Source organism: Silene latifolia, chromosome Y (assembly GCF_048544455.1).
Source record: "Silene latifolia isolate original U9 population chromosome Y, ASM4854445v1, whole genome shotgun sequence".
Classification (NCBI taxonomy): Eukaryota; Viridiplantae; Streptophyta; class Magnoliopsida; order Caryophyllales; family Caryophyllaceae; genus Silene; species Silene latifolia.
The window spans coordinates 404,294,678-404,366,766 of record NC_133538.1 but is presented as its reverse complement, the minus strand read 5'-3'; the positions used below and the strand labels follow the sequence as shown (position 1 = coordinate 404,366,766).

Here is a 72,089-nt window from a genome sequence, read left to right as displayed (position 1 = left end):
TGATTTCTAATTTTGGTTATGCAGTTGACTGACCCCATTATTGTTTTCAAAACTGTGGTGATTCATTCGGGGATGGTGAGCAGTTGGTTTAGCAGGTATTGGATGTGGATGTAGCTCGTGGGATATGAACAGGGCAGAGTCATCACATGTTCTTTACCTAGCTTCCGTTGTGGTCTTAAACATTAGCTTTTATGTTGGTTTCTTTTCGGAGTTGGAAATAGTTTTGGTTTGGTTTTCAGTTTGAGTTTGGTTAAACAGTTTGTACTTTTAATTAACGTTCTGTTATGGTCCATTTGGTATAATTTACCTCGGGCAACCGAGATTGTGGTACTCGACATGTTAAGGTGGTCTTTGGTAAGACACCTTGGTGTATGGGGCTGTTACAAAGTGACTCCGAAAATAAACGAACATAAAAGCTAATGTTTAAGACCACATCGGAAGCTAGCTAAAGAACATGTGATGACTCTGCCCCGTCCATATCCCGCGAGCTACATCCACATCCAATACCTGCTAAACTAACTGTTCACCATCCCCGAATGGATCACCACAGTTTTGAAAACAGTAACGGGGTCAGTCAACTACATAACCAAAATAAGAAATCACATATACACAATCCAAACCAAACTGTAGTAACCATCCTCCAAACTCCATTAGTAACCGACTACACACCAAAGTGCCAAACTTTCCTACAACCTTAGACCATAACCATACATATAAAATACTTACTACTAAAAGCATAACCTTTACCTTTAATAATATTAACCACAAGTCCACCTTTATTCTACACCATGACTCAATGAATAATATTAACCACAAGTTCATCCTTATTCTACACCAAGACTCAAAACTTCCAAATACACTGCAACATGCATAACCATCAAACTTTCTCGGTCGCATCCTACCCCTCTTAAGATAAATGTTACGTCCTCGTAACCCAACTAGGACTAAATCCTTATCTATTTCTTCCCATTATCACCATCTCATGTCACCGATCGCTGACTATAGCCTCAACACCGACAACCATTCCCATATTATCCAAGGCTCTCTTTCTTTAACAGTTCCATACCTCTAATCACTCCGCACACCACCTAACATATACCACAAAATCCTCAGCATGACCACTACTTCAACTCTTCCACATTACTGCACAACCACATACTTCCCTATTCACTCACATATCCCCACAACATCACCAACGATCCATAAATTGTTACACACTCACTAGGTCCTCAAATTTCCCTTTTTCTGCCACCAAACACGTCCATAACTTAAATTAACATGATACTACTTCCCAACACTCCATACTTACTGCCCCAATAAAGATTATGAACCACATACAGCTTCCAGCTAAGTATACACATGCTCCCCCCAATTATTTGCCACAACATTGCCTTGCTCAAGTGGATTCAAAAATTTTCTCTGTCTCAGGATGCTGGAGCGCGCGTTGCTGCTTTTATTTTTACTCGACTTAACTTTGCTATTGCTAAGGGGATGTGAGCCCAGATAGTGTTTCGGCTACCCACCAATTTCTTATAAATATTATTTTGATCTCTCAATAAAAGTTGCAGTTTTTTTAAAAATAAATAAATAAATAAATAAATAATTAATAATAATAATTATTATTATTATTATTATTGTTATTGTTATTGTTATTGTTATTGTTATTGTTATTGTTATTGTTATTGTTATTGTTATTGTTATTGTTATTGTTATTGTTATTGTTATTGTTATTGTTATTGTTATTGTTATTGTTATTGTTATTGTTATTGTTATTGTTATTGTTATTGTTATTGTTATTGTTATTGTTATTGTTATTGTTATTGTTATTGTTATTGTTATTGTTATTGTTATTGTTATTGTTCTTGTTATTGTTATTGTTCTTGTTCTTGTTCTTATTATTATTTTAAAATGCAAACTTTTATTGATCAATCAAAAGTTTACAAGAAATTAGTGGGCAGCCGAGATATAATCTGGGCGCCCACTTCCTTAGCAACAGCATAGCTAGGTCTAGTAAAAATGTAAGCAGCTACGCGAGCCCCGTCATCATGGGAACAAGAAAATTTCTGAATCCGCTTGAGCAAGGCAACAACATTAGTCCCCAACTCCCCCAACAAAGAAAAGGAGAAAGGTAAGAACCATAGCCAACTGCCTCACACAAGCTCTTATACTTGACACATTTGCGCTGAGTCGCATCAACCATCACGCGTCCGGCCATAAATTTAGACATCCCAAACTGAGTCAAAGGAGATGATCTAGTCAAATGCACACACACATCGTGTCCCCTGTCCCAAGAATAAAGCAAAAGATTTGCCGAACGCAGGGGCTTATCATGACAATCGATCAAACCAATATCCACCTCCATACCAGCAGAGATCCCAGAGCGGAATCAGATGTCAGAAAGAGTGTTGCGAGCATGATCTCCGTAGATATCCCTATCAAAGACCCGCGAACAAGCAGAACATGGTCCAGACACAGAAAACAAAGGAATACCCAGCCGATAGCTAAGCATACAACGATAAGTCCTCCCATTCATAGTCTGCCCTAACCCAGAAATAGGGATCGCACGAAGCCAATCAGAAGTGTGGGAACCCTACTAAGACTTCCACAAAGCTACCTAACGAGGAGTCAAAGAGAACTCAGATTCTACTATATGTCCCGAGGGGGGCCTCTCTGATGCCTAAGATAGTTTGGTAATCTCATATATTATCCGAGACCTTTGGCATGAGGCTCAGTCTTGGTCTCTCTCTTAGTTGATTAAGGTAGTCTTATTTCTAGAGAGAGAAAGTAATTGTTGTTTTGTAGTTGTTGATGGAATGATTCTTGTTGTCGTTGTCTTTCCTTAAAAGGAACTTAGTCCCTAAGTAAGTATCTTCCCTTGAAAGGAATCCAAGGAAGATATTTTATGTGCGAAGATGTGTACCGTACTTTTTAACTTGGCTACAATTCGGACCCGTTTGACCCCCCGATTGGCATGCGGGTCGGGTTGACTCGATGTGTCCCATCAATTTGCCTTAGACACGATGGTGTCTGAGCTAGGCGCCGGAGTGTATTTACCCTTTGATGGTGGGTCAACACGGCCTTGCTGCGTAGGCAATTTTGTGGGAGTCTCGTCATTGCGAATGATGTTGCGCCAGGTGGCGGCTTTGAGGTGGTCCACCAACTCCTTGTGCAATCCCTTTATAAATGCCTTTGGTAAGCGAGTTCGCGGGTATCTTTTGGGATTTTTCTGACGTGTTTCGCCTGTTAGGGTTACATGGAATCTGGAGCGTGGAGTTCTCCTGATTTCGTCGTCGAGTAGGAGTACTAAGCCCGGGAGTAGGCGGCATTCTGGATCGAAGGAGTCGATCACCTCTCCAGTGTAAGCTCTGGTGGCGGAACCGGAGGAAGGTAAGGCAACTTTGGAGCCCGTGAATCCTGAGTGGGAGCAGGTTTTGGATGCTCTTCCTTGTGTTCGGAGTTGGCAGAAGGATGCCCGTAACTGAGTAGGAAGGCATTCTGGGATCTTCTCTTTGGAGATCGGAGGTCGGCCGTGGTGTAGGCTGAGGCTATGTGGATCATTTCCAAGACTGCTAAAGATGATGACTTTGATGTTGCAGAGGTAAAATTCGCTGAGATCCAGCTTTCCCTGTCCAAAGCGGTCAAAGTGCCTGTGTTGCTGGAGTCGTAGTGTTGGAGTTTTCATATTTTTTTTTTGTAATAGACTTTTTCCTGTACATAGGAGTCGAGTAGCTTCTTTTGTACTCTTTGTACCTTCATCCCTTTTGCTCGTGAGACATGAATAGAGTTTTTTTCCCTTTTCTGAATGCCGCATGTTTATAAAAAGATTTGTCTTACTTCTTGTTGGGGAACATTCTCTAGGGGCTCCCTGAAGTTTAGATTGTACCCTTTTGTTTTTATTGATGTCAATCGACGCTGATAGTGATATGGTGGTCATTTGGTCTGTAGGCGATTCGTGCCCCTATCTGTTGGGAATTTCTTCACTATCTACTGTGGTCATGCTGAGCCGATCCCCGTTTCCTCGTGAGTTGTCCCCCGCAGACGTTGTGGAGCTTAAGGCGGATTTGTCCGACCTTAGTTCGTCCAGTAGGATCTTTTAGAGAGAGGTGCATCGATTACAGTACATGCTTCGTCGGCTAAGGGTCAGTTTACCTTTGGGACATCCAACAGTAACCTCAATCAGGACTTCTCTTAACCGCTATAGCATGGTTGTGAAGCTGGTTCGGAAGTATAGGGTGAAGTTAACGGGTCGTCTGAAGCGTCGGGTCGGCCATGACTTGTTGGGCTGGTCCTCCCCCTCTGATTCGGTGGGAGCGCCAGGCTCTCTAGAATCGGCTTCCTCTCGGACGTAAGGCTATCTCACAACAGAGACCTTTGGCATGAGGAGAAGTGTTCTGCAATCTCTTCGGTAAGTGAGCTCGAACCAAGTTTTCTAGACGACCTCCTTGTGTATTCGCTCGGTAGATGCATGCATTCAGCCCTTTTTTTTTCTTTTTTGATCGGCTGATATGTTGATTGTAGATTCGGCTTCTTTTCCCTTGGGCCTTTTTTCATTCAGTCAGTCATTGAAACTGTAGCCGTTTTTTTCTTTGTACACGTGTCGCCCTCCGATTCCTCAGGGATTCTGTAGGGGTTGACCGCATTTATTCCATCTTTGGCTTTTCCTATAAATAGGAATGTCGTCGTCTAGCGTTTTTGCATTACTCGTTGCGCACTTCAGCGGAAATAGGTGTAACAGCGCGATTCTTTCCATTCTTTTTCTCTCATTGTAGGCCTTCTCCGTTGATCTCCGCTCCTGGGGAGATTGGGGGATTATACTTTATCAAGAAAATTCATCTCATAGAAGACACAAATGGCCATCACGACCCTCGTAATGCTTCCTTATGGATTTCCTCTCTCCATTACTCGTCTAGTTCTGGATGGGAATTTTGCATAACATCCGACCCGTGTCGTAATTGTGTTGTTGGATGATCTACCACCTTGTTGCATGTCGCTTGTTAGGAGGTGCAGATTGGAAGTCAAATGGTGTCTCTAATCTCGCGGATCAGAGGTGGACTGAGTGGGAGATTGCCTTGATTGTGCGAGATCGCAGTGTCCGTCGTTGGTGGTAATCCGGCTTCGTGATGGGTCATAATTATATACATATTTATGCCTCCCCTTAATTACTTTTGATATAGTATTCATTCTAGTTTATATCATTTACATGCCTTTTATGTTAGAATGTTGATACTTCCGCCTTTTGATGTTTAATGCAGGAATGATGCATTTGAGGAGCAAAGGAATGAAATGGACATCGCGGAGTGAGCATGAAGGGATACACGAAGCATGGCACGAGAATCCATAAGAATGAAGGAAGAGAAGTTAAGAAGAAAACACGAAGAAAAGAGCTTCTTATTACAAGTGCCGAAGAGCCATATCTCGAGTTCTACAACAGATTTTCAAGTGATTCCAATTGGAGGTGAAATCTTATCTTCTTAGTCCAACGCCGCAAAAATCGTTTGTTTCTGACAAGTAACGAAGAAATGGCGGCCGTTTGAAGTTCAGTGCGCGAAGCAGAAATTGGTGCCTCGATCGAGTCAACCTTGGCTCGATCGAGGAACTTCATGCTCGATCGAGTCACCTCTCGACTCGATCGAGGAACCAACCTAATCAATAAACTTTGCAATGTCGAGAGTTGGGGTATGTGGGAATTGGTGCCTCAATCGAGTGCACCTTGGCTCGATCGAGGAACCACTAGTTTCCGCAATATTCCGCAAAATTCCTTAAGTCCGTTATGACTACTATAAATACCAAAACTCGTACTCTAGGTTATATTATGCCTTATTTTACATAGGTTTAGTATAGCTACCTTAGAAAACTCTCTCAAATACTTAGTTTAGTTTAATTATTGCTCGGATCTATTGCCTTTAATTACGGTATTGTTCTAATCTTTCTTCAATTATTATTTCAATTACTTGTTTATCTTTATTATTGTTCATCATGTTTTCCATTACTATTATTGTTATTCTTTCTATTATGCGTAGCTAATTTCCTCATCTAGGATGAAGGGGATCTAGGTTAATTAAAAGGGGAAAATTGATTAATTGCTAGGGAAATCATATAAGTTGTCGTTTGATTATTGTTCTTATTCTAGTTAATTAACTTAGGCCTGAGTTGTTAATTAGTGTACCGAATTAATCCTTTCACCGACCGGGTTAGAATTAATATAGGCTGCGATAATCAAATAGATTGTATCTAATTATAGCGACCGCATGTTAGAATCGATCTAAAGGGTATAATAGAGTCGACCGATCTTATGACCTTAGACAGCTTGACAGATCTAGCAATTGATTAATAGACCCCATATAATTGACCTAGTGAACCGAAAATCCTATACCTTTAATATTATTGTTATTTGCCCTTTAAATTACTTGCAATTAGTTGGTTAGCATACAAACAAAACAAACCCCCACAATTGGTTACTTTAAGACAAATTTAAATATAAACAAACTAGATAATCACCGCCTCCCTGTGGATTCGACCCTGACTTACCGCTAGCTATTTTGTTAGTAGTAGTTTAGGTTTACTTTGATTAAGGTGATACGACTTTAGCCTTATCACTTCGCATTGGTAACCGAGGTGGGTTGTTCTTGACAACAGCGCATCGACGAGGAGCGGGCTCTCTTTTGATTTCCGCTTCCCTTTCGTCGTCGTTCGGTTAAACATGTCCTCGGGCACCCCCTTTTACATAGCAACTTCATTTCGCCCTGGTCAAGCCCTCGGATCAGGTGTGCCCTACTCAGCCGGCGCCGCCCCTCTGGGCTTGCCTCTTTCACGGTCCGTGCAGGTCTATGGGTGCGTGTTTGGCTCAAAGGCCTTCTTGCTTGGGGATTTCCGATCCTTGACGCCTGATCGAGTTAGCCGGGCTCTTTGGGTCGATCAAGTGTCCTGGGAGGGATTTCTTCTTCCCTTACAGGCTACTTCCCTAGACTCTTACAGTTGTTGAGCTAGTGGTGGTTTGCTCCGTAGGCTTCGGGTGAAGCGTTCAATATACTTTGTTACTTTGTCGAAGATCTACTACTTGAAGATCTGTCGGTCGTCGTAGCTTTACCTTTTTCATTTGCTTGTCTTGCCTTGTACAGTCGGCGTATGTAACTTTTGCAATGCTTGGAAGGGTATTGAATAGAATAACGATTTGTGTCGTTCTATATCTTTTCCATCCCTGGATCTTTGATTTTGTGGGACCTTATCAATCCTTTGAACAGGTTTTGTTGGGTCTCCTCCTCTTTATTACTCTGAGTAGTTAGGGGACCGTATTTGTAACACCTCCGTCTAACAAAGTGTCTTAGAAAATAGAGGTGCTACCATCTCAGTTGCCCGAGGTAGTAAGCATCACAGTTACCATAATGAAACGGAAATATATAAAGTATAACAAATTAAAGTTACAACTTTAAAACTTCAAATGAAAAGTGTATACAACCAACAGTCATAAAGTAAAGTCTACTAGCGATCGGCGGAAGCTATGACAAAAGCTAGACTCAGCGTCATCCCATCCATCCCGCAAGAGAGCTCCCATCCATCCCGCAAGAGAGCTCAAGCAACCAAAACTTGCTAGATATCTTCTCACCATCCCTCAATGGATTACCGCAGGTTTTGTTGTTGGAGTAGTGTCCTCCACAATAAGTGCGTCTACATATTAAATCTCGTTAAAGGAATATCAGGGATTTATTTATTTATTTGTCAGCTGGTCATCGTTAATCGGTAATGATTGGATGACTAGAGTTTGACATTACTGTCGTGTGACGGCGGTGATCAGCTGATCCCTTTAGGTCACACCTATAGGATGACGCCCAAAAAGAATGAATTAATTGTTTGTATGAGATACGAGATAATTAATTCCTTGTATTATACGATATGTGTATATGTTTAGAGGTGGAATTAATTAGCTTTTAAATTTTACAAGAGGTTGTAAAATTAGCTAAATGGGATAATATTGACAAATTGTATGTTGATAAAATAGTCTTATGACTACTTAATAGTTAAGTAGTCATTGGTAATTAATTTGTATTATTTAAGTGTTCAATAATTAAATTAATATTTAATTATGTAAGATAATTAAATATAAGACTTATAACCATTTGTGGGGCAAATGTCGAAAACCGAAATGGAACCGATTAAATCCACTATCACCGGTTTTTTGAGGGGATAACAAGTGTCCATTAAGTAGATTTTTCCACTCCTTTTCGTCTCCCATTTTTGCCTATAAATACCCATATCATTCCACTATTTCTTAGGTTGAAAAATTTGAAGGAAAATTTGGCCTTTGTTGCTTCTCTTGGCCAGTTTCTACACATCACAAAAGACCAATTTTTCCTTCTTATTTTTCTTCATCTTTTTATATATAAACACATATAAATTAACTAATAATATTATCAAAGTAATAATATTATTTAGTACATCAAATTTACATAATACAAGGTTACTACTACTATTATCTACTTAGTAATTTTAGTAGTCTTTTGGGTTGATTCTTGGGTGCTAATCTAAGGAGGTACTCTACTTTGGGTACTAGTGTTTGGAGGATCATCCTTGACATATTTAGCACAAGAACTACAAAGGTAGGAGACCTTTGTGGTGCCCAAAAATTTGCCTTATTCCAATGTAAGGAAATTCAGTCTTAAGATGGTTTTATACCATCTTCTTGTTATTTGTTTATGCATGCATGTAGATTTAGGCCACAACAAAAATTAGTATGTAATTTTTGATATCATAAGTTGAGTCATATTTGGTCTAAATAACTAACAAGTGGTATCAGAGCATTGTTATATACATGCATGTAGTCATAAGACGATTTTAGTAATTTATGAGATAAATTAATAAAATTTGATATTATGTAGTTAAAATTAGTTTATCACATAATGTGGTGTTGCATGTAAATAACCTAGTCTTAAAATGATATGGGACGAAAATTTGATTTTTGTAATATTTTTCCACTTTTTATGACTTAAATTGATTAAAAATGCATTAAAACTAATTAAGAGTTAATTATATTATATTGCATGTTAATTTTATGCATAATTATTTAGAAATAACCATATGGATGTTCTATTTATGAGAAAAATAGAAACTTTAAATTATTGTGATCAATTTAGGTAGTTTATTAATTTTTATTTGATAAAAATTGGTAAATAATGGTTATTTTGGAAATAAATATTGATTTAATTTATGGGCTCAAAATTTTTGAATTTTTAGCTCCGGAAATTGTTCCAAAATATACAAAATTTTATTTTGAAGCTGTTTCAAATTTTATGGTTTGATTTAGAATTAAATTGCAAAAATTGCCCTTTTACCGAGTAAATTGTGAAATTGTTTTAAATAAATTTTTAAAACCAACAATTTTCACATGCATGTTATTTTGGTGAAAGACCAGAATGTACAAAATATTAAAATTTATTTTTCCATAAATATTTTAATTAAATGGAATTTTACCATAATAATTGTGAATTTTACCATAAAAAAAATATTATGTCTTTTTGTCATAAGTTATGTTTTAGTCCCATATAAATTCAAGATAATTAGTGAGAATAATTATTTTGATATTAGACCAGATTAATATGATTAGTGAATCTTAAAATTGTTTTAAGAATTGATTATGAATTTTTATTGGTAAAAATTCCGTCAAAGCTAGTTCAAATGATCGTTGTTGGTAAGTTAGACGATTTGGCATGACATATTTACATAATGCATTTTTTATTATTCATTTGGATGAATAGTTTTTAATATTTTAATTATGTAATTTTTCCTAATATGGTCATAGGTAGAAGTTGGTATTTCCCGTAATGTAAGGGAATATCGACTTGTTTTGTAATTAATTGCGATTTCGTATCGCTCATTTTGTAATTAATTAATAGTTTTTATTTTAATTTTATTACAAAGTGTATAATAGGAAGTTGTTATGTAATTTAATTATTAGTAGTTAGATGAAGAATCTAAAGACGGTGTTTTCGGAAAGGCATTCCGAAATCCTAAAGAAGGAGGCCATTTTTATGAAGATTAAAGGGACCAAGGAGTTGGTTTCCGAAGTGTAATAGTTTAATTTATTTAGATTAACTAGGTGGCCATATTAGGACTTGATTATTTTAATTTTTATATGCATTCATGCCAAATCGTCACTACATGTTTTATTTTGTTATTATCAATCTAATTGTCTAGCATTCACCTATTTTGTTCACTTAAAAGTGATAGACAATTAAATTGATAAGATCTCTCACTTTTTTTTGAAAATTGAGATTAGCCTTACCAAATAATAGCACCTATGAATCCCTTCTTGATTAGAGGTAGGTTCAGATCACCGAGGTACACTCTTTTTACGTTGGGTAAGTAGGATAATAAAAGTTATTACGCGTGAAAATTGGTTGGACTCAACGGAATAAATATGGGTTGAATCGGTCCATCGTGCCTATATTTATTTCTGGGGCTAAAAGATAGATTTTAAGAAAATCCCTCTCGACCAAGAGTTCTAGTAGTAGAATCAGTCAAAGTTGTAGACTCACCAAATTTACATAAATATGGGTTGAATCGGTCCACCGTGCCCGTTTTTATATAAAATTGGATCTTGAAATTATTTATATAATTCAGTGGGAGATCATTATATAAATAGGAACTTGTTAAATAGTTTCACAAGTTAAAAACTTTTTTTTAGACGATAAATGTTAATCTTTCCTTTCATTTCCTTTGTAGTAATCACGATGGCTTCTACTAGTGAAACCATCACTATAGCTAGAGATTCATGGCTACGTTCTTTTATGGACAAATATGTTTTAAAAGCCGACGGTAGTAATTTTAAATATTGGGAGGAACAACTTCGATTAGCTGCCGTAGGTGATTGCAAATTACGCTACCTTGTCGATCCCTCTCCCCCTTCGCCTAGTTCTAGGGCCACTGCCGATGTAAGGGAGGCTTATTCTAATTATCAAAAGGAATCCACTGCAATTAAAAATGTTTTGATTTTTTCAATGGATCCTGCTTTACAAAGGCAATGTTTCAAGTTTCGCGATGCACATGAAGTATTCTCGAGGCTTTCTACTAGGTTTTCTCAAGCTCCGAGGATAATTCTGTATGACACCGCAGTTCGTTTCTTTGAGGCTAACCTCAAAGATGGTCAACCTGTAAGTTCACACGTACTTAAAATGATTGAGTACGTGGAAACTTTAGAGGGGTTGGGATGCAAGATCCCCGACGAATTTGTGGTGGACCGAGTGCTCCACTCTCTCTCTCACGTCAAAGGATTTACCCAATTCAGGGTAACTTATAATATGACGAACATGAGAAAAAGTTTACATGAGCTCCATTCTCTACTTGTGCAAGCAGAGAAGGATATGGGATTGAGTGGGAGTACGAGGAAGGATGTACTTGCGATTAAAGTGAAGGGGAAGAAGCAGTTTAAGAGAAACGCAGGTAAGAAGCCCGTTCAGGTGGAGGGCAAAGGTAAAGCAATTGCGAGTTGCTCTACCAAGCCTAAACCTATAAAGGGTAATCCTCTTATAGATACTTGTAATTAATGTAATAACAAGGGACATTGGAGGCGTAATTGCACGAAATACTTGGATGACATAAAAGCTGGCATTTTAATGCCAACATGTAATTTCTCAACCGAATCTTTTATGATAGACATAAATTATGCTTCAAATACAACTTGGGTATTAGATACTGGTTGTGGTTCTCACTTATGCAATCATTTGCAGAGCCTAAAAAGCATAAGAAAGCTAAAGAAGGGTGTTGTTGATCTCCGAATGGGTAACGGGTCTAAAGTAGCCGCCGTCTCAGTAGGAACTTATGTACTTAACTTAGCTTCGAGGTTGCAGTTATTTCTTGATAATTGTTATTTTGTACCGACGTTGTCTAGGAATATAATATTAGTATCTGTGTTAGACAAGGAAGGTTTTTCTTTTGTAATTAAAGACAAACGTTGTACTTTTTCCCTTAATGGGATTGTATATAGCGAAGTTATTTCAATCAACGGTATTTATATTCTAGATACTTGCAACGTTGTTTATCATTTTGATAATAAAAGACTCAAAAAAGGTGATCCCGATCAATCTTATTTATGGCATTGTCAATTAGGACACATTAACAAGAAACGCATTAAAAGACTAGTGTCGACTGGTATAATTAAACCTTTTGATTTCGAATCATTTGGTACATGCGAATCTTATCTTCTTGGAAAGATGACTTGTTCACCTTTTCTAGAAAAAGGATCTCGAGCTAGTGAGTTGTTGGGTTTAATACACACCGATGTATGTGGTCCAATGACAGTCACTGCTAGAGGTAATTATGATTATTTCATTACTTTTACCGATGACATGAGTAGATATGGGTATATCCACTTAATGAGGTATAAAAGTGAAGCTTTTGATGAGTTCAAAGAGTTTCAGAATGAACTAGAAAACCAATTAAATAAGAAGATTAAAGCATTACGATCAGATCGTGGTGGGGAGTATTTAAGCAATGACTTTAGAGATCACCTTAAAGACCGTGGTATTGTATTCCAGTTAACTCCTCCTGGAACACCACAGTTGAATGGTGTGGCTGAAAGGAGGAATCAAACTTTATTAGATATGGTCCGATCAATGATGAGTCAAACTGAGTTACCTAGGTCATTTTGGGGTTTTGCCATTTCATCTGCTATACGCTCACTTAATCAAAGTCCCACTAAAGCAACTGACAAAACTCCATATGAGATATGGAAAGGGAAAGTCCCGAATCTGCGATACATGAAAGTATGGGGTTGTGATGCTTATGTCAAGAGCAAGTCTAACGATAAGCTTGCACCTCGTTCTATAAAATGTATTTTTGTAGGCTACCCTAAGGAAACTTGTGGATATTACTTCTACAATAGGAGCGAGAACAAAGTGTTTGTGGCTCGTGAAGCTGTCTTTCTAGAAAAATAGTTTATTTCTAGAAGACAGAGTGGGAGAAAATTTGAACTTGATGAAGTTCAAGAGCCACAAACTGATGTGACAATACAGGAAGAAGTTCCTTCTACGTCTGAATCAGTTATTGTTCCTTCTGAACCTAGGAGGTCGAGAGGGTTAGTTTTGCACTGATAGATACCTTGGTGTTATCGAGGAAGATAGTGACTATGAGGTTTTACTTTTGGAAAGTAATGAACCTAAGACCTACAAAGCAGCTATTACTAGTTCTGACTCAAAGCTATGGCTCGAGGCCATGCAATCCAAAATGGATTCCATGTATGAAAACCAGGTATGGGACCTGGTTGACTTACCTAAAGATGTTCGACCTCTTCAGTGTAAGTGGATATTCAAGATTAAAATCGGCATGGATGGACATAAAGATGTCTACAAAGCTAGATTGGTGGCAAAAGGTTTCACCCAGGTTCATGGTTTACACTATGATGAAACTTTTGCACCAGTTGCTATGCATAGATCTGTTCGGATAATGTTAGCGATTGCTGCATTTCATGATTATGAGATATGGCAAATGGATGTCAAAACCGCTTTCCTGAACGAGTTTCTGGAAGAGGAAGTGTTCATGACACAACCTGAAGGTTTTGTGGATCCTAAAAATCCTAACAAAGTATGCAAAATTAAGAGATCCATTTATGGTCTTAAGCAAGTGTCAAGGAGTTGGAATCATCGTTTTGATCATGTTATTAAACAAAATGGCTTTTCTCGAAGTGTTGAGGAACCATGTTTATATATGAAGTTTAGTGGGAGTAAAGTTGTTTTATTACTTCTTTATATGGACGACATATTACTCATTGGGAATGATGTAGATATACTTGCTTCTATCAAAAAGTGGTTAGGAAATAACTTCTAAATGAAAGATTTGGGAGAAGCTCAGCGCGCCATTGGGTATTCGGATCTATAGGGATAGATCTAAAAGGATATTAGCTTTGAGTCAAAAAGCTTATATCGATAAGATTCTTGACCGATTTAATATGAAAAACTCCAAGAGAGGTTTTCTACCTATAGGCAGTGGGACTACTTTGAGTAAGTCACAGTGTCCTATTGAGACTGAGGATATTGAACGCATGAAATCGATTCCCTATGCTTCCGCTGTTGGATCAATCATGTATGTTATGATGTGTTCTCGTCCTGACGCCTCATATGCTTTGAGTATGACGAGTCGTTTTCAGAAAACTCCAGGTGAGAGTCACTGGATAGCCGTCAAGAATATTCTGAAGTACTTGAGAAGGACTAAGGATTCATTCTTAGTGTTTGTAGGAGAATCTGAATTACGTAAAAGAGGTTATACGGATGTCAGTTTCCAAACCGACAGGGATGATTTGAAATCCCATGCTGGTTCTGTCTTTTTGTTGAACGGAGGGGCGGTTTGCTGGAGAAGTTTTTAGGAGTTTGTGACTGCTGATTCTACAACGGAAGCTGAGTACATTGCAGCCTCTAAAGCTGCAAAGGAAGCTGTTTGGATTAGGCAATTCTTAGAGGGACTGAAAGTAGTTCCGACCGCCGAGGATCCTATCACTTTATATTGTGATAACAGTGGGGCAATTTTTCAAGCAAAAGAGCCCAAGTCTTGTAACAAGTCTAGACACGTACTTAGGAAATTTCATGTAATTAGAGATTTAATTGAAAGGAAGGAAATTACAGTCTGTAAGGTTGGGACAGCTGACAATATCGTTGATCCTTTAACTAAGCCATTGTCTCAAGCTAAACATGATAGTCATGTAGTTTCGATGGGATTGAGACGAATGCCAGAACTGTTGTAAATATATGATATGTAATAATTAAGTTATTGTATTTATTATTTCATAGATGATAATTACATTTATCGTTGTATTCAGTTTTATATCTGAATTTTATATACTTTGTTTTTATCCAAATAGGTTGTAGTGACAATGTCGAACCCTATTAAAGTGAACTGGATTAACATTGTATTTTGTCCCTAGTTACTTGATGAGGTGACGTCTCGGAGTGACTAGATTGTAAGGCGATATATGACAAGTTCGACTGTCATATGGTCATAGTGATGGCTAATCGATTACATAGGCAGATTGTGAGACAATTTGTCGGACAATGACCGTTTGTAGAGTCCTTTTATTGCTAGGTCATGGCGAGAATTTCTAATTATTCCTTCGATTCAATTCTTTAGACTGGCGACTATTTGTCTGAGTTGGTGCGGTTTTACGGTGGCTTAGGTTTTTGTTCTAGGTCGCGCTGTAAAAGGAGACCGATGAGCATTTACTGGGTCATTGTGATCTATATCGAACGAAGAAAATAGGTCAACGGAATTGTCCATTTAAGTCATATCTTATGTCAAGTTCAATCGAGGAGAGGTGACTGGAAATGCCTGGCCACGCTCGGATGAGATCTATAGTAGATTATCCGGTCAGACAGTCATTCTCCTGATCGAGGAAACCACTTTATAATATGATCACGTGCAAGAACGACCTGAAAGACATCTTACATTGAGTGGGAGATATTATTGGACAAGAGATTGGTAACGTACACTTGTGTCGAACAAGTGGGAGATTGTTGGAGTAGTGTCCTCCACAATAAATGCGTCTACATATTAAATCCCGTTAAAGGAATATCATAGATTTATTTATTTATTTGTCAGCTGGTCATCGTTAATCAGTAATGATTGGCTGACTAGAGTTTGACATTACTGTCGTGTGTGGCGGTGATCGTGATGATCCCTTTAGGTCACACATATAGGATGACGCCCAAAAAGAATGAATTAATTATTTGTATGAGATACGAGATAATTAATTCCTTGTATTATTTGACTTTTTATTAGTCGTGTAAATGTATTATTTGATGACGGGTTACGAACCCAGGTCAAGGAGATTTATTATTTAATTATGTGATATTTAAATAATAAATAAATAAATTAGAATTTATTAATTAATTGTTAATTAATTAATTTTATACGATATGTGTATATGTTTAGAGGTGGAATTAATTAGCTATTTAAATTTTACAAGTGGTTGTAAAATTAGCTAAATGGGATAATATTAACACATTGTATGTTGATAAAATAGTCTTATGACTACTTAATAGTTAAGTAGTCATTGGTAATTAATTTGTATTATTTAAGTATTAAATAATTAAATTAATATTTAATTATGTAAGATAATTAAATATAAGACTTATAAGCATTTGTGGGGCAAATGTCGAAAACCGAAATGGACCTAATTAAATCCACTATCACCGGTTTTTTGAGGGGATAACAAGTGTCCATTAAGTGGATTTTTCCACTCCTTTTTGTCTCCCATTTTTGCCTATAAATACCCATATCATTCCACTATCTCTTAGGTTGAAAAATTTGAAGGAAAATTTGGCCTTTGTTGCTTCTCTTGGCCGGTTTCTACACATCACAAAAGACCAATTTTTCCTTCTTACTTTCTTCATCTTTTTATATATACACACATATAAATTAACTAATAATTTTATCAAAGTAATAATATTATTTAGTACATCAAATTTACATAATACAAGGTTACTACTACTATTATCTAGTTAGTAATTTTATTAGTCTTTTGGGTTGATTCTTGGGTGCTAATCTAAGAAGGTACTCTACTTTGGGTACTAGTGTTTCGAGGATCATCCTTGACATATTTAGCATAAGAACTACAAAGGTAGGAAACCTTTGTGGTGCCCAAAAATTTGCCTTATTCCAATGTAAGGAAATTCTCTCTTAAGATGGTTTATACCATCTTCTTGTTATTTGTTTATGCATGCATGTAGATTTAGACCACAACAAAAATTAGTATGTAATTTTTGATATCATAAGATGAGTCATATTTGGTCTAAATAACTAACATTTGCAACAACAGAAAAGGGGTCAGTCAACTGTAAAATAAACATAGCTTGTGGGCGTCGAATGGGGGTTTGTGGGGCTGGCCGTGTGGTGCTATGGTGCTGGATGGTTATCGCCTGATCATAGGTGGTGGTGAGGGGTGGATCTCGTTTATGGTGATTGTTGTGGGTGGTTATTGTAATTTCAGATCTGAAGAAAGGGGGAAGTGGCGGTGGGTGTATGGTGGCAAATCTGAAATAGAAAAGAGAAAGGTGATAGTGTTGTTGTTGGTGATTGGAGGCGAGAATGACAGTGGTGGTTGTTATGGAGCAGTGGTTGCGGTGGTGGTAATGGCTGCTGGTGGTGCTTTTTTTTCGTGGTTGTAGGTGGTGCGTGGTGGTCGGTTCGTGGTGGTGGGTGTAAGGTGGTTGGTGGTGGTAGGTGGGTGAGTGAGGAAGAGAGGAGGGAAATGTTTTTTGAGTTTTATTTATTTATTTGGTTTTTAGAGAGATGAGAGGAATGATATTTGTGTGATATGAGAGAGAAGTGAATGGAAAAACAAGGCTTATATAGGAAATTAGGGGTTTGATTAGTGATGGTAGAGAGGGAAAGTGTGTAATTAGTAATGATCCCTTACTTTTAGCCTTAATCCCCTCCTTTTTCCCTTCAATCTCAGCCTTCCATCTCCCTCATCCAAGGGCCCTAAAGAGGACTTATGGACTCAAGGAATTTAGATGGTCTAATTATATCTCATATATATATATATATATATATATATATATATATATATATATATATATATATATATATATATATATATATATATATATATATATATATATATATATATATATATATAGAGAGAGAGAGAGAGAGAGAGAGAGAGAGAGATTTGGGATCCTATGAGAACTTTAAAGATAATGAGAACCATGAGAACTGTTTACAACCATTAGATTATTTCTGATCCAAGGATTGAGATTAAACTCATCGATATTTTTTTTTTTTTGGTGAAATGTGAAAAATTATATTAATAATTAGGAGTTTAAGTACATAATCACCAATTACACACACTTTGGCACCAACGAAAGGAATATAACACTAGATTACATCCAAGGTACCCAATGCATTCGTTGGAATTTAGACGTCCACTTCCATGCTTGCCCTCTTCTCTGAACCATATCAGTAACAGCTCGTACTGCAAAAGAAGGATGAACCATCTTATTGTCCACGCTGCAAATGTTGCGGGCATTCCAAATCTGATAGATCATGGCCATAATGGCAGCAATAACAATTTGTTTTTTCATCAGAGACCTACACCTCCACCTTATGCACCAGTCTAGGATTCTAGTTGCAGGGAAAGAGACATTTAACCAGGTAGCAAGCATCTTCCAGCAGCAGGAGCTAAACCGACATCCATATAGTAAATGAGTATGATCCTCCAAATGATCCAAGCACATATCACAGTGCCCATCAACAAGTATGCCAAATCCGAACATTCTATCCTTTGTCAAGAGACGACATTGGATAGCCAGCCACCCTCTAATGGAATGTTTGGGAAGAGTAAATCTGTTCCAAATTATAGGGTACCATGGGACTGGAATCAGACTACCCTGAAGCCAATTATACCCTGTAGACACACTATAGACCCCTCCATTGGTACTCCATTTGCCATGACAGAAACCAGGTTTGAGCAAATCCTTGACTTGGCAGATTTTCCTCCAAGTCCAGCTGGAACTTACAGTGGGAGAGTAATCCAACCAGTTTTGACCTTTGATGTACATGTGGTTGACCCAACGAATCCATAAGTGATCAGTTTTCTCAGCTAACCACCACACATACTTGCCCAACATAGCCACATTCCATTTTTTACCATTTACAATGCCAAGACCTCCATACTTTTTCACTGTACAGACCCTATCCCAGGCCACAGGTGGAGTCTTATGAAACTCATCAGATCCACACCACAAATAATTCCTGCATATGTTATTAATCATGTCCATCACAGTAGCAGGGATGATGAAAATACGAGTCCAAAAACTATGAAGTTGAGTCAAGACTGCCTGAACCAGAACAAGTCGACCAACATAGCTTAATTTTCTAGCACCCCAACCACGAATTTTCTGCACAATCTTCTCAACCAGCCTAGAACAATCACCCACAGCCATTCTTTTATATGAGATTGGAATGCCAAGATACCTGAATGGAAATTGGCCCTCTTTGAAACCAGATACAGTTAACACATAGTGACTAGTCTCATTGCTCATACCATTGAAGTATATATCAGACTTCTCACGATTAATCTCCAAACCTGAAGCTTTAGAGAATGTGGCAAAAGCTCTAAGGATAGTGATAATGGAAGTCTTGTCACCCCTACAGAACATTAGAAGATCATCGCAAAACACAGATGATTGGTCTAATTGCTCTCTACAGAGAGAGGATGGTAACTAAACTACATAGAATTAGTAACATAAGTTTAATCCTGCTAAGGTACTCCATGCAAATAGTAAACAAAAGAGGGGACATAGGATCACCCTGCCTAATCCCTCTTCTTCCTTGGAAATACCCAAAGTTTGACCCATTAAGAGACAAAGTATACCAAGGAGTGGTAAGACACTCCATAATCCATTGAATCATTTGGTCTGGGAAATTAAGAGCCTGCAACATCTGCTTGATAAAATCCCACTCAATAGAATCATACGCTTTTTCGAGATCCACCTTCATCATACAACGAGGAGAACAAGCCTTCCTTTTGTACAATCTAACAAGGTCATGGCAAATGAGAATATTATCAACTATGTCCCTCCCTTTAATGAATGCACTCTGAGTCTCACTGATAATATCAGGTAGAACAGTAGCAAGTCTAGTGCAAATCACTTTAGAGATAATTTTATAGACCACATTGCAACAAGCAATGGGTCTAAAATCCGCCACTGTAGTAGGCCTGCCTTCTTAGGAATAAGAGTTAATGTAGTGGAGTTAATCTTCTTGAGCATTTTACCAGAAGAGAAGAATTCCTGCACTGCCCCAATAATATCATTCCCAGTGACATCAAAAGAATCTCTGAAAAACTAGATGCTTTATTAGCAGGAATGGATTGAAGAGCATCTTTAATTTCCTTATCAGTCACAGGTGAGGTAAGAGCAACACAGTGTGCATTGGTTACCATCTTCCCCTGCTGAACAGTACCCTTATGAACCTTAGTAACCCTCCTGTTAGAACCCAATAGAGACTTATAGTAACAAATAAAAGCCCCCTCAATTGCAGAAGGAGTAGTATGATTGTTACCCTCCAAATCATGAATCCCCAAGATCCTATTTTGCATCCTCCTAGCCTTGATAACACTATGGAAATAATGGGTGTTATCATCTCCTTCACTTAGCCATTGAGCTTTAGCTTTCTGGGATAGGAAACTCCTCAAAGCACCTTCCCGATCTCTGTAAAGTTCAGTAGCCTCCTTCACTTGCTGTTAGAATCCAAGATTAGTAGGATCAAGCTGCAGCTGACCTTGCATCATGTGAAGGTGAAGCAAAGCCACCTTAGAAGAAGTCTCAATACCAGCATATGCTTCAGAATTAAGAGCCTTCAAAGGTTTCTTAAGCATTTTCAACCTTTTGGCCACCTGAAACATTTTATACCCATACAAAGGAATACTCCAAACATCTTGAATGATTTTCAGAAAACCAGGATCCTTGCCCCACATATTAAAATATTTGAAAGTGGTCTTGTTCCTTGCAACATCAGGGTTCAGTGTCATGGTACAAGGACAATGGTCAAATAAACCTTTCGGGTGAAACATAGTAATGGTGTTAGGAAAATGAAGGAGCCACTCATCAGTCACTAGTGCTCTATCAATTCTACTAAATTTCAGATCCCCTACCTCCTGTTTATTGGTCCAGGTGAAAAAAGCACCCTGAGCAGGGATGTCATTCAGTCCACACACACCCACACACTCCTGAAACTCCCTCACTTCAGCAGCAGATACCTCAGATCCTATTCTTTCATTCATAGCCAATACATTATTGAAATCACCCATAACTACCCATGGCCCATTAATACAACACTTCATAGTTTTTATAGATTGCCATAAAACAGCACGATCAGCAAGTCTATTAAAACCATACACCATGGACATCCACCACACAGCACCAGTAGGCAGACAGGTAACTTTAGTATGAATCACCTGAGCTTCACTCCCTAGTACAGCAACATCATAATTACCAGAATCCCAAATAATCCATATTCGACCACCCTCATGACTATCATTATTATGCACCATAGTCCATTGAGAACCAATGCTCTGATGCACTTTATTAATAGCAGAGCTCCTAACTCTAGTTTCTAAAAAAGCAAAGACTCCAATATTATTTGAATGCAAAAACCATATAATATCCTTATGTTTATTTACACTATTCAGACCCCGCACATTCCAAAACCCTATGCTACCCATTCTCAATTAATGTGCTAGGACCAGCCATGTCCTCCTCTACCACTTTCCTATACTGAACTGAATGTTCCAAAACTTCCATAAAAGTCCTTCTCCCAGTGCCAGTGCTCATACCACCCTGCCTTGAGAACTTGGTAAGCACCCTTATAGGTGAGAAAGGGGTGAATGCAGCTGGTTGAGGAGTAACTAACCCTCTGGGGAGCACAGACTGTGAACGAGGCTGCACAACTAATTGCCTGACAGGTGGGTTCGGTGCAGGTGGAGCAGGTACAACAACAGGTTGTTGTGCCCTTGCTTTAGGCACCCACACTTTCTTCACATGCTTCACAGGCTGTTGTTTTTTCCTGCAATCTCGAGCCAAATGCCCAACTCCTTTACAATCAGCACAAATTGTTGGTCTCCATTCATAGTGAACAATTTGCCTGTGGGTGACATCAAGTTCATCAGTAAACTCAATCACATAAGGTAAATCTCCACCCATCTTAACCTCAACCATTACTCTCGCATGCCCAATGAAAGTTTTCATCTGAGTATAGCTGTCACTACGAACTGGCTTCCCTACCAATCCTGCAATCTTCAGCAACGCATTACCCCAAAACTTAAGAGGAAGCCCATAGAATCTAATCCAAATAGGCACCATATCAACTGCCTCACGAACCAGTTTAGCAGAAGGAGACCACTCCTTAACTACTACAAGTTTATTATCAAAAAATACAGACCCTGATTGTAAGACTCGTAACTTCATTTCTTCTGTTTTGAAACGAACCAGGAATATACCGTTCGAATGAAAAGAAATTCGATCATAATCAGTATATCCCCAGACCCGCTTCACAAATCCATCAATGATTTTGAACGGTGGGTTAGCACCCAACACGTAACAGTACACCGCAGTAGACCAGAATTCTAATTCCGCATCAGTTTCAGCACTAGTCAATCGCAAAGGACTTACCCTATCAGATGTTGCAGAACCAGAGCGCGAAACTTCTGTCCATACGCTCCCATCATCAGAGTCTTCCTCCGCAATTGATTCCATGCCATTACTCAGTGAGAACGGTCTGATTTCACCATCTGCATCCAAAAAGTGATCATCAAGTTGAATATTAACCTGAGGATCCTCAATTTCAGTAGCAAGATGTTGAAACCTAGAACCAGATTGATTATTATTTGAATTACTACTATTAATCTGTGTTTTTGGTGTTTTTTTAGAATTATTATTGTTATTAATCAAATCACTCTACTAGATTTAGGTTGATTACGTTTTTGACGAGCCATTGCTAATCAAAATTGAATTTCCCTAAATTGTCCTTCTCTCTAGGTTGTACGTTCATCTCTCTAGGTTGAATTCATGACAACTCATCGATATTTTGGACTCAATGTGTTAAAACTCATACCTCATTTCCAAATTCCAACTACCTATTTCTCTATCCTCTTTTTTTTTTTCTTTTCAATCTCACCGTTTTCTCTCACTTCTAAAAAATTACTCATCTTCGATTCCACCACGTTAACCATCGCAATTTTTGTGTCGTCACCAGTGTTATTCCTTCAGGAGGTGAGTTTGAAGTTATTTTTCCTCTGATTTACGAAAATAATAGGGTTAGTATACAATCATATGTAGAAATTAAATTAAAAGTGTACCTTGAATTGATCAAACCCTAAATTTTGATTAATCAATTAGGTTTCTTCAAATTCTCAATTCATCAATTAGATATCATTTTATTTCTAGACTTTCTGTTGAAACTTATTATTATTTGTTAGATCTCCATTCTCGTATATAACTAATTAATTGTTATTGTGCGGTTGTAACTTATCTAAAGTAATTGTGTTTTTTCATATATTTTTTTTTTGCTGATTTCTTAATTCGGAGTTTCGAAGATGAATTTTTCTTGCATTTTTATCCGTCGAGGCATCACATAGTAATTCAAAAACAGATTTTTTGTATTCTTCATTAGTTTTTTTGATTTATCTAAACAAGAGTAAATGCTTTTTCTCTACACGGATGCAAGTTGGAAACGTGATTAAAAAAATATATCACCAAAGCTTTTAATTAAGCATAATATTGGTCTTCAGATGCAAGATGTGCTCTTTATGCTATAAACTACTATCTACTCAATTTTCAAGGTGAACATACAAACCTGAAAAAATCCTAGAGAGAGAAAAAATCCTAGAGAGAGAAAAAATCCCTAGATTTTGAATGCACGAAACCAGCACTGGTCTCCCGCCGGAGGCCGCCCCAATCTCTTCTCCAAATGACAATATGATTTCTTCCCCACAATCACATCAGAAGAATGCTAAGAGGAAGACAATGCACTTGGATGAATTTCTGGTAAACTCATCAGGAAACGGAAAACCAGCGGACTCAATCCAAAGCCACCCTCTAGCCGGAGGCCATCCTACCCAATGTCAGACTCAATCAAACGGAGCCCCTGTTTCATACAGAGCCATGGTTCAGGGCTTTGGCTCAGGTAGCAGTTCATTCGAAGACCCGTCTATGGAAGTTCTCGAGGACGATTCAGAGGATGATGATGACTCTGTGGAGGACGAAGACGAGGCCCTATGTCCCAGAATCTGTCTCACAAAAAATGAGAAAGCAATCATTAGGAAACCATGGCGCCACTCTCTGATAATCAAGATGTTCGACAAAAAGATTGGTTATCTTGCGCTAATGAGGAAATTGCAAGCAAAATGGTCAATCAAAGGTAAACTTACGTTGACGGATTTAACTAGTAATTACTATGTCGCAAGATTCACAAGCAAGCAAGATTACGATTTCGTAATGACGCAGGGCCCTTGGATGATAGACGACACTACTTGACAATCAGACGATGGGTTCCTAACTTCGTCCCTTCAGAGGACGATATTAAGTATTTGACAGCATGGATTCGTATTCCAAACCTGCCAGTTGAATACTTTAATGAGATGTTCCTCCAGAAAATAGGGTCCAAGGTGGGAAAAGTTATTCGCATTGACAAGAATACGGCTTTGGCGGAGCGAGGTCAGTTCACTAGGCTAAGCGTCGAGGTCGACATTTGAAGCCTCTCTTATCGAAATTCCGCCTCAATGGTAAAGTCTCTTGTATTCAATACGAGGGGTTAAAAATGATATGCTTCAAATGTGGAAGATTAGGGCACTCGATAGAACAATGTCCAAAAAATTCGTCATCTGATGCCAGTTCTGTCCTCGAGGGCGAAGAAGGGCAAGCACAAGCCACTGATCAGAATGTGAGTGTAAATTCGCTCGAGGCAGGCCTACGGCCGGAGGAAAAGGATGACTTCGGAGATTGGATGATGGTAAAAAAACCTCCGAGAAAAAAACCCGATGCTAACCCGGGAAAACCAGGCCCTATTTTCAATTTTGGAAATAATACTAAAAATCCGGGTACGAGATTCAATATCTTGGCAAACAATCAGGAAGCTATAATTACTCCGAATAGCTCGAAAAATCCCCAGAATTCCGATAGTATTATTAGAAATAATATTGTTTCCCATAACAATAATCAATCCAAAATCAATCAAAGAATATCCTCTTTGACCAAAAAAACAACCAATCTTCTAGCAAATAAATCTTCTACCAAAAATCCAACCAAATTTATTCTAAAAAATAAAAATAATCTTTTTAACAATTCTACTATTATTCTAAATAATAATACCTCACCACTAAAAGATATTACCAATCTTCCTATAATTCCAAAAAATCCAACAACTGAAGCCTTGATAACACGCCAGACAAAATCAACCTCTGCAAACTCAACAGTCATTCCAAATTCCAGCAACATTCAACCTAACCATGAATCCCCATCCATACTTTTCTTATCTAGACCGCCCCCTACCCCAACCGCAATGCCTCCCGCAACACCCACACATAGTAGTGATACCCCCAACACAACAGTTGAAGGTAGCGGATTGGCCGGAGATGCCCTCTCCCTTTATGGGGGTGATGATTTCGGAATGTCCAGTGATGGACATCAGGATCGAAGTAGCGAGGGAACGTCTCTCGAATCTAACAGTGGAATTGTCGATACCATGGAGTATTGATAAAATCCTCAAACTCGTAAGTCGTGCTTATCTATCATCTCTCGATTATTTACCTGATCATATGAGTACACAAATACCAAACTTGTGTCCAAACCTTCCCCATATCACCTTCATGGTATGGAACGTCCAAGGTACCGGAAGTAAGACTAAAGTCAATGCCATTAAGGAAATTGTTAAGACTTATAAGCCCTCTGTTCTTGCACTGGTGGAGACGCATATGGGGGCAGAGCACGCGATCAAATTGGGACAAATCCTTGGGTATGACGGTCAATCCCGGGTTAATGCGGTGGGTTACAGTGGGGGTATTTGGCTTTATTGGAGAACTTCATTGGTCACTGTATCCCCGGTTATCGAACACTCACAATTTATTACCATCGAAGTGGAAAGGAACGGAGAGTATCCTTGGTTTTTCTCATTTGTGTACGCAAGTCCGGACCCTTCAAATAGACGGGAACTTTGGTCTGAATTGGAGAATTTTGCCCGTTCAAATAATCGCCCTGGCTACTCGCAGAGACTTCAATGAAACCAGGTCCCTTAATGAAAGACATGGCGGCGATCGTAACATGGCTCGGAGGTGTGAAAACTTTAACAATCGGATAGAGAACTGTGAGTTGATAGAACTAGCTTTCTCTGGACCGTCACACACTTGGGCTCGTGGCAATTCGGTTGAGACGAGGCAAAGTGCAAGGCTAGACAGAGCTCTCTGCAACTCGGATTGGGGTACCATGTTTGAGGACGCTATGGTCAAGCATCTACCAGCTATACAATCGGACCACTGCCCACTGTTAATCTCGCCCAATGGCTTCGCTCCCCTAGCAGCAGTCAATAGACCTTTCCGTTTCCAGGCGTGTTGGCTCACCCACGAAAATTTTCAGGATTTTGTCGCGAACAATTGGCCTTCAGAGGGAGTGTTTCCAACACGGCTCCAAAATTTATCTACAAAACTTCAAGATTGGAATCAACAAGTTTTTGGCAATATATTTAGACAAAAACGAGAACTCATGGCTCGTATTGAAGGGTGTCAGCGTGAATTGTCGAAGAAACGCATAACCTACCTTATAAAGTTAGAAGCACGACTTCGAAAGGAGCTTGCCGAAGTTATAGACCGTGAAGAGTTATTGTGGTATCAAAAATCGCGAATGGAATTTATTAAGGATGGTGATCGGAATACGACTTACTTTCAAGTTAGCACGTTGGTTAGAAGGTGGCGAAACCGTATTACTTCTTTGAAAAACGAACATGGAGCTTGGACAGAGGAACCGGCAGAGATTAAAAAAATAGTGGTTGACTACTACAAATGGCTCTATACAGAGGAGCAAAACGAGGCTATTGAAGATAAACTCCCGTGGAACATTTTCCAAGATTTTTCTAACAGTGATTGGGAATGGCTAAATCGACCTTTCAATATCGCTGAGATAGAAAAGGTTATAAATAACATGGGAGCGTTAAAGGCCCCCGGTCCCGATGGTTTCCAAGCTCTCTTTTATAGAAAAATTTGGGACGTGGTGGCAGAATCACTTTTTAACATGGTCCTTAAAGCCTTGGAGGGTAAAGGTATGCCGGAAGGCCTCAATGATTTGCATCTGGTACTTATACCTAAGGTAACCTCCCCAGAAGTTATTTCTCAATTCCGTCCTATTAGCTTATGCAATGTAGCTTACAAAATTATAAGCAAGACATTAGCTAATCGTATAAAAAAGGTTCTCCCACATATTATTTCTGAGACTCAGAGCGGGTTCGTTCCGGGTAGACAAATTACGGATAATATCGTAGTTTTTCAAGAAGCTATTCACTCTATGAGAAAAAGAAAGGGACGACAGGGTTTTATGGCCATTAAAATCGATTTGGAAAAAGCCTATGATCGCCTCCGTTGGAATTTCATTTATGACACCATGAAGGATATGGGATTCCCGGGTCTCTTAGTGGACGTTGTTATGGAATGTGTGACTACAGCGAGAATGCAAGTGTTATGGAACGGAGAGCCAACTGAACAATTTACTCCAACGCGAGGGGTAAGACAAGGTGATCCTCTTTCTTCGTACCTTTTCGTCATGTGCTTAGAAAAACTACAGCAAGCAATCGATCTTGAGGTCCGTAATAAGAATCAAGGCGTCCCATTATTATTGGCGGAATGGGCCGTCTATTACCAATCTCTTCTTCTTTGCTGACGACATGGTCATTTTTGGGGAGGCAAACGAGGAGCAAGCTCTTATTATGAGGTATGTTTTAGACAATTTCTGTGAGGCCTCGGGTGAAAAAATTAGTGCGGCCAAGTCCAGGGTGTTCTTCTCCAAAAATACCGAGACAGATGTTAGGAATCGCGTGAGCATGGCCCTCGGTTTTGAAGAAACTGAAGACCTTGGTACCTATCTTGGGATGCCTACAATCAACGGTAGGGTAACTCGCCATACTTTCGAGCACTTAGAGGACAAAATAAATACTAGACTCGCGGGTTGGGCGACGAAGAAGTCGCTTGCAGGCAGGGAAACGTTGGTTAAATCAACTCTTACGACCTTGGCAAATTATAGTATGCAAACTGCTAAGATCCCGCGTACTATTTGTGATACAATTGACAAGAAATCTCGCCGTTTCTTATGGGGAGGGGATGAGAATAAAAAATCTATCCATTTAATTAATTGGGAAACAAAGTGCAACAGCCAAGTCCGAGAGGAGGCCTAGGAATTGTTTCAGCCAGACAAGCCAATGCAGCCTTCCTCACAAAACTTGGATGGCGAGTTCTAGCCGAACCTCAAAGTTTGTGGTCGCGAGTCCTCCGAGCTAAATATTGTAACAACAGATGTGACATAGACATTTTCCAACCCAAAAGCAACATGTCTAATGTCTGGGCAGGGATATCGTCACAGTCTAGGACCATAGTTAGAGGTACGGCTACCGCAGTGGGTAATGGAAGACGAACTCTCTTCTGGGATCATAACTGGGTTGATGGTGTGTGCCTCTCCGATAACGTTCTAAGCCCTATTCCCGAAGATATTCTAGGTGCTACTGTTAGCGATATGTGGTGCGAGTCCAATGGTTGGAAGTGGGACTTGTTCGCTGACTTCTTGCCACAAGAAATACTTCTCAAAATTGCATCCATTTCCCTAGTAATTGATCCGAGTTTGGAAGACTCCCTCTACTGGCAAGGCACTTCGTCTGGTAAGTTTACTATTAAATCAGCTTTGGGATATTTAAAAGGAGTCAATTACGATGAAATCCCGGAGTCTCCTGTTTGGCGCTCCATCTGGCGCCTCCCAGTCCAACAAAGAGTCCGAGTCTTTATTTGGCTAGCCGCCCATGGTCGTTTAATGGTTAATGCGAATCGGGTAAGAAGAAATATGGGAGATGATCCGAGATGCCCTCGTTGTCATGATGCGGAGGAGACAGTTGAGCACCTCCTTCGCTCGTGTTATGTGTCGCGGCAATTATGGGAACTGGTAGGTATTAGCCGCAATAACAATTTCTTCTTCAACTCCAATTTTTCGACTTGGCTGACAAAAAACGCAAGTAATGATATTGAGTCCTCCATAGAAGATTGGCCTATGTACTTTGCTATTACTTGTTGGTGGATATGGAGGTGGCGCAACAATATTGTTTTTGGTAGAGAAAACGATAACCCACTAGACCCGAAGACATTTCTACAAAGAAGAATTTACCAATACGAAACAAGCCCTTGATCGTCATAACATCTTCATTCCCATACCACGCAGCCCACAGACTGAAATCTTCATTCGTCGGCTTCCCCACCTCACGGGTGGGTCCTTCTAAATACCGATGGAGCTTCTAAAGGTAATCCGGGTCAGTGGGGCGGAGGCATCTTTCGTGACGAGACCGGTAACTTCATCACTGCGTTTTTCTTCTCGTGTGGGTCCTGTACATCCATGAAAGCGGAGCTCCTAGCTCTCCTAGCCGGCTTAATGAGAGCTAAAGAACTCAACATACCAAAGCTCATTATACACATGGATAACTCCCCTTGTGTCAATCTGATAAATGAGGACCAACTGGTAAGTAATAATCTCAAATTTCTTGTTAAGCAGTGCAAGAAATTAATTCGAGATACCCAATGGAGAGTAAAGCTAGAGCACACGTATCGAGAAGCCAACAAAGCAGCTGATTTCATGGCTAACAAGGGCGTCGCATCAAGTACTTTAGTTACGCATTTAGATCTTCCTTTTAATGAGCTTCGTCCTATCCTTAGGGAGGACATTTTTGGGGTTACTACCCCTCGTGTAATAGCTACTAATTAATTTCGGGCTTTTGCCCCTCTTTCGCACCAAAAAAAAAAAAAAATGCTATAAACTACTATATAAAACTTGTCCTGGTTTGTTGCATTAGTCCACTATTAGAATTATTTAATTTTATAATAGGTGTGAAATGGCTCAAATTAGTGTTATATAAAACCATAGTTGTAATGTGTCATTTTGATACCCAATATATTACAAACATTGGCCGCAAGTCTTCCACACCATGCCTATTAGTAATCACATTCTCTGAGCTATTTGATAATCTGGTATTTTGAATGTTTTTGTGCGAGATTGTCGTCTGATTTTATACATCAATATGATAGCCTTATGAATGTTATGGTACTAGTATGGCTGAATGTAATATATATATATATATATATATATATATATATATATATATATATATATATATATATATATATATATATATATATATATATATATATAGTTTTTGTATGAATCATTATAAGCGTAATTAAATTGTTTTACGAAATTAAAGACCATATAAAAGCAGTCTAATTTGATCAGGATGGGTCATTTGAGGTCATGTTTGAGTCTGTTGTTCCACTTTCAGGCTGGATTACTTATGGGTCCAGCTATTTCGTGTTAGGTGGTTATGGGTTCAACTTTTTTATCTGGTTGTATCAATTGGGATATGATCCTGTTTTGATCAGGTCAATTGCGAATATTCAATCACGTTCAACTGTTTGTTGAGCTTATTAATGACAACTATTTGAATGCTGGAGGGACTGAAGCATTATTTGTTGATGTAGGACACTTTTATGTAAGGTCTATCCAAATAAGTATGTCCGTAGTCGTATACTCTGCGCTTATGCTAACTTACTCCGGACAAGTGTTTTCCCTCCGGTTGCACCAAGATGACATCGCCAACACTTTTTTGCAAGGCTATACCAGGTTGATAGTAGATAGATATTGTTGTCCTGTTTTCTATCTGTTCAAAATGCATTTTTCTGCTACTCCATGCTCAATCGACTCTTGTTTCTACAGGTCCATTGTACCGGCCGATATTTGTGATAGCGGTTATCGCAGCAATTATAGCGAGCCAAGCTATGATTTCTGGTACTTTCTCCATCATTAAATAGTCACTGGCACTCGGATGCTTCCCTCATGTCAATCGTCCACACTTCAGCCACTTTTAAAGGCCTGGTTTATATCCCGGAAGTGAACTAAGTCATCATGATTGCTAGTGTTCTCGTCAGTCTGGCTTTTAGAACTACAGAAAAGATGGGAAATGCATATTGTAAGCTCCTTGCTCCTTGATTCCTCTTTACAAGCAGGATCTTTTCTACATGTTTTTTCTGCCATAAAAAGGCACAGCTGCAATTTCAATGCAACCGATTTTGAATCCTGATCACGGGTCAGCATGTTCTTCCAAATCAAATTGATGAATCAATTTGATAGGATTGCTAGTTTCTAGGATTAGGCGACACGGGCCACCTAATCCAACCCCGAACCCCTTCTTGTGGTAAAAGAATGGCAAAAGGTTTGGGTGCAATAGCGTTATCAGTGTATGAAGTAGCCTTATAGATGCATGAAAAAACAATATATGTGCATTAAACAACCTTGTGCATGCATGAAATAAGGCTCTATGTGCATGATATATGTGTTAAATGTGCATAAAATAAGGTTTTATGTGCATGAAATAAGGTTCTATGTGCATGAAATAAGGGTTCTATCTACATTAAAAAGTTCTTCAGTTGCATTAGTTGGTTATATTATGATACTAATTACTGTTGGCTAAGGACGCGTTAATTTTATATGGGTATGAAATAAGATTATATGTGCATGAAATAAGGTTCTATGTGCATGAAATAAGGAGTCGTTTGGTTCATGAAGGCATTAGATTTTCCTAGGAAATGCTAATTCATAGGAATTAAGTTCCTACATTAAATTGATGTGATTTGAGAAAACTTGTTTGGTTATCAATGTAGGAATCTAATTCCACCAGAACTTTCAATTACCTAGGAGGGGTTAGGTAAGCCAATTCCCCCATTATGTAGGCATTGGAAGTTCCTAGGAAGTTAGAATTCCTCCATTTTACAAAAAATATGTCAACCAAACAACTCTTGATTTTTCAATTCATGGGATTTCCCAATGCCTACGTTTTATCGAGGCAACCAAACGACTCCTAAGGTTCTATGTGCATTAAAAAGTTCTTCAGTTGAATCAGTTGTTTATATTATGATACTAATTACTGTTGGCTAAGTACGTGTTAATTTTATATGGGCATGAAATAAGAGTATATGTGCATGAAATAAGGTTCTATGTGCATGAAATAAGGTTCTATGTACATGAAATAAGGGAAATGACTGCCGAGGAGATTTAATGTATTTAACGACCTTTTTATGTAAGTACAAGGCATTTTAGTGTATCTATTACATATATTACTAATATGTGAGAAATATTTTAGTGTACTTATTTCAGTTATTTCGTACTTGTATTTGTTTAGCGTACTTTAAAGGCTATTAGCTCAATGGTAGAGCAATGTGCAAATTTTGCACAAAGGTATGGGTTCGAGTCCCATATAGCCTATTAAATCGCAAAATCTCATGATAGGAACGTGTCATGATCTCATGATGCGAGCACTACAATACAACTATGATTAAGGAGGCCATAATTATATTTGGGCAATGACGTGCAGACCATGATAAAACTCAAGCGAGAAGCAAGCAACCAATTTTTACATTACCCACAATAACTGTTGGAACATCAAAGCTGTATTAATACAATTCAAAATCTAAAATGTGTCTACATTAGGTACTGCAAACTAATAATAATCAAACTTTATAAGGGTACAACAAATGACTGCTTGGTATATACAATAGTAAGCGATACATTCATAAAGTGAACTAATATGTATAAAATATCTCCAGCAGGCCATTAGTGAACACTATTGACTTCAAAGTGTTTGGTTATTCCTAGTTGATGCACTTGACCATCATTGCAAATTGAACTGTACTTGTTTTAAAGCTCTAAATTACCATCAAAATTTTGATTAGTTGTCCCCGAATGCAATTTAAGATCTCTTCAAGTAATGGAATTTGAGACTCAATTATGTCGATTGCCACATGAACCTCCCTGGGAAAATCATCGTCATTTCTCGGTCTCACATTATGGTCATTTCTTGCTATTGGAGGCAACATTTCTTTTCGATGCTCTCTTTTTCTTCGAATCGATAAATGGTTTACCAACCCCATAACTTGAAGTAATGATTTTTTTGCTTGTTGTTTGCTACTTGTGTTTTGCTGAAATCTTTCGAATCTCCACATTATACCTATTGTACTAGATTCAGCGACCATGGTCTATAAAACAAAAAGACATATAAGTTGTGTAGCTAAAAAAATATACATAACACCGCGACGTAGAAAGTAAGAAGTGGTTAAGACCATCCTATGTAACTCAAAAAAAATTATTACACGAGGAAAAAAACTTAAATATAGTTCATATACACTATTTCAACTCGTAGGAACAAAAAAATATAACTCAGGTTCATCAATTATCTTTACTAGTTCACCGTGCATATACACAAAAGATAACTCATATGCACGAGTTCACCTTAAATACTTACCAAATTAAAGCTCAGATACACTATTACACCACCCAGATGCACTAAACTATATCTCAGATACACTATTTCACCTCATAGGAACACATAAGTATAGCTCAGGTACATCAGTTATTTTCACTAGTTCATCTCGTAGATACACCAAAACATAACTCATATACATGAGTTTGCGTTAAATATACACCAAATTATAGCTCAGATACACTATTACACCTCCTAGAAGCACTAAAGTATAGCTCAGATACACTTTTTACTAACATAGGAACACAAAAATATTGCTCGGCTACATCAATTTTTTTTCACAAGTTCATTTCGTAGATACACCAAAACATAACTCATATACACGAGTTCGCCTTACATATACACCAAAATAATAGCCCAGATATATTGAATTTGCGTTAAATATACACCAAATTATAGCTCGAATACACTATTACACCTCCTAGAAGCACTAAATTATAACTCAGATGCACTATTTCACTTCATAGGAACACAAAAATATTGCTCGGGTACATCAATTGTTTTCAGTAGTTCATTTCATAGATACACCAAAATATAACTCATATACACGAGTTCGCCTTAAATATACACCAAATAATAGCTCAGATACACTATTACACCTCCTAGATGCACTAAGTTATAGCTTAGATACACTACTTCGCCTCATAGGAAACACAAAAATATACTCCCTCCATTCAACTCCACTTTGCAAGTTTGCTTTATCACGTTTGCCAACGCAACTTTTACGCGATAAATATCATTAGCTGCGTCTTTGCGAAAATTATAAAAGTTAGATATTTTTAATGTACTCTTAAAGACGAATCAAACAAGATCCCACATGAATATATTTTCACTTATGTATCGAGAGAAAATTGAAGTTGAATGTCCGCTTGTGAATAGTGCGTAAAAGAGAAACTTGCAAAGTGGAGTTGAATGGAGGGAGTAGCTCTTATAGACTAGTTCACCTTAAAGATACACCAAATCATAGCTCAAATACACGAGTTTACCTTAATCTTTTTACTTGTTCACCTCGTAGATACACTAAAACGTAGCTTAGATGCACGATTTCACCGAAATATACACCAAATTATAGCTCAAATATGCTAGTGCAGCCCACAAATACGCAAAAAAATAAAATCATGAAGTAGTGTAAATGAGCTATAATTTGGTGTTTTTGTGAGAAACTAGTGTATCTGAGCTACGGAGGATAATTTGGTGCTTTTAAGAGGTTTAATACAGTATCCAGGTTAAAATATGATGCACCTCCGAGGTATATGAGCAACTTACTCTTGAACACTTTATAAAACAACGATAATCAAATAGAAGTAACAATTATGATATTCTAATCTTCCAATTCCATTGTAAAGCTTCAATAATAAAATCATTAAATCAACATTACATCCCACTCGATTACTATTACAAAGAGAAACAGTTATTCAAACCCTATTTTCAGATTCTAGCATCCCTAAACCCAAATTGTTCATAGATTTATGTGTTATTATTGGGCATAACATTAATTTATGATGCAAATCGAAGTTTGTCTTCAAAAATTTGCACATAAAAAGGTAATCTCTACATTTAATTATTTAGATTTTGGGAAAAAAACGCAAATGAAAATATGACTTTAATTGAACACAAACCTCGTTGAATGGAGAAGATATGATCTATGACATTGTTGCAGGAAATCGAAGCAGTCGAAGTCGATTTGTTCTTGTGGCATGGTTCTTTTTTGAAGATCTGAGAAAATTTGGGGAAAAGGAAAAAGAGGATAGAAAAGATACTAGAGAGCGGTATCGAATTATGTTTGACCGCTATCACAATGCACGAGAATAAATTTCAGCTACTGGATTAAATATAATCCGAGGGTTCTTATTACTAAAGAGGTTCTCATAGTTCTCAAAATATATATATATATATATATATATATATATATAGTATTGAGATCATGTAAGCCCCCTTCTAAGTGTGAGTCCATAAGTCCCCATCCAAGCCATTGGATGAAGAAGATGGGTGGTGGAGATCAAAGCACAAAAAGGTGATTAATTAGCTAAATAAACACTCTCTCTCACTACCTTAACTAATCCACCCTAATTATCACTAATTTCACTATATATAATTTATTATCACACCCATTTATCTCTCATCTCACACAATTCATTCACCTTCTCTATCAAAAACCCAATAAAATCAAAAACCCAATAAATTCAAAACCTAAAAATTCAAAAAAAATTCTCCCTCTTTTCCTCACCAACCCACCCCCTCACCCGACACCACCATACCCAACACTACCATACCCGACACCACCACCATCTGACGCCCTCACTCGACACCACCATACCCGACAACCACGCAACCACCACCACCAGCGACCCTCAACCTCATGCACACCGCCGCCAGATCTGACCCCTCGACCTCACGCAGCCACCGCCTCACGCCGCACTGACGCCCACGGGTTGTGTTGTCGTTTTTTGGTGGTTGTAATTGTTGGTGTTGTTGTCACTGTGTTTTTCGTTGTAGTTTTGTTTGTTTTTTTTTAAATGGTTGGTGTTGTTGTCACTGTGTTTCTCGTTGTAGGTTTTTTTTTTTTTTTTTAAATTGTTGGTGTTGTCATCAATGTGTTTGTCGTTGTTGTGTTTGTTTTAATTTTTAATTTTTTTTTTTTTTTTAAGATTTATTGTGTGTGGTTGTAGTTTTTTTTGTTGTTATTTGTTCTTATTTGTTCTTATTTTACTCTTTTTTGTTGTTATTTGTTCTTCTCATTTTCACTCTTTTTTTGTGTTCTTCTCATTTTATTGTGTTTTGTTCTTATCATTTTCACTCTTTTTTTTGTTTTTTCAGAATTTTGTTTTGCTCTTCTCAATTTTTGTTCTCATTTCATTGTCTTGTTATTTTTTTTAAACCTAGATCTATTAAAAGTACAATTATCTTTTTTAAAGTTACCTTTTTTTCTATTAAAATTACACATTTTTCGATTAAAATTACACTTATATCTATTAAAGTTAAAGTTACACTTATTTCTATTAAAATTACACTTTTCTCAATTAAAATTACACTTGTCTCTTTTAAAGTTAAAGTTACACTTATTTCTATTAAAATTACACTTTTATCTATTAAAATTACACTTTTCTCTTTTAAAGTTAAAGTTACACTTATTTCTATTAGAATTACACTTATTTCTATTAGAATTACACTTATTTCTATTAGAATTACACATTTTTCGATTAAAATTACACTTATATCTATTAAAGTTAAAGTTACACTTATTTCTATTAAAATTACACTTTTCTCTATTAAAATTACACTTATCTCTTTTAAAGTTAAAGTTGCACTTATTTCTATTAAAATTTCACATTTCTCTATTAAAATTACACTTATCCCTATTAAAGTTAAAGTTACACTTATTTCTATTAGAATTACACTTTTTTCTATTAAAATTACAGATTTCTCTATTAAAGTTACACTCTCAAGGACTACAGTTTTACTCTCAATGGACTCACGTTACATGTTTAATATGGACAAAAGTTACAGTCTCAATGGACTAAAGTTACACTCTCAATAGACTGAAATTACACTTTAATGGACTAAAGTTACACTTTAATGGACTAAAATTACACTTTATTGGATTAAAATTACACTTTAATGGACTAAAATTATACTTTATTGGATTAAAATTACACTTTAATGTACTAAAATTACACTTTTAAAAGACTAAAGTTACACTTATAAGTCACTCAATTCACAATGAGTTGTGTTAAAATTGGAAAAATTCAAAATAATATTTGTCGAAAAAACTGAGTTACACTCGTAAAACGCAAAATATATTGTAAATTTGCTTCAAAATTTCAAATTTCAAAATAAAATCCGTCAAACCGCAATTTTTTTTGTTAAAATTACACTTTTTTCCGTTGAAATTACACTTTTAAAACAGTGAAAGTGTAGTAACATTTGTATAAAGTTTCAGTCCAAAAAAAAATTATGTTCAAAATTTTTTTTTTTTTGTATAATTAATCCATTAGTGAATGTATAATTAAAGCTAGAGAGAGAAAGTGGATTAATTAGTGTATAGGAAACTCAATAGTGTTAAGTATGCTTTTTTGCTTTCAATCTCAACCATCCTTAGTGGAAGATCTAAGGGATGTAGAGAGGACTTATGGACTCAAATATTTTGGTGGACTCATAAGAACTTCACTCTATATATATATGTATATATATATATATATATATATATATATATATATATATATATATATATATATATAGGAAGGATCAACTAAGGCCACTTATATATTTGAGTCCATAAGTCCTTCTAAGGGCCATTGGATCAAGGCAACGGAAGACTAGGATTTGATGTCAATATGTGGCTACAAATTAATCCCTCCACCTTTTCTCTAATTAACTCATCAATTCAATAAAACAACCTCACTAATCATTCATCATCTCATTATCACAATTCCTCCTCCTCTCTCTACATCTCACTTTTCTCTCTTCTCTAAAAAAAACCCCAAAATCCCAAAAAACAAAAACCCAAATAATCACCCACTCCTCTCATCTTCATTCACCACCACCCACCACCACCCCATCCGACACCAACTAACCACCCACCACCCCCGCTCGATAACTTTATAACAAAGTTCAACTACATTGAATAAGTTGTATATACAACCAGTGGTATAATACGTTAACTGGTTTTCTCGTATCATCAGTTAACATAAAGATAGTTATGAAGAGTTAAGAACGATTAACACCTAAGAGGGGCAGGGGATGAATTAGGTGTACCTTTTTAAAATTTTATCCTTAACTTAGTTAATTAACTACTTTAAGCTAAGAATAAAGAAGTACAAGACTTGAGAAACTTAATTGAATGTAAGTTCACAAGAAGGTACAACAGTTCTATGTCACAAGATAGGTGATCGTGACACGTAACTTGATTAGGTACATGCGAGAGATAGCAAAGTGGAAGAACGTAAAAGTAAATGAACAAACAAACGACATTTTTAAAAATTGGTTCAGCCTCTACTCCGAGGCCTACGTCCAACCGTTCTTTTATTGCTTGTTTAGAAATTTACTCAAACTTACTAAACCCCTTACAATGAAAATAACTCGCCAACCTACTCCGGTTGCACTCAAACTTAAAGCTACTCCGCTTCAAGAGTTTATGAGTTCTATCTCAAGGTGTTACAGAATCTTGAATCTCAAGAGTTCACTTAAATGAACATGGAGATTACAATGAAGATCTAACACGAGAATCATGGAATAAACTCATCATGTCACAGTACAGCGAACTGATACTTGGAGGTTTTACAACTTTTTTCGAAAACAATTTTGAAGACTTAAAATCAGAAAAACGTTTTGCAAATCCTTGAAGAACAAAGCTTTAAATGCACAAATGATTTTCAAGGTTTTTACAATAAATGCTTTGGAAGTCTTGAGAAATAAATGTGACTAAGACACTCTATTTATAGTGGATTTAGTCTTAGGTAAGTACACTTTGAAAAATTAAATCCAATATTAAAATGATAGCTTTGAGTGATGGTAAGTGTTAGACTTATAGGCTTGGGGCTTAAGAAATCAGAAAACTTAAGCTTCTACACTCAACATGTGACAATTTACCAAAATGGCAAAAAGCTTTTCTTACTTTAGAAGTTTGACAAGTCTTTTTTGCCATTTTAGTAAAAGATGTTTGCACAAATCTAGAGGCTTAGACAAGTGGGCTTGTGACTCCAAAATTTCAGATTATTTTCAAGCTTTTGAGAATTCAAATGTTTAAGGTTTAAAGTTTGCAAAGTTTTGACACTTAAAAACATTTGGTCGAAAATACCTCCTCCGTATGATAGTACCGTAAACCACAAGACAAACAGACTCGTTGCATGGTTTTGCCATTACTTGACTTAAATGAGAATGTTACACTTACTCTTACATATGTCGACTAAGGCTTGGAAAATATCATTGTCTTGACTTCCTTGATTAGCTTGAACATCTTGAATCATTGTTGAAAGTCCATTTGATTGCTTCATTCACTAATTATTCCAACTAAGAGAAAACAATCAAATAACAAAGGGACTTGGCATCATCAATCCAATGTGTTCTAACAAATTCCCCCTTTGATGATGGCAAGTCCAAACATGTGTGATATTCCCCCTTAGCCCATGGTTAGTCGGTCTTTGGTCAATTTCAACATAAACATAATTAATAAACATGATCAAGTTAGTCGAAAGGTGCAACATGCTTGGCCAAAGTAAAACATCTAATCATGGAAGCTAAGACATAATTAAGGTGGACGTTAGCCTAAGAGTTAGAAGATCACACATAGCATAATTAAACTACTTCCCCCTCGTGACATCGTCAAAGGAGGATAAAACATGTCCAAAAGTCAAGCAACACGATTTAAACACACACAAATAGTTCAAGCAAGATAAAAACAAACATCTGAAAGTGCAAGAGAGTGTCTTTTAAAAAACAACAAAGAGCCAAAGTTCATAAGGGGAGACGGGTTAAAGAGGCATGAGCTTAGGAGGCATTATGAAGACGTTCAAGTAGATCTTCATTCATAGTGCGAAGATCATCTACTTCATCCCTTAACTTGGCCTGTTCTTTGACCAACCGATTCACAATTCCAAGGAGTTCATCCAACTTTGCTAGCACCACACCCATTTCAACGGTAGAACCTGCTGTAGAACCCGACTGATTCTTCCTTTCCAATTTTCCATTCTTAATCTCCAAGCTCATCCGAGAAAGAAGGCCCGGTGTCATTTCATCACTCAATTTCTCAATTGCAGGGCTTCCTTTCAACACTAACCCCTCCCTCATAAAGATGATCGAGAGCCACATACCATAAGGGACCACGACATTTTTGTCAAAGTTGCCGCTTTGGAACTCAGTGGACATCTCAAAAATTCGGTGAAACATAAGGCGGGGAAGGTTAATGGGTTTGTGCTTGACAATGTGATGAATCAGGAGCATGTCAAGGAGAGAACATCTCCCACGGCTATTGTTGGAAGGGACAAGGTTACGAAAAACAAGGTTAAAGATGAACCGGATGGATGCGGTTAATTCAAAGGCATATATGTTGGTAGGGCCATCGTCATCATGAGGTAGAAGAACCTTCATGACCTGGGTAGAGGTAACCTCATCAACTTCACCCCAATCACGTTTGGGGAAGGAGGTAAGCCCGACATCACATATGTCCAGATGGGCAGCAAGTTGGTTGATTGTAAGGATAAAGGGTTTCTGATTTATAAAGGCAGAGAGAGTTCCAGATTCAACATCTACTTTGACTGTTGCATAGAATTGGATGATTTCGGACAATTACATGGGACTATATTTGTCCAACAAATTCACCCAACCCTGTGCATACATAGCCTCTTTGAAGTATTTGAAAGCAAGAGAGGTGTCATACCAGGATTTCTTATAACGCCTTCCACTGTGGAAGCAACAAATCAGCATACCGTGGCATATCTTGAAGATCTCCTCCGGGAGATCGAGAGAACTGAGATGGTTGAGGATGTCATTCTTGAATAATTCGGCATAAGGAGCAATAACAAGGTCCATGCATGTGTTGAGAGGAACCTTCTCCTCAATGATCTTATTCTCATCTATGCTCGGCAAATCCCGATGATAACGAGCCCTTTTGGGTGCTTTGATTTTTGATCCGGATCCCCTTTTTCTTTGAGTGACCTTGGGTTTTGGAGGGGATGCCTCCGGTGTCACATCCTCATCATCATCACCGAATATTTCAAGCATCTTTCGCTTGGACCGGGTTCGTGATGCGGGTTTTGAAAATGATGGGTCAAGCCCATCATCAAACACCACTGTGGCATCACCATGATCCTCAACATCAACAACTTCTTCATCAATTTTTTCAGCATTGGAACCGATTTCCCTTTCAACAGTGGAAGCCACCGTTGCATCAATTTCACTTCTCTCATCCTTCTCTAAAGTTTCACTCACCAAATCTTTTAAGAGCACATCATCATCATTCTTTTCAACTGCAACATCACTATCCTCCTTCCTTTCCTTTTCGTTTGAATCCCCTTCATTCTTATTTAATTTTTCTTTTTCTCCCTCTGATTTTTCTTCACTTTCTTTTTCTTTGTTTCCCTCTAATTTTTCCTCACTTTCTTTTGATTGTTCTTTATCTCCCTCTGATTTTTCCTCACTTTCTTTTGATTTTTCTTTACTTTCTTTTCCCTCTTTTGATTTCTCACTTCCAAGTTCCCCCTCTTTCATCTCACTTGATTGATTTTCCTTTTCATTTGTTTCGGCAACATCACTTGATTTTCGAATGTCTTCATCCTTTTTGGTTGCCTTAGAACCGGAGTCCTCTTCATCGGTGTCAATCTCCACTTCAGCATCTAGTTGGAGAGAGATAGGAGGATTCCTACTTCTTCCTCCTCTGCCACGACCGCTGTCCCTTTTGACGGTTGTCTTCTTTCGTGCAACGGTTGGTTTGGCAGTGGCAGAGATGATTTCATTTGGTTGGGCAGCGGTTTTGGGAGCCATCTTTTTTCTTGGCAATGTATTTTGGATTGAAAGTATTTCTGAGTTGAAGAACTTCCTTTGAAAATCTTGGAGGCATTTTAAGAGAGTGGAAAGAGAGAGGTTAATGGCGGTTTTGGGAATCCGAAAAAGGTGAGGGTTGGTTGTTTATTTAGTGGGTAATAGGGAGTGTTAGTGGAAACATGGATATAAATGAGGGGTTGGTGTAATTAATCAAGGTGAAGGGACGGTTGAGTGTTGATAGAGTGAGGCTAGGGTGTAGGTTTTTAGGAGTGATGGGACATAAAGTAATTTGGGAAGCTCAATGCAAAAAACAACTCAAGTGCACATAGATAATTGTTAATTTCAGCTTGTTCGACATATGCATGCATTTTAACTATGTTAACTGAAATTTAATTACATGTAAATCCTCCTCCTAATCAATCATTGGAAAAAGTAATCTAATTTAGCGGTATGTCACCTAATAAACCAATTTCCGACCGAAGTCTTTCGAATTGTTCTCTTTCTAACGGTTTTGTAAGAATGTCCGCAATTTGATTTTCCGTTTTACAAAAGCTTAGACAAATATTACCTTTCTCAACTTGATCACGTAGAAAATGATGTCGTATGTCGATGTGTTTAGTTCGTGAGTGTTGTATAGGATTCTTTGATATATTAATTGCACTAGTGTTGTCACAAAATATAGGGGTAGTCTCGAAAATAAGGCAATAATCATGCAATTGTTGACGTACCCAAAGAATTTGTGCACAACATAGAGCGGAACTCACATATTCGCTTTCGGCCGTGGACAATGCAACGGTGTTTTGCTTCTTCGAAGCCCATGAAATGAGACACGGTCCTAGGAAAGTAGCAATGCCCGAGGTTCTTTTCCTATCTAATGTATCACCGGCATAGTCCGCATCCGAAAAACCTACAAGATCAAGTTCGTAGTGAGTTGGATACCAAAGATATAGCCCTTGTGTTCCAATCAAATACCTAAAAATTCGTTTGACGGCTTTGAAATGAGATTCTTTAGGATTTGCTTGGAAACGGGCACAAGCACACACACTAAATTGTATGTCGGGTCGACTAGCGGTTAAGTAAAGTAAGGAACCGATCATACCTCGATATACCTTTTCACTAATGCTCTTACCGTTTTCGTCTTTGTCAAGCTTGACTTTAGACACCATTGGTGTAGGCATAGGATTAGAATTAGTCAACCCAAACTTATTTAGCATTTCTTTTAAGTACTTTTGTTGGTGAATCATCGTTCCATTTTCACATTGTTTGATTTGAAGACCAACAAAGAATCCAAGTTCTCCCATCATACTCATTTCAAATTCCGAAGTCATCAAATCAGAAAAGTACTTATAAAGAACATTGTTAGTTGCTCCAAATATAATGTCATCGACATATACTTGCACAAGCAACAGTTCATCTCCTTGTGACTTGATAAACAACGTTTTATCCACGGACCCACGTATGAAACCATTTTCCAATAGAAACTTTGAAAGCCAATCATACCAAGCCTTAGGAGCCTGTTTTAAACCATAAAGTGCTTTATCTAGTTTAAAAACGTGGTTGGGAAACTCGTTGTTTATAAAGCCCGGAGGTTGTTCAACAAAAACTTCTTCATCAAGGTATCCATTTAAAAATGCGGTTTTGACATCCATTTGAAAAAGCTTTATACCTTGAAAAGACGCAAAAGCTACAAACATTCGTATGGCCTCAAGCTTAGCTACCGGTGCAAAGGTTTCATCGTAATCAATTCCTTCTTGTTGGTTAAAACCTTGCACCACTAGTCTAGCTTTATTCCTTACGATTTCTCCAACATCATCTAGCTTATTGCGAAAGACCCATCGTTTACCAATTACAGTACGTTGGGAGGGCCTAGGGACAAGATGCCATACCTTGTTCCTTTCGAATTGCTCCAATTCCTCTTGCATTGCAATCACCCAGCATTCATCAGTCAAGGCTACTGTGACATGGTCTGGTTCGATTTTTGAGATGAAAGCATTGTGTGCACAGAAATTTTGAAGCGATGATCTGGTTTTTATTCCAGAGGTTAGGTCACTGGTTAAGTTTGATAAAGGATGTCAGCTTTGGTGTTTCCATTTCTTGGGGATAAGTGAGTTAGATGATTCGGTTTGTTCGTCTGCAACAGTAGAAGGGACTGTTGCATGAGGATTGTTTGAAGGAGGTGATTGTGGTTCGTTTATGATTGGATTGGGTTATTCTTCACCATCCTTGTTCCCTCTGGATGAGGTAGCATCATCTTGTGTAGGAGGGTGATTAGTTCCCCCTGAATTTTGCACATCCTCCTCATGCAACAGTGTCTCCAACTGTTGCTCAGCTTCTTCTACCACTTGATCCATTTCATGTCGTATCATACCAATCTCAAAATCATCATCATATTCATCATCCTCATCATCAACCTGTGTGTTTGACACAAAAAGACTAGATTCGTCAAATATTACATGAACGCTTTCTTCCATTTTCATAGTCCTTTTGTTATAAACTTTATAGGCTTTACTATGATCGGAATAACCAACAAAAACTCCTTCATCACTACGAGCATCAAATTTGCCAAGGTTGTCTTTTCAATTATTGTGCACAAAGCATTTACTACCAAAGCATTTTAAATGTGAAAGATTAGGTTTTTTTCCTCGTAGTAGTTCATAGGAGTTTTCTCAATGATTTTTCTAATCATGACACGGTTGTAAATATAACAAGATGTGTTTACGGCTTCGGCCCAAAAATTCTTAAGAACCTTAGAGCTAATGAGCATGGTCCTAGCCATATTTTCTAGAGTTCGATTCATTCGTTCCACAACCCCATTTTGTTGTGGGGTTCTTGCGGCCGAAAAGTTATGACTAACACCATACTCATTACAATAAGACTCAAATGACGAGTTCTCAAACTCGGTTCCATGGTCGGATATCAATGAGACAAGTTTATAACCAAATTTATTTTGAACCTTTTTGACCCAAATTAGAAACTCATAAAATGTTTGATCCTTAGAACTTAAGAAGAGAAGCCAAACAAATCTTGTGAAGTCATCTACAATGACACAAATAAAACGACTTTCACCTCTACTCACAACCCGCATGAGTCCGCATAAGTCAATATGAATGAGTTCAAGAGGTAAGGAAGTGCTAACAACCTTTTTGGATTTAAAAGAGCACTTAACTTGTTTTCCTTTAACACAATCATCGCAAAGTGATTTAAATTCAAACTTAATGTTAGGAATGCCGTCAACTAAATCAAGTCTCTTGAGGGTGTTAAGTGTCTTAGCATTTACATGACCAAGTCATTTGTGCCAAAGCCAAGGGTCGTTCTTTTGAACACTCATGCATGATAGTGATTGACCCGACAATGAAAATAAATTAGTCATGTAGACATCTTTGACACGTTTACCTTCAAGAATGAGTTTTCTAGTTCTTCCATTGATGATTCTACATTCACTAGCAAGAAATTCAACAATATTACCTCGATCACATAGTTGTGAAATGCTCAAGAGATTGTGTTTCAAACCTTTGACAAGCAACACTTTGTCTACGCATAATGACTTTGACTTACCAACTTTTCCAATACCAATGATTTCACCTTTCTTGTTGTCGCCAAAAGTCACCATGCCACCATCGTAGGCTTGTAGCGAGAGGAATTGGTTTTCATTTTCCGTCATGTGATGAGAGCATCCACTGTCTAAGTACCAATTGTTGCTGCCCCTCACTAATTCCTATAAGAAATCAAACATTTAGTTTAGGAACCCAAACAAGTTTGGGCTCCTTCTTGACAACGACCTTTTTGACTTCCTCTTTCTTTATCCACATTTGTTTAGCATTTTTAGTGTTTCTTTCACGTTTTATTTCTGTATCCATTGTCGTTTATTTTTATAAAATTCAAAAAACTCATAAAAATAGAAAAAAATTCAAAAATTCGAAAATTTTCACGTTTATTTTTGCATATAAGTTGAGTCGGAACGGTAGATTTCAATGATGAAATTGCACTGCAATTGTCTTTTTGCTTAAGCCTTGCATAGACTATAAATATCTTTTTAGGATTGTCTTTTTGCGTATCCACGAGTTTATGTTAAAATTTAGCTGAACGAATAGACTTGACCTGAAATTTTGGCAAGCTACTTATAATTTCTTAGATTTAGAGCCTTATAAACTGGTGTCATTTGTGACCAGTTTCATGTAGGATTGTGAGTAGTTACTCCTTGCATAGCATGTTCATCAATTTGCACGTATATGAAATTCAATTGCTTTTTGCCTACATACATTCGGGTTAGTGGTTGGTGTCACATGCAGGGTGGTGCTTACAATTTCCCTTTCTTTCATTTTTACCCATTTAACTCCACATTAGCCAAATTTGCATGTTGATCCTTAGCTACATTTTAAATTAGCCTGCCTTGTCAAGCTAGTTTAGATTGTTTTGTGGTATATATTTCATTGTGCCGAGTTTGGCTTGTATTGTATTGTTCTGGAGTTGGTAATTTATGAGAAAAGGAGGATGAAAAAAAACGAAGAAGAAAAAAATGTGAAAAAGAAAAAGAGAAAAAAAAGAATTTGAATATGAAAAGAAAAAGAAAAGAAAGAAACCGTAATAAAATGAAAAAAGATTTGTTGAGACGGTTTCGCTCCTATGCTTTATTTACATTTATTGAGGAGTATTTTCAGTTCGGTTTGGTAAGTTTTGTGCCAAATAAAGGGCATATGTGCTTAATTCTATAATTGAGTTGGAAATGGATGTTGTTATATGGTTTTGTTTAGGTGCTAGCTTGGTCGCCTATACCTCCACATTCCCATAAATATTTTGCCTTTTCTTACCCATTGCTTCACTTTACCATATTTTTGTAAGCCCTCGGCTATGGCAGGACCTTGTTTGGTTGGAATGTGTGTACGGTAGCTAGAATTGTCTATCATATTAGTTGCATGCATGTTTATATGGGTCGTAGTCTAGATGAGCGACTTCTTATTCTTTCTCTCTTACATTCATATTTTCACCCTTTGCTTCATGAGAGAAGAGTGACCCGTGAGAGTCCATTATTGACTGTTTGCTATAAGTGTTAGTTCGCTTGCATTAAATCGGTTTAAGTGGACATTTGTAGCTAGCTCTGAGTTATCTTTTCCGTTCCATTCGTTTGCATTTAGTTTACTCGAGGACGAGTAAAGGCTTGGTTTGGGGAGATTTGATACATGCATTTTATATAGTCTTTTTAGGCCTTTTATGCACGTATTTCTTTGCTATTATCGAAGTTTTATGCTACAAAATGCCCCGAATATGCTACTTTGGTTTGTTTTATTCTATTTGCAGGAATGGACCAGAAAGTAGTAAAATCAAGCCTTTACCGTCCGTTTTGCATGCAATTGAAGGAAGAGTGAATTTAGAGCGGAAATGTAGCTATCTCGGGATGCGTGAAGTCATTTCGGGAGCTAAAAAGACAAGTCAAAGCTGAAACTATCGAAGTTATGAGCTGCTGAAGTCAAAGTGAATCGATCAAGTGGTTTTCTGGTCGATCGAATGCTTTTATATGGTAGAAGACCTCGATCGAGTACAAGTTATGGTCGATCGAAAAGATGCATTTTAGAGTTTGCTCGATCGAGTGGTTATTTCACTCGATCGAGTGGTTCGTGCTTGGTTTTGCTCGATCGAGTAGTTTTAAGGGGCTTGATCGAGTGGAATTGCTGTTAGGCTCGGGATTTTTGTTTTATTTCGCTATTTGGTTTAATAAGAATCGTCATCTCTATAAATAGAACGACGATAGGAACTTGTTAGTGGGCAGACCTCATACTTTACTCTACTCTTTCCTCTGTACACTGCTCTCCTCTCTTTCTCTGGACTATTATCTATTTAATCTCTCTTTTTCCCTTTATTTAATGTTTATTATTTACTTTACCTCTGTTTTTGCTCTTTTCGTTATAATGTCTAACTAATTTCCTCTAGTAGGGTTAGGGGATTCGATGAATGAATGTTAATTTCTAATTAGGTTTACAGATTGTCGTTGTTGTTTTTGTCTATGTTGTTAATCGCTCCCCTTAATTGTATCAAGCTGAATGAATCGATGCAATTAGCCTTTTTAACCTTGGTAAGCCTTGACCTAGACCGGAAGGTTGGAAGGGGTGAGACCCGCAGTGAACAATAGGATGCTTTAGTGAGGGCGGAAGCTAAGCTAATAGTATTTTAGGGCGAATTGAGACCGGAAGGAGATATTCATTACCCCTTAGACCGAGACATCGACTAATCTGTGACCTTAACTACGATTGACTGACGTTCATTGATGACCCGACATCCTAGTCTTCTCTTCCTTATTAATTTTTCTTATCTTTAATTCTCTTCCTTTAATCTTGTTTAGTTTAGTTAAAACAATTTCAAACCCCTCATCTTGTGACCATAGACAGACTAGAATTGACAAGTAGATAGTGACCGCCTCCCTGTGGAGATCGACCCTACTTACCGCTGACTTATGTTAGTTGTACTTAGGTATTTATTTTTGGTACTGAAATGACGGTACCAGCCGCCGCCAGATCAATCCAGATTCTCCTCTTTAAAGAAGTAATAAACCCTCCTCTCGTTAGATTTGTTTGTTTTTATAAGTATGCATTGTTATTTTTTGTTTATTAATTTCTGCTTTAGATATGGTCCAAAAGCGGAAAAGAAACGATGAAAATGCATCAGGCGGTGACTCAGGTGATGAGAATAATTTGCAACACACTGCGGGTCGAATGCGCCACAGGGTTTCCCTAAAACCAATAAATTCAAAAATACCTAATCCTTTACAATGAGATAAAAATATAGGGCTGCCATATGGTGAGTATGTCGGGTATTTTGCGAGTTGGATTGGTTGTTGTGTAAGACAGTATGTGCCTCTCGGTAAGCTGCGTATCAGTGAACTGAGTAAAATACGGAACACCATGCTAATAAACAGAATAAAGGTATGTATATACAATAATAAATGTTTTTGCTGAAATTAAGTTACTACTTGATATGTGTATTAGCCGAAACACTTGTACCAACTATGCTCATCATATATGCAGTTAGCTTACATTGTCCCCGAAAAGTATGATAAGTACCTAAAAACAAAGACAGGGGAAGCCCTCAGTTCTTGGAAGTTAAAGATTGATGAGAAGCACTTGTTCAACAAGGAAACCGGGGAGATGAACAAATAACCACCACCAAAGAAGTATCCATATATCAGTCAAGACCATTGGGATAGCTATATCGCTTATAGGCAGTCTGACAAGTTTAAGGTAACTTAATAATAATAGGTAAAGAAGTATACTTAGTTTAGTGTTTGGTCATGCTTACGTTTCTTCATACAATTTATTTGATGAAGGCTATGAGTGAGAGGAACAAGGCGAACATTTCAAAGAAAAAGACCGTCTTCTACGACTCCCGAGGTGGTTATAGATTGATTAAGAAGAAACTTGTAAGTACATAATTCTTATAGTATTAGACTATTAGGTGTTTTAGTCGGATGTTATATATGTTCATAGTAATCATACATATTTTGAGAGGATTTCAATGTGATGAATGAATTGTAGGCAAAGCTTGGAAAATTCAGTCGTCACGACGCTTAGGTGGAAGGTCACATTACTAAGAATGGAAAGACGAAAACTGAATATGATAAGGATATCAAAGAGAAAATTGTAAGTTTGAATAAATATGTCATTCCTACCACTGGTAGTCGGAGTTATATAATTGTGAGTTGCTTAATGGTTTTATGTGTATGTAGAGGATCTGTGAGAAGGAGGTACAGGAAGGAAAATGGAAGCCTGAAGGACGTGATGACATTATTGCTAGGGCAATCGGCAAAGCAGAGCATCCAAGTCGTGTGAGAGGAGTATCGACGCATGTTGGTATCACCATTGTTGTTAAACTCCCGATCCGGATCGTAGGATCTTACGATTCTACGATCCAAAAAGTGGTGACCGATCCCGATCCTAGGTAGGATCTTAATTTTGTAGAATCTTACGATTCAACTTGTCTCAAATTTATTTAAAGTAGAATCTTAACCCGATCCTACGATCCTACGATTATACGACCCGATTCTACATTCTTAACATTTCAATTTTTATCGTTACTAAAATTTTATATATGACTTTTAAGATAGAAATCTACTATAAACGGGAATAGTTAGTAGGCACATGCTAAGTAATAGAATTTTGAGATTTAAGTACGAGATTTTAACATATTTTGATAACACAATTATGTATTTTAGTTAATTTGTAGGATCTTACGATTCTACGATTCGATCCTAGGAAGCTCATCGATCCAAAGTAGGATCTCGATCCTGACAACATTGGGTATCACTAAGTATTTTGGGAAAAATACTCGAAGTGGTGATGACTCCAAGAAGGTAATCTATAAATACTGTATTTAAACCAACGTAATTTATAACTATATATGCTGACATTAATTTCTACTACACTGCTACATAATATAGCCAGGTTGATGATGAGAATGTTGGAAACTGGGGAAAATCCATCAGAAAAAGAGTTGGATATGGTTCAAGAAGTCATAAAGGAAGCAGAGGAGGAGGAGAAGGAGGAGGCGGAGGAGGAAAAAGAGGTAATAATATTTATGTCTTATATATATATATATATATATATATATATATATATATATATATATATATATATATATATATATATATATATATATATATATATATATACAATGTGTTATATTATTTAGAAAATCAGTACGTGTTATATGGACAAGTGTTAATGTACCGAAGGAAGCCGAGGAAGTCATGGCAAGGGAGAAGGAAATGGCAAAGGAGACTCAGGTGGCAGCCAAGGATCGATATCAGGCAGTTTAAGAGGAAGAGGAAGATAGAAAGGCCGTGACACAGGAAGAGATTGAGGTAGTTGATGATCAGACGTTCTTCTCTACACCGAAAAAGGTAATAGCTGCTAGTTTATAATTATTCATTCATCTCATTACACGTTTTTTACTTATGAAATTTATTTAAGGTAGTGAATGTATGTGTGCTAATTGATTAAAGCTGTCGTGAATGGCGATTGCAAGGTGGCTTGTTGTCTGTTCTATTTACAGGGGAAACAGAAAGTTGTTGTTGCCAGGGGATACGTGTTCGCTTACGAACGGTTTCAACAAGTTAAGGTTTATGGTATACCCCTTCGTCACAATTGCAGTAAAGTGGAAGTGTCCCAATTATATAAAGACGAGTATGGAGAAGTAAAAGTACCATTTCCTAATGAGGAGATCAATTATTTGAAAGAAGCCCTGAGCTCTTATGTGCAATGGCCTAACAACCTCATCAATGTTGTCATCCCCGAGGTACCTATACGCATACGTTAATTATTACTTGTTCTTTAAATATATTAGGGTACGAATATTAACACATCGTAAGTACTTTAATCTTTACATTTACAGAAGTTAAGCAAACCCATGGCAGCAGCTAAAGCAATTACTACTACATCAACAGAAGTTGTTGCAGTCAAGCCTGCTTATGATTCTAATTATGAATCGTGTGAATATAAGAAAAAAATGAAAATCGTCATTGATGGCTTTGCACAACCTGGTCAGTAAAGAAGTCACCTAGAGGGGATGTAGTCATGATTAACATTGAAGAGGAAATTATGGGCGCGGTGATATAGCCGCATCTTGGACCCGAAGCAAATGATGGAATTTGTCGACCTTGACAATTTAGATGTTGTTCACATTTTGATTTGGATGAAGTAAGTTTTATTAATAAAACTATTAAGTCATTTCCATTTACGAATAATGATGTTTGTTAAAATTATCAATTACAATAACATTTTTAAATTCCATGTGGCGTATAGGTACCTAAATAATCAGATTGCTGAGTGGAAGTTCCCATTTCACGCTTACGGATTCTTGAGTCCTAAGGCGTTCTTTGTGCACATAATTTCATTCGAATAACAAATCAATAGTATCACTCGTCGGTTGATGTCGTCCAAAAAACTATAGCTTGCCCCCTACAATGAGAATATGTATGTATAGTACGTGATTATTATAATGAATCAAGGTTCAATAAATTTATTATTAAAATGCTTAAATGCGTGTAAATGAACTAACAGTTCAATGTCCCAAATTAAATAGGAAGCATTGGGTGCTACTGGCAATCCAAGTGAAAACAAAAACAGTGTACTAGATTGACTCTCGCGAAGGCAAACCCTCTGACAGTTGTGTAAGGATGATAACTGAGTAAGTTTACAACCTTCAATAATGTCATTTGTTATTGTATGACTTGAGACATATATATGCAAATAATAATGGCATGTGTGTATATTTATGATTTAGTGTTTTTGAAGCAAAAAAAAAAAGATTATGTCCACTTGGGAAATATGAAAGCGACGTTGTTCCCAATTTTATCACGCCATTAGTAAGTGTATTCTTAATAATTTCTCGTATCATTTAATTAATGTTTATACGAGAAGTTGATTATCTAATTCAGCTGATTTGTGTGTGATTAATATAATAGTCTCCTAAAGCACCAGACAACAAACAATGCGCCTTTTACGTTCGCCAGTCCATGTGGGCCAGTTATGTTGTTTCATTAGCGAGGTCTCGATAGTTTTCTCATGCTTTATGTACGAGTGTGTATATATAGATCCATTGTTGTTAGGCCCAATTTAGCCTGGTCTGACTGTAACCTGGCCTGACCTTACAAGGCTGATTGGGGCAAACGGAGACCGCACAGTTCTAACCACTGTCAGGCAGATGAAGAATATTACAGGATGAATAGGCTACTGAGTCCCAGAAGAAAGGCCTGAAGGTAAGCACGGAATAGCCTGGCAGTACACCTAAACAGGTTGGATTAAGCTGAAGAGCAACAAAACGATTGTATGAAGATGAATGTTCATGTTCTATTCTCAAGGAAGACCAAGTCTAACCATGAAGCTATATCACCAATGAACCTGGACATACAAGAGGAGAATGAGTTGAAGAAATAATCAAAGGAGAACGAGTCAACCGAACTAATAGGGAATGTGCCCTATTAATCCGGTAACAGCTCCAACAAAAGAGGAAGACGTTGAAGATCAATGTAACGTTTATATTTGTATAACTATAAATATTATAATCGGTCATTTGTAATTTGAATCATCATTCATCAGTGTTAAACCACTTCACTACTTATTTTTCATTATTTTACGAGCACACAGTTACTTAAACAAATTTGTATCCAGCTTATCTAAATAAGAAAAACATTATTCTTTATACTTAATCTTTCCCTGTTATTCATTTACAATATTCCAAACTTATAGAGCTAGATACCCAAATTATTCTTTAATCAACCCGGACCTATTCAGGCAAAATCATGCTAAAACAATTGGCGCCTACCGTGGGGCATCTAGTTCTTCAACCAATAAAATTCCCTTTATCATTTTTTTGGTTTAATATTCACACAAAAAAATGGTGTAACTCACCCAAGAACAACAATTGGCGGCTGCCTTGGCTAAAATAAAAGAATTAGAGGCAATTCAAGAGAAGGCGGTCAAGCGAAGGTAAGTCAATAGGTCAAGGAATCGAGTCTAGCCCGAGGAAAAAATTGGAAAATCGGGCCTCGGGCTCCAGGACCGGATTCGAGCGGGAACCCCATTCTCATCCATTATCAAAAACATTGACTTCTCCAATTTTGGAACCCCGGAGAAGGATACATTATCCGGTACCCCAACCATTTCCAATGATGAAACAAACAAAACTAAAGCAGCAATAATGATGGCTATGCTTCAGGAAATCCAAAAACTCCACAACAAAATAGAAAATATACCCGGAGTACCGGCACTCGTGGTCAAGTGGAAATTGATAGCTTTTTGTCGACTCGCCCTTTGCGGATGAAATTGCAAAGATCGACCTCCCAAGAAATTCACCGTCCCATCCATGAGAACCTATGATGGAACCTCTGATTCACAAAATCATGTTGCTATATTCAAACAGAAGATGTTGGTCGCCTCAATACCCGGTGAACTCGGGCAGGTCCGCATGTGCAAAGGCTTTGGTACAACCCGACCGGAGCAAAGATTACAATGGTTCATTAATCTCCCAAATGGAGGTATCAAGAATTTTGCAGAATTGATCAATGCCTTCAATCAACAATTCGCAAGCAACAGAGACATGGCCAAGAGACCCGAGAACTGTTGGGGTAAAGCAACTTCCGAAGAATCTCTCAAAGAATTATCGGCGATTTGTCAAAGAGAAGGTGGCCATTCCCAGTGTGATGAAGAAACAACGGTAGAAGCTTTCGTGCAAGGAGTCCCGCTTGACAAGTGACATCTATGCAGACTTGACCAAGAAGGCATGCCCAACCTTTGCCACTGTTCAATCCATCGCCCTAGAGCATGTCAGATTGGAGGAAGATCTCAACTTCGGGACAAACTCGTGGGAGGAAAGCAAGGCTATGGACACACTAACAGAAAAGCTCCTACCAGAAAGGAGGCAACCCCGGATCAAAGCACCCTATTCCAGGCCCGAACGATCCAAGTCAACATGGCACAAGAACACAAAGGTAACCTTTATAGCCTACCAACTATTCCTGATTATAACTTCTCTATTAATACTGCAGGATTAATCAAACGCCTGGAAAGCCTGGGAGATACAGTCAGATGGCCCAAGAAATCCGACAACCCTAGGAAAGATCCAACGAGATGGTGTGACTTCCACCAGGACATTGGGCACACTACAGAAGAATGCATCCAACTTAGGAAACAAGTGGCATATCTTCTAAAGAAAGGCTATCTGAAGGACTTAATCCAGCAGCCAAAGAACAAAGATGAAGGACAAAACAAAAAAGATTCAGGGAACGCCAGAGATCCACCTCCTCCTCCCCCCATCTATGAAGTCAAGTTCATAAATGGAGGATCAGAGATCTGTGGTCTAACCACTCATTACGCCAAAAGAACATCCAGGGAGTCTAGACTTCAGCCCCCTTCCAGGTCCAAGTCATTGCCCGCTATTACTTTTGATGACTCGGACCTACAGGGAATATCAGATCTACACCATGACAGCTTGGTAATCAACATGCAAATTGCCACAGCTAAGGTATCAAGAATCCTGATAGACGGAGGCTGCTCAATCAACCTGGTGATGCTTGACGTCCTAAAAGCTATGAAGATAGATGAAGGAAAGATCATCAAGAAGTCCAGCGTCCTGGTTGGATTGGCGGAGAAAAAAAGAACACCGGGAGAAATCCGCCAACCTATGTGGAAGGCGTGGCTTCATATGAAAGATTTGGAGTAATGGATTGCCTATCCTCATATAACGTAATCCTAGGCAGACCATGGATCCACAATGTCAAAGCAATCCCATCAACATACCATCAATGTGTGAAAATTCCAACAGAATGGGGGATAACCACCGTCAGGGGAGAACAGAGGACGGCTCAGAATGCTACACCAGGCTTTGAAACCTTCAAAGTCGGGAAAGTCCTTGCATAGCAATTAAAGTCACCTGTCAGGGAAGAATATATTGCACAAACACAGATGGAAACAGGAGAGGTCATTTTGGATTCAGAGTTCCCTGACGGGGAAGGTACTTGTAGGGGTCGATGCAGGACTCGGTCGGACCCGATCTGGTCGCCTTTCTTAAAACCAAAATGTCATGTTTTACTTGGTCGTATTTTGATATGACCTGGCATAGATGCCGATATTATAACTCATAAGTTGAATATTGACAAATCATTTAAGCCTCATGACAAAGAAAAGAGGAGAAAATTTTTGCAGAGAGGCATGAAATCATCAACCAAGAGGTTGACAAGCTACTGGACATGGGAATGATCAGGGAAGTAATGTACCTGACGGCTTGCAAATGTAGTAGTCGTCCAAAAGAAAAACGGCAAATGGAGAGTCTGTGTAGACTACACCGACCTAAACAAAGCCTGCCCAAAAGATCCATTTCCCCTGCCACACATCGATGCAATGGTGGATGCCCGCTGCAGCCACGAGATGTTAACATTCATGGATGCCTCCGGTGATTCAATCAAATAAAGATGCACCCCAGACCAGAAATCATGACTTTCATCACTGAGAGAGGAATATATTGTTATACTGTTATGCCCTTTGGATTAAAGAATGCAGGTGCAACCTATCAAAGGCTAGTCAACATGATGTTCAAAGACCAAATAGGAGATACCTTGGAAGTCTACATAGATGATATGGTAGTCAAGTCAAAAAAGGCAGAAGACCACGTCAAAGACTTGGAAGTAGCCTTTCAAATACTGGAGAAATTCAATATGAAGCTCAACCCACAAAAATGCCACTTTGGAGTCTCAGCAGGCAAATTCTTGGGCTATATGGTGACAAAAAGAGGAATAGAAACCAGCCCTGAACAGATCAACGCTATCCTGGAGCTAGAACCACCAAAGACGGTCAAAGACATACAAAAGCTGACTGGAAGAATAGCGGCCCTGAACAGATTCATTTCAAGATCATCAGAGAGGTGCAAATCATTCTATAACCTGCTAAGGAAGAACAAGGACTTTCAATGGACCCCTGGTTAGCAGGCTGCCTTTGAAGACCTAAAAACATATCTATCCTCTCCTCCCCTGCTGGCAAAACCAGTCAAAGATGAACCCCTGACAGTATACCTGTCAGTCACAGAAACTGCTGTCAGTGCAGTCTTGGTCAAAGAAGCAGACGGACAACAACATCCTGTCTACTACGTAAGTAAAAGTCTACTGGATGCAGAGATCAGGTATGGCCTACTTGAAAAATATGTTTTAGCTTTAATTATGTGTTGCACAAAATTAAGACCATACTTTGAAAGCCACCCTATAATAGTCAGAACCAATCTTCCTATCAAGTCTGTACTTAGGAAGCCAGAATTGTCCGGACGAATGTGCAAATGGTCAGTCCAGCTAAGCACATACAACATAACATTTGAACCAAGGACAGCAATTAAGTCACAAGCACTAGCAGACTTTGTGGCTGATTTTAGTCCAACCCTAGAACCCGACCTGATAAAAGAGGTAAAATATCTTGACCAACGACCAAACGGACCTAGAATGGACCCTATTTGTCGATGGTGGTGCCTAATATGAGAGGCCCAGCCACGGGGGTAGTACTAAAATCGCCACGGGGGGATAAGATAGTACAGGCCATAAGTGTGCATTTGAGGCTACCAACAATGAGGCAGAATATGAAGCCCTAATAGCTGGATTAAAGGTATGTATTGACCTTGGTGTGCAAAACCTAAAGGTGCGTCTTGATTCCCTTCTTATTTCCAACCAAGTAAACGGAATATATTTGCAAAAGACTTAAAAATGATACTCTATTTGGAAATTGTTCAAATTTTAAAAGCAAACTTCCGCAATTTTAATATTGACCAAATTCCGGGGACTTGAATACCAGGCCGATGCCTTAGCCGGCCTAGGATCCAACTTCAGTCCCCTTGACTTCGACAAAATACCCATCGTACATTTATTGGAACCTACAATAAATAAACAAGATGAAAGTTTTCCAATTTATGTTGCTAATTCTTGGACAAAACCCTACTATGACTGGCTACAACAGGGAATCCTTCCCCTAAATAAACAAGATGCCAGAGCACTAAAAATAAAAGCTGCTTCATATACTATTATTAACAACGTGCTTTTTAAGAAATCGCAGGCTGGGCCATACCTCAGATGCCTGGAGCCACAAGAAGTCGAGCAGATATTATCGAAATCCATGAAGGATACTGTGGAAATCATAAAGGTAGAAGAAGCCTGGCAAGCAAAGTACTCAGAACAGGTTATTATTGGCCTACCTTGAGGGCCGATTGCCTGGAATTTAGCTTTAAATGTAAAGCTTGTCAGATTCACGGACCATATATCCATCAGCCATCTGAGGAACTACATTACATATCCGCGCCCTAGCCATTTATGAAGTGGGGCATGGATATAGTAGGGAAACTACCTCAAGCACCCGGACAAAAAGTCTTCATGCTAGCAATGACTGATTACTTCTCCAAGTGGATAGAAGTTGATTCATACAGGCAAGTCAAGGAAAAGGATGTCATAGCATTCATCAAACACAACATCATATGTAGATATGGCATCCCGTCTAAAATAGTATGTGACAATGGCACGCAATTCGTGGGAAAAAGAATAGCAGCCTTTTGTGCTCAATGGAACATTAACCTGGTAACATCCACGCCAGGATATCCAAAAGCTAACGGTCAGGCAGAATCCAGTAACAAAGTAGTAATCAGCTGCAAAAAAAAGAAGCTAGAAAGAAGGAAAGGCAGATGGCCTGAAGAGCTCCCCCTGGTCCTCTGGGCTGACAAAACCACGCCTAAAACATCCACAGGCCAAACCCCCTACTCCTTGGTCTATGGATGTGAAGCGATAATCCCCGAGGTCGACATTCCATCAACCAGATGCAGCCTGAACACAATAACAAGCAATATACCTCTAATGGAGGACAGCCTAGACTTAACGGAAGAGTTAAGAGATGCAGCCAGCATTAGATTGGCAGCATATCGTCAAAGAGTCGCAAAAAGCTACAACAAGACTGTCAAAGCCAGGGTATTCAGGGTAGGAGACCTTGTCCTCAGGAGAGTCTTCTAAAACACAAAAGAAAAGAATGCTGGCAAATTGGCCCCAACCTGGGAAGGTCCCTACCTAATTGACTCGATAGTCGGCCATGGAGCTTATAGATTACAAACCCTGGACGGCGAAATGATCCCAAGAGCTTGGAATATTGCACACTTAAAACTGTTTCACATATAGAACATATCTCCCGGTCCAGGTATAATTTTCATGTTCACATTTCTTGCCTGACCTGACGTGAAACTAAATGTATGATACTTGCCATTATATGAATAAATGCCTTATATAATTTCTTCTATTATGTGCCCAAATACGCGTCAATATTCGTATACTTATTTTTACCAAGTAGAATCTTCAATACTTGTTTTACATACTGCATTTTATTTAAAACAAATCTTAAAGATTGGGGGCCACCCCACCAATATCCAACTGATACCCTATTTTTACGTTGCAAAACAGGCCTTAAAAAATCGAGCTCAACTTAACATACAAATCTGGAAAATCTATTCCTGGATTGTATAACATAGATGGGTCATAAGCCCTCCGCAGTGCAGGGGACGTAAGCCCTCCGGACAGGCAATAACCCCACCCATAACACAATAAATCGGCAGATCCAAAGAAAAAATGGCCCGATTCACCGAATAATCGGGCAGATCAAAGTAAGACATTCAATACTACAAATGCCTTATCAAAACACAAAAAGGAACCAACAAAGACCAAATATTTATTTACCCAAAATAGTTGGCCTTGCCACAAACCTAATTATCCATTCCAGGGACATCCCCCCTGGATGAGCCAAAAAATACCTAAATATTCATTCCAAGAACACCCCCCCCCCCTGGATAAAAACTCCAAACTAAGTAGGTTTCTCACCGATGAATCGACTCACAACCATCCACCATTTCCGATCACGAGATTTTTCTTTGGAAGGAGGAGAGTCCACTTCTTCTTCCCGACCCATGTTGGCCAAATCGGGATACCGAGTGTCCAATCTTTGTCTCATCCCGGCCCCGATCCCAATTAGCTGGTCGGTCGGATTCCGGATCCCTCATAGCATCAACCCGGCCTTTCCCAAAAGTACCGAGCAAAGATCGCAAGCCGCGCCTCCACTAATTCCTTCTCAAGCACCAAGCTCCTCATTCTTACTCGGTGATCTGCATTGCACGCTTCTCGGCCAGCCCAACTCTCCCTTAATGACCTCCAACTCCGCTCGACAACCTTCTCAGCATTCTTTGCAGCCACCTCACAAACTATAGCAGCCCTGGATGTCTCTCTAGCCGTCGCCAGCTGAGATTAAAGCACTACTTCATTACCCCTGGATGTGTGCAGCTCACGGTTAACCTTATCCAGTTTTTCTTCCAAGGTAAGAATCCTGGCCTGGGCATCCCTGAACGCGCAGCGTGTAGCCAACCCGACATCCAATCCCTACAAGAAGCAAAATTAATCAGCTCGATACAAAGCAACACAAAAAGCACATGAACAACTAAAACATCCCTTTACAACTAACCTCCTTAGCCTGAGCAGCGAGTTCAGCAGCCTTCGTCACAAGAGAAGTTAGAATAGAAACCACTCTAGTAGACGACTCAAGGGTATTGGCAGACAAAAGCTGGCCGCCCATCTTTGCAGAAAATTCATCTATCCGTGCCCGGGCAGCATCCATATCATCAATCCTGGTAGGCACTTGCCTGACACTCCTGATGGGTTGAGCCTGAATAGGCTCTCTCTCTCTCCCCCTTCCTCTTCAGGAATAACGTCTTCCCTTCTCCTTTTAGAAGCTTGAACAACCTCCGGTGATACTAGCACAGGCGGTTCTTGGGGAGGTGGACATCGAAACCAAAATATCAAGCGTCTTATCGCTCCCACTAGCCTCCGGCTCTTGGACATTCAAAGCAATTCTAGCCACCCGACCTTTAAATCTTTTGCGAGTAAAGTGGCCAACCTAGCGTAAGACCTAAACACCGAATATATAAAGAATGCACATAAATATGAGAAGAGAAGACATAACAAGACAATAATCAAACACGAAACATGCGAGAAAACATACGGGAAAGAGCAATGGAACTAGGCTTGCCTTTAGGCACACGACAAAGCGCTCGGCTTAGTCTTCATATAGCGGGGCAATAATTCCCTGCCCAGACTAGCAGGCCAGGCCCTCTCTTCCTCGGGAATAGCGAGGAAAGCCTCTACCCTGGAAATAGCTTCCTCATCGAGGGGATCAGAGTTCCAATCAGGAGCTGCAAAAATCATCAAATACAAAGGTGAAAACTCAGAACATCCTAATTTCGTATAATATATATTGCAAATTAACAGTACAGGAAACCTACCACTTTCCAGAGGGGGATATCTCAGGTAATCAAAGCTCGAACCAGGCTCTCGGTCCGGACAAACATGAAAGTCTTTGCCCAGCTTTTATCATCTCCAGAATCCAGGTTAGTGATTAATGGAGACATCTTCGACTTGATTCTCAAATTAAAACGACCAGGAGAAGGATTTTTCGTATGATAAATTGCCTTGATATCGTTAATGGTAATTGTGAGATTGTGCTTAGCACATAAATTTTCAATAGAATGGATAAGTTTCCAAACCATTGGCATAATCTGAAAAGGTGATACTTCCATAGCACGAATGGTATCGATCATTAAAGGGGTAAAAGGTAACTTACAGCCTGCTTTGAACGCCCATTCAAAATTACAGAACCAACCAGGTGACACCCGATTAGCTCGATGGACAAGATTCGAGGGATCCATACCTCGGTCGAATCGGGAATAATATTTTTTCTCCTTAAAACCCTATCATAATTTGTTTTCAATAAGTTCTCTTCAGGAAAGTAAGGATCCAAAGATTGAAGAGCAGAAAAGATAGAATCCTGATATTTAAAAGCTATAGCACAAGCAGGAGGATCAATTTCAACAATCTCCTTCTCCTGGACGTCTTTAGGTTCAGGTTAATCAGCAGCTTTCTGGGGTGCAGGACGTATTTTGGCTCCCATATCCTTTTCTAATTTAGTTTATTATGATGAATTTTATTTTATAAGTTAGCAGAATAAGAACTCATGGGAAATAGGGAAGAATTTTAGAGAAAAATTTAGCAAAGAAAGTGGAAGAAAATTGGTGGAAAACAAACTCATCACAAGAATCGTATTTATAGAAGGAGTTTAACGGTGTAAAAACCCTAGGAATTGCAAAACTGTCAGCATGACATCACACAAATTAGCCGTTACAAGTGTTTAACGGTAACTAGGAGTCTAAGAGTCATTGAGTAAATATAATTCTTTTTATTGTTTAACCCGATAAAGTTGACATCTCACCCCTAGCCTGATCCAGCACGGGTAAAATGTTAAGGGGCAATTGTTAGGCCCAATTTAGCCTGGTCTGACTGTAACCTGGCCTGACCTTACAAGGCTGATTGAGGCAAACGGAGATCGGACAGTTCTAACTACTGTCAGGCAGATGAAGAATATTACAGGATTAATAGGCTACTTAGTCCCAGAATAAAGGCCTGAAGGTAAGCACGGAATAGCCTGGCAGTACACCTAAACAGGCTGGATTAAGCTGAAGAGCAACAAAACGATTGTTTGAAGATGAATATTCATGTCCTATTCTCAAGGAAGACCAAGTCTAACCATGAAGCTATATCACCAATGAACCTAGACATACAAGAGGAGAATAAGTTGAAGAAATAATCAAAGGAGAACGAGCCAACCGAACTAATAGGGAATGTGCCCTATTAATCCGGTAACAGCTCCAACAAAAGAGGAAGACGTTGAAGATCAATGTAACGTTTATATTTGTATAACTATAAATATTGTAATCGAGCATTTGTAATTTGATTCATCATTCATCAGTGTTAAACCACTTCACTACTTATTTTTCATTATTTTACGAGCACACAGTTACTTAAACAAATTTGTATCCAGCTTATCTAAATAAGAAAAACATTATTCTTTATACTTAATCTTTCCCTGTTATTCATTTATAATATTCCAAACTTATAGAGCTAGATACCCAAATTATTCTTTAATCAAGCCGGACCTATTCAGGGAAAATCCTGCAAAAACAATTGTCTATTGGTTTCTTTTGTTTTCTCAATAGCACTTATGTTTTGGCTGTTGATCATCCTGTTTGTACTGTTTTTAAACTATGTTTAATTGATTGCGGGGTGTAATATTTTAATACAGGATTGAATTTTTGCACTGCACAGCTGCTGGAATGCTATTTTTCAGCAGCAGCTGAAAAAATAGCATTTCAGCAGCTGCTACAAACGCTGCTGAAAAAATACCATTTCAGCAGCTGTAAGAACTGCTAACATCATTTAAAAAAATAAATAAATAAAAACGATAACGGTTAAAAACAACCCGTTGCAAACAATTATTTGACAACGGTTTTATTTAGATAAATAACCGTTGACATATTTTCCCTCCCATTCAAACCGCCAAAAATATAAGTTAACGAACGATAACCGTTGTCGAGTTCAAAACTTTTACAATGGTTTATTTAAGCAGAACTGTTGACAAATTTTCATTAATATAAATAGATAACGGTTACATACTGTTGTCAACAGATGAATATAACAACGGTTTTGCACGCAATAAAGCCGTTATTAAACTTTGACATTCAATTAAATAAGATAACGAAATGAACCGTTATCATATATAATATTTAACAACGGTTTTGGAACGATAAGACGTTGTCAATAGTAAACTACGACAACGGATTTATAACCATTCTTAAGATTTGACAACGGTTTCTTAAAAGATTTTATAAAGGTTCTTGATATTATATAACGGTCGCGTGTTATTTGTACAACCGTGGTATAAATTTAACAACCGTCGTTGCAATAACGGTCCCGTGTTTCTATTTAAAAACGGTAATTTGCATTATTTGACCGTTATTGGATGTCTTATTTGGCGTAGTGTTAGCAATTAGGTCTCCCTGTGGTGATTTTAGTACTAATCCTAGGCCGGTTCCTCTCATGTTTGTTGCTCCATCTACGTGTAAGGTCCATTCCTGGCCTGATTTGTGGGTGTCTAGATGGTTGACCTCTTTTATGAGGTCTGGTTCTAGGTTTGGACTAAATTCAGCCACAAAGTCTCCTAATGCCTGAGATTTAATTGGTGTTCTAGGTTCAAAGGTTATGTCATAAGTACTCAGTTGTACTGACCATTTTTCCATTTGGCCTGAAAGCTCAGGTTTTCTCAGGACAGATTTGAAAGGCGGGTTGGTCCTGACAATTATTGGGTGAGTCTCAAAGTAGGGTCTATGTTTAGTACATGATATAATTAAAGGAAGCACATATTTTTCAAGTACTCCATACCTTGTTTCTGGATCCAGGAGACTTTTCCTTACATGGTAGATAGGGTGTTGTTGGCCTTCAACCTCTTTGGTAAGGACTCTACTTACTGTTGTTTCAGTGACTGATAAGTAACCGTCATGGGTTCTCCTTTGTTAGCCTTAGCCAGCAGTGGGGGAGTAGCCAGGTAGGTTTTTAACTCTTGGAAGGCTGCTTCGTGTTCAGGCAACCATTTGAATGATTTGTTCTTCCTGAGGAAGTTATAGAAGGATCTGTATCTTTCTGATGACCTGGATATGAATCTATTCAGGGCTGCAACTCTTCCTGTTAATCTTTGGATATCTTTAACTGATTTGGGAGATTCCAATTCCAGGATGGCTTTCATCTGTTCTAGGCTGGCTTCAATCCCTCTTTTTGTCACCATGTATCCAAGAAATTTGCCTGAAGAGACTCCAAAGTGGCATTTGGACGGGTTGAGCTTCATATTGGATTCTTCCAGGATCTTGAAGGCTACTTCTAAATCACTACAACAAATCATCACTTGCGCCACGAATTATGCCATGGGAACTCATAATTCGTGGCTAAATTTTGCTTAGCCACGGGAAAAACTTATTCATTATTTTGGAAAAAAATTTATGCCACGGGACAACTTTTCCCGTAGCAAAAAGTCACTTCCGCCACGAATTAGGCTACACCCGTGGCAAATAATAATTTTAGCCACGGCCTATGTCACACCCGTGGTGAAATTTTATTTAGTCACGAATTGTTCCGTGGCAAACATTTTTTTAGCCACGAACAAACAAACACCCGTGGCGAGTATCTTTTCCGACTTAAATCTGAATGAAATTTAATCAAATATAATAATATGAAAATATATTTGAATATAAAAATTTAGAAACACTTTGATTAATTTAATTAATATTTTTTATTGTTTTATTTACTTTAATAAGAAATTTTAAAATTTTATAAACTTATATGCAAGCAAAGAAAAGTTTATCGTCTAATTTTTTGATTTTTTACAGATCACATTTATGTTTTGTAGGTTTTTCAAAATATTGATAATTTAAAAAAATTGTTTTAATATATACTCTGTTTATTAAAGTCGTGAATTTCTTTTACTTTTTTAAATTAAACTTTATAATTTTGAATAACAATCTTAAATGATCGTATCACATTTAAAGATATAGCGTATCAAATTGAATAAAAAAGTTATTTACCATCTATCTTTGAAAATCCAAAATTAATATATTGTTAAACTATTTCATTCAAAATTTTATTTCCAACTTTATTTGTAGGATATTTATAGAAAAATTTGAATTTGATATAAAATTTACGGAAATTTCCCATGGTACCCTCGAACTTTGCCAGATTACGCATGGTACCCCTTATTTTAAGTTTCTACATATGTTGCCCTTTTGTTTACCTTTTTCATTCCCAGAATAATCTTTGGGGAAATTTCGTTATAACGTCGTTACTCCTATAAGTAATTTGATGAGTAATTGTGTATGTTATGTTGTTATTTTTATATTATTTAGGTACTAAATGTTAGTTTATTAGACAAAATAAGGATTTAGGTATTATTAGATGATGAATTAATAGTGTATTAGATAACAAAAAAAGGTGTCACAAGGCATATGAGTAGCGGCGTTATGACGGAAGTTTGTCAAAGGGTATTCTGAGAGTGAAAAACGTAAATACAGGGGTACCATATGTAAAAACTTTAAAAAAAGGGTACCATATGTAATCTGTCAAAATTCGAGGGTACCGTGAAAAATTTACATAAAATTTAACTTGCTGAGAAAAAAAATTGGGCATTGAAAATGAGCGCATCACATGGAAAAATATATATATTATAATAATTTAAAGTCACATGTGCAAATAATGTGAAAATTTTAAGAAAAGAAACGATAAATCATAACAAAGAGAAATCAGTTTAGGAAAATAAGCGATTCTTTTGTATAATAATCTTTTTCGTGGTTGTCATGTAGCTACCCCTGCTAGGGCTGTTATACGATTGAGCAGACAAGAGTTAATTGATCAGGGCAGTACTGTTTCTAAATTTGGGCAATTCACCTTCATGGAAGCTCTAAACAATGCCACACCAAAGGTGGGAATAGGGACGGCTAGAGTACCCCCTGAAAGGGGGGGGGGGGGGGGCAATGATAGGCTTTTGGAATGTTAGGGGATTGAATAGTCCAGCTAAGCAAAAGTACATTAAATGGTTTCTTCATCATCATCAGGTTGGACTATTTGGTCTCCTTGAGACGAAGGTTAAGCCTTCGTCTCTAAAAGGTGTTAGGGATAATATTTGTAATGGTTGGTGTGTTTCTACAAATACTCAGTACCATAAAGGGGGGAGAGTTTGGATCATTTGGAAGCCTAATCTGTTCAATGTTCAATTTATTGAGTACAATGCTCAATTTATTCATACTATTGTTCAGGATCTTGCTAATGGGTCAATGTTTTACTTTACTATTGTCTATGCTTTTAATGGTATCCAAGAAAGGAAGTCCTTATGGAGTAGATTAGTTGCCTTCAACCTGAATATTCAGGGACCTTGGTTTCTAGGGGGAGACTTTAATGCTGTCCTTAAACCTAGTGAACGGTTGGGAGGAGTTACTTCTGAGGAGGAAATGGAAGATTTTCAGATTTGTCTTGAGCAGTGTAGTATGGTGGATATGCCAGCCCTCTGGTTCTTTTACACTGGAATAAAAAACAAGATGCAGCTACTAGAGTGTTTAGTAGGCTTGATAGAGCCCTTGTTAATAATGATTGGACTGAGCAGAGGCCTGAGTATTATGCTCACTTCCATACTGAAGGATACTTTGATCATACTCCATGCCTGGTTCAGAAGACTTCTGATATTGGTCTTAGGAAGGGGAGTTTTAAGTATTTCAACATGTGGAGTGATTCTGAATTGTTTATCCCTTGTGTCACTCAGATTTGGGGGACTTGCATTCAGGGTACTCCTATGTTTCAGTTTGTTAAGAAGCTTAAGCTGCTCAAAAATCCTTTGAAGAAGTTGAATAGGGATTTATATGCTGATGTTGAGAATAATACTATGAGGGCTTGGAAGCATTTGGAGCATATTCAGATTCAACTTAGATCTGATCCTGCCAATGTTAATCTGATTGGAATGGAAATCCATGCTTCTAAAGAGTATTTAGAGCTTCAGAAGGCCTGTGATAGTTTCCTGATGCAGAAATCCAAAGCCACCTGGATTTGTGGTGGAGATAGCAACTCTAAACTCTTTCACAGTTATATGAAGCAGAGGCAGGCAAAGAATAAAGTTCTCAGGATTGCTGATGAGAATGGCACTTGGCTTAATGATCCTGATAGTATCCAGGAAGCTTTTTTATCATTCTACCAGAATCTCCTGGGGGAGTCTAAAGTTGTGCAGGCTGTTAATACTCAGGTTGTTTAGAAGGGCCCTTGCTGCAGTGAGGACCTCTGTGCTGAACTATGTACCCCTGTTACTAATGAGGAAATTAGGGAAGCTGTTTTCCATATTCCTGGCCATAAAGCTCCTGGCCCGGATGGTTTTACTAGTGCATTTTACAAGGATGCCTGGCAAGTGATTGGTGAGGAGGTTTGCACTGTAGTGAAGGACTTCTTCCTCCATGGAAGGCTTTTAAAACAGGTGAATCATACCTTAGTTTCACTTGTTCCTAAAGTTGATTTGCCTCAAACTGTTGGACAATTTAGACCAATCTCTTGTTGCAATGTCATTTATAAAGTGATATCTAAGCTCTTATGCACAAGATTGGCTAGGGTTTTGCCTCACATTATTAGTCCTACTCAAGGTGGCTTTGTTAAAGGGAGGAACATTATTGAGAACATTCTTGTGTGTCAGGATATCATTAGACTTTACAAGAGAACTGCTGTTTCCCCTCGTTGCCTCATCAAAGTTGATTTAAAAAAAGCTTATGACTCAGTGAATTGGCAATTCCTCAGTCAAATGCTTGATGCTTTGCTTTTCCCTGCTCACTTCAAGAAGCTTCTTATGGAATGTGTGACTAGTGCCTCTTATTCTCTTGTCCTTAATGGTAATAGCTTTGGGTTTTTTCATGGAAAAAAAGGGCTTAGACAGGGAGATCCGCTCTCCCCTCTTTTGTTCACTATAGCTATGGAATACCTCACCAGGATTCTTAATTTTACAACTGAAGCTTTGCCTTTTAATCACCACTCCCTCTGTAGGAAGCTTAAGTTGTCTCATTTGATGTTTGCTGATGACCTCTTATTATTCTCAAGAGGAGATTCTGCTTCTGTTATGCTCCTGTTAAGATCCTTTGCCACTTTTTCTAGAGCTTCTGGTTTGGAAATGAATAATGCAAAATCTAATATCTATTTCAATGGGGTGCATAACTCTATCAAACAGCAGCTCATTCATTGTTCTGGTTGTGTTGAGGGTCAGATTCCTTTCAGATATCTTGGTGTCCCCATTGCTGCTGGTAAGCTGGGGAAAAAAGAGTGTAAGATTCTTGTGGAGAAAATTGTTGACAGAATCAGAATACTTGGTGCAAGGAAGATCTCCTATGCTGGTAGACTCATCCTTGTTAAGTCTGTCCTTACTTCTCTCTTTTCCTATTGGGCAAATATCTTTCTTATTCCCAAGGGTGTGTTGAAACAAATTGATAATATTTGTCGTAATTACTTGTGGGATGGCACTAGCAATTATATGAGGGTACCCCTTGTTGGTTGGGATCACATTTGTACCCCTAAGAGTGAAGGTGGTCTTGGCATCAGGAATAGTTATCATTGGAATGTGGCCACTATTGGGAAGTTAGTGTGGTGGATTTATAGCAAGCCGGATAGTTTATGGGTGAAATGGGTGCATCAAGTTTACATAAAAAGTTCTTCCTGGTCTGAGCATATTCCTAAGTGCCATATGAGTGGCAATTGGAAAGCTATATGTAAGACCAGGGACTTGTTACTTAATGGCTACTCTCAAGGTGTTTGGCTTGCTGATCTTAGGGGTTATTCTGTTCAGTCTGGTTATGATTGGCTCAGACTTAAGGAAACCAAGGTAGGATGGGCTAAACTAATCTGGAATCCGGTGGCTCTTCCTAAGCATTCTTTCGTGAATTGGCTGGTAATGAGGAATGCACTGAATACTAAAGAGAAGCTGCACAGGCTAGGCATAATTCCTGATGATATGTGCTGCATCTGTCAGGCTGGCTCTGAGACTGTCATGCATTTGTTTCAGCAATGTCATTACTTCAGAGAGGTTCTACACCTGGTATGCTCTTGGCTGCAGATCACTGAACCACAGGGCAACTGTATTATCTGGCTAGGAAGAAGGAAATGGACACTGGTTCAGCGGGAGGTTTGCTTATCAGTGTTCATGGCTGTTACTTATTCTATCTGGCAGCAACGTAATTCAGCCCGATTGGAAGGAGTGATTTTGAGACCTACTGTTTTGTTTGTTCATTGTAAAAACCTGATGAAAATTAGGCTTCTTAATTACCTTAGTAGGGTCAAAATGTCGAAGGATAGAGATTGGATTATGAGTCTTGTAAGCTAACTTATGATGTATCTTGTTCCATTGGTTTGTGCTTAATGAGAATTACTTACCTTTCACCAAAAAAAAAAAAAAAAAAAAAAAAAAAATCTTTTTCGTGGTTTTTGGGTAAAAAAGTGACTATTTTTTGGTTAATAGTGATCACTTTGGGGAAAAAAGACCTTTAATTATAAAAAGCGGTCATTATTTTACCAAAAAATGGTCTCATTTTTCATATCGCAGGTACAACGGTTATACAATAGAATTTGCGAAGAAAAATATACGAAAAAATGAGTACATGAGAAATGAAAATAAGTATGTCGATAAACAAAAGAAATAAAAAAATGTTAGGAAAACACAATTAATTTTACTTTTTTGGAGAAAATGGTTTACTGACTTGGGCAAAAAAATGATGTCAAAATCATTAATCAGGAGGTTAATGTCGAAAATTTAATTGTTTCGGCCAAAATAATGTTTTTCCCGCAAAAATTGTAAAACATGTAACATTTATGTAATTAAATAGTACTAAAGGTAAGATTTGAAAGAAAAAAATTAAACTTAAAAGGATTCAAAGTTCTAATTATATCAACAAAGGTAACATTCAATTTCGGTGGCACATCAAAATAACTCTACGGTTAAGCGTGCTCAGGTGAGAGTAGTGTTGGGATGGGTGACCTCCTGGGAAGCCTCTCCGATGCTCACAAATGCATGACTCGTGAAACGAAATAACGTTCAAATTAATCAAATTAACTAGCGAAACAATTACCTAGATTGTCACGGTTCCATATATGATAAAATACCCATTGTGAAAAATAAATAAATTATTTTACGTTTTATTTATTTAATTTTCATATATATTATTTGCCACGGGAATTATTTTTTCGCCACGGGAAATTTCTTTGGCCACGGGAGTTATTAGCCACGAGAGAATCTGTGGCCAAAAATTCAATAATAGCCACGTTCTTGTTTTTCCCGTGGCTATCCCTTTGCCACGGCCACTTGCGCCACGGAAGGTATTCCCGTGGCAAAATGATTTAGCCACGGAAATTTAGTACTTGCGCCACGAATTTAGCCGTGGCCCAAGTGCTCATTTGTAGTAGTGAATCTTTTACATGATCTTCAGCCTTTTTTGATTTGACCACCATATCGTCAATATAGACCTCTATTGTATCACCTATTTGATCATTGAACATCATGTTGACCAGGTGTTGATAGGTTGCCCCTGCATTCTTTAGGCGAAAGGGCATTGCTGTGTAACAATATATGCCCTTTTCCATGATGAATGCAGTGTTTTCCTGGTCAGATGGGTGCATCTTGATCTGGTTGAATCCACTTGAAGCATCCATAAACGTTAATAGCTCTTGCCTTGCTGTAACATCTACCATGGCATCAATATGAGGAAGTGGGAATGGATCCTTTGGGCAGGCTTTGTTTAGGTCTGTGTAGTCTACACAAACTCTCCACTTCCCATTTATCTTTTGTACCATAACCACATTTTCTAGTCATTCAGGGTAAATCACTTCTCTGATCATTCCCATATCTAGGAGTTTGTCCACATCTTCATTAATGATAGAGTTGCGTTCAGGGGCAAACTTCCTCCTTTTCTGTTGCACAAGCTTAAATGATTTATCAATATTGAGTTTTGGGTAATAATATTGGCGTCTATACCAATCATATCAAAGTGGGACCAGGCAAAGCATGAAAATTTATTCTTAAGAAAACTTACTAGTTCTAGTCTGATATTGTCAGGGACATCAGATCCTACTGATACATGCCTGGCAGGATACTTAGGGTCTAAAATTACCTGATCTGTCTCCATTTAAGTTTCTGCCACATAAGTGCTCCTGACAGGGTATTGTAATTGCTAGGTGAGAGACTTACCTAACTTGGAAGGTTTTAATGATTTAGTATAACATGCTTGGGAAGATTTTTGTTCACCTTTGATGATTTCTATTCCCCACTCTGTTGGTATCTTGACATATTGGTGATAAGTTGAAGGGATAGCTCGGACATTACGGATCGAAGGTCTGCCTAGGATGGCATTGTAGGATGATAGGCAATCCAGGACTCCAAATCTCTCATATGAGGAGACTCCTTCAACGTATGTTGGCAGGTAGATTTCTCCCAGAGTGTTCTTTGTTTCACCACTGAATCCTACTAGGACATTTGATTTTTTATGATCTGGCTTTCATCAATCTTCATTGCTTTCAGGACGTCAACCATGATTAGGTTGACTGAGCTGTCCCCATCGACTAAAATTCTAAGGATACGTGCAGTTCCTATTTGCATGGTAATGACCAAGCCATCATGATGGACATCAGAGATTCCATGCATGTCAGTATCATCAAAAGTAATTTGAGGTAAATTTCTAGGTTTAAAAGGAGATTTCATTTTTGACTCCCTGGCTATTTTCTTTGCACCAGAGCTATTCAGGCCGCAGATTTCAGATCCTCCATTGATGAACTTGACCTCATAGATAGGTGGTGCTGAAGGCAGGTCACGTTGTGGTCTCTCTTGGTCCTTTCTTGTTCCATTGTCTTCCCTGGTCTTTGATGGCATTAGGTCTTTCAGGTAGCCTTTCTTTAATAGGTAAGCCACTTGCCTGCGTAGTCCCATGCATTCCTCTGTTGTGTGTCTTATGTCCATGTGAAACTCACACCATCTTGTTGTGTCTTTCCTTGAGTTAGGGTTATCTGTCTTCTTTGGCCACTTGAGAATGTCTTCCATGTTGTCAAGCCTTTTGATCAATCCTGCAGTGTCAACAGAGAAGTTATATTCTTGAATAGGGGGATAAGTATAGGAGTTACCTCGTTATTCATGTGCATAGTTGACTTCTGATCTGTCAGGCCTGCTATAAGGGGATGGCCTGGAACTGCTTCCTCTGTGATTGGAACTTTTCCTGTTGGACCTGTCATATCCTGAATTTTTATCAGTGGTGTCTGCTTTGAAACCTTTATCCTCTTCCAACCGGATGTAGCTAAGGGCTAATGCCTAGATGTCTTCAAAGGTCTGGCAGGGCTTCATAGTCATTTCATCATAGAAATCACTGTCCAATGGCAGCCCCTGCCTGAAAGCTTCCACGACTGTTCCAACATCACATCTGGGAATTAATACTTTCTCTTTGTTTAATCTGGTCATGAATGCTCAGATTGATTCAGGATTTTGCTTGATCCTATACAGATCACTGGATCTCTTTTTAAGTTCTTTGCTGCTGGCGAATAGGTGGTTAAAGGAGTTTATCAGGTC

General features: G+C 38.1%; 2 protein-coding genes across 2 annotated transcripts; one reads left to right on the top strand and one right to left on the bottom strand.

Moving 5' to 3' along the window:
• Nucleotides 1-17,861: 17,861 nt before the first annotated feature.
• On the bottom strand, nt 17,862-22,598 carry LOC141632242 (uncharacterized). The gene is made up of 6 exons (XM_074444804.1): nt 22,594-22,598; nt 21,227-22,344; nt 20,294-21,096; nt 19,757-20,221; nt 19,355-19,578; nt 17,862-19,128 (listed from the first exon to the last, which is right to left on the bottom strand). Exons 1-6 carry the CDS (start codon nt 22,596-22,598, stop codon nt 17,862-17,864), a joined length of 3,882 nt encoding a protein of 1,293 aa, XP_074300905.1.
• A 40,885-nt stretch (nt 22,599-63,483) lies between these two features.
• On the top strand, nt 63,484-70,161 carry LOC141632241 (uncharacterized). Its single transcript, XM_074444803.1, has 7 exons — nt 63,484-63,530; nt 63,654-63,730; nt 65,332-65,450; nt 65,584-66,015; nt 66,129-66,758; nt 66,828-68,858; nt 70,132-70,161. The coding sequence occupies exons 1-7, from the start codon at nt 63,484-63,486 to the stop codon at nt 70,159-70,161; spliced, it is 3,366 nt and encodes a 1,121-aa protein (XP_074300904.1).
• Nucleotides 70,162-72,089: the final 1,928 nt, after the last annotated feature.

Coding starts and splice junctions, on each gene's coding strand:
- LOC141632242 (XM_074444804.1), bottom strand. Junction 20,222..20,293: donor GTATTGAGACTTCTTCTAAG/GTGGCTTTGCTT, acceptor GGATTCTAACAG/CAAGTGAAGGAGGCTACTGA. Junction 19,579..19,756: donor GCAGGAATTCTTCTCTTCTG/GTAAAATGCTCA, acceptor AGTGAGACTCAG/AGTGCATTCATTAAAGGGAG.
- LOC141632241 (XM_074444803.1), top strand. CDS start 63,484: ATGGGTTCTCCTTTGTTAGCCTTAGCCAGCAGTGGGGGAGTAGCCAG. Junction 63,531..63,653: donor AGCAGTGGGGGAGTAGCCAG/GTAGGTTTTTAA, acceptor GAATCTATTCAG/GGCTGCAACTCTTCCTGTTA. Junction 63,731..65,331: donor TTCCAGGATGGCTTTCATCT/GTTCTAGGCTGG, acceptor GTTGTCATGTAG/CTACCCCTGCTAGGGCTGTT.